We start from the raw sequence: 69,913 nt of genomic DNA on the forward strand, positions 1-69,913 counted from the left end.
TGTCGTCGCCCTCCATCATGACGAAAACACTGCCCATTTCCATCAGGTCGATGCCTGCAGCATGAGGAGGGGGGCATCAGAGGGGGGGGAGAATTCAGAACAACCTTCAGAAACAGTGACAAAAAGTTTTCAGGAGTCACTCTCTCACGCCCAAACAATTTAGGCCAGAGAACTGTGAGCTTTGCTCTTTGCAGGCTCGAGATACAAGAGGGCCCGTTTCAGCGTAACATTGGTCAGCTCCGCACAGGTCAAATAGAACTGGTGTAGGACATAAGAACATAAGAATGAGCCTGCTGGATCAGACCAGAGTCCATCTAGTCCAGCACTCTGCTACTCGCAGTGGCCCACCAGGTGCCTTTGGGAGCTCACATGCAGGATGTGAAAGCAAGGGCCTTAAGAACATAAGAACAAGCCAGCTGGATCAGACCAGAGTCCATCTAGTCCAGCACTCTGCTACTCGCAGTGGCTCACCAGGTGCCTTTGGGTGCTCACGTGCAGGATATGAAAGCAATGGCCTTCTGCTGCTGCTGCTGCTGCTCCTGAGCACCTGGTCTGCTAAGGCATTTGCAATCTCAGATCAAGGAGGATCTAGATTGGTAGCCACAGATCGACTTCTCCTCCATCAATCTGTCCAAGCCCCTTTTAAAGCTATCCAGGTTCGTGGCCATCACCCCCTCCTGTGGCAGCATATTCCAAACACCAATCACACGTTGCGTGAAGAAGTGTTTCCTTTTATTAGTCCTAATTCTTCCCCCCAGCACTTTCAATGAATGCCCCCTGGTTCTAGTATTGTGAGAAACGCTTTATAACCCGTTTTGAGGGGGACTTCATGCGGGCCCCGCTCCCAAAAGAAGCCTCCCGTTTTATTTCCCCCAACCCAGGTTTTTTGAAAATTGCTCAACCAGCGATCGTTTTTGCAAAATCCTGGGTTGGAGCTGCTGCCACGTGAACAGCCATTTCCCTCCCTTCCACCGCACTGTCCTTAGTCACGGAAAATCCGCCTGCCATTGACTGGCTGTTGCAGGGAGGCCCATTTTTAAAAAATTGTGGGTGGCATCTGCATAGCTACGCAGGTACAGCCAGTTTTATCGTGGGACAATCAGCATGGCTGTGGGGGTTCACTTCTGTGTGCCTGCCTTCGATGCCTTCCCGTCAGTTAATCTGATGGGACGATTCCAAAATATTCCAAGGCACAGGAGAACCTGTGTGTGCGGCTCAGGGGAAGTAGTCTCACACATCTTACTGCATTACAAGTTACACGAAGGTGAAAGGGAGCTGTTAATCCAACCATTGTTAACTCGTCATGTATATCCATTCATAGAAAATTCAGATACAAATTCTGTAAGAATGCTATTAGAAGATTGTGTTTCCGCCATTTCACAGAAGGTAGCTAAATTTTGTATACTGGTACACAACAAGCATAATTCCTTATTAAGACAAAGAGCTGTACTGTACTGTGCGACGAGGACTGTAATAATGCCTGAAGTTAATGTTATTTATCAATAGATTTTATAATGGATTTTACAATTTATATTATATTTTTGTATAGAAGGAGTGCTATGTGTTCACGTGTACCCTGATTTTGAACTGTTGGCTGGCCAAAAGGCCGTAATCAATCAATCAATCAATCTATCAGATCTATCTATCAGATCTATCTGCCTGCCTGCCTGCCTGCCTGCCTGCCTGCCTGCCTGCCTGCCTGCCTGCCTGCCTGCCTGCCTGCCTGCGTAGCTATGTTGAGGATTTTTTTGTTAAAAGAGAAGCGCCTCTGTGCGAAGGCACGACCCGGATTGTTTCCATGGGTTCCAATGGCTGCCTGCACAGCACGCACGTGAATGGGAAAACAGGTTCCTTTATCACAACTGCAACCCTTTTTAACACATTTGGTGTGCAGAATCGACTGTTATGAGAAACTTCGTAGCATGAGAAAGGTTTTACCGCTGTGCTATAGAGAATGTCTTTAACCTACTGCATCTGTGTATGGTTCTTCAGTTGCACAGTGGCAGATAGGAAGGCGCTCCAAAGGGTGCTCACTACTGCACAGAGGATTATCGGCTGCCCTCTCCCCTCCTTGGAAGAACCCTATAATTCCCGAATCCTAAAGAAAGCCCAAAATATTCTGAGAGACCCGTCTCATCCGGCACACTCTCTTTTTGAACTGTTACCATCCGGCAGATGATACAGGTCTATCAAAACTAGGACAAAGAGGCTTAGAGACAGCTTCTACTCTAGAGCTGTGGCGATGCTGAACTCTGCGGCTTCGTGTTGATGTGTTTCGGGCTGTGTAGGGAGGGGTGGAGGAAGGGGAAAGGGAGGATGGGGTATGAGTCTGAAATTGTGTGCATTGAGGAATGCTGCTGTAAAGTTTCGTTGTGCGTGCACAATGACAATAAAAATGCTTATGCTTATGCTTAATGGCACTTTGGAGGAGTTTTGATCCCAATGAGCCACAAGGGGGCAGAAAAGACTTCAAGAATGTAAGTTTGACTCCTGCCGTATCTGTGTCAGGACTGAGCCTGTTGGTGATGGATGGCAGGCAGAGCAGGGGGAGGGGGTCTACCATTCCTTGATACTGGGCGAAGGTCCGGTGTCCTCCTCTCGCCACCCGAGGACATCCCGGACACAGATCTTATCACAGGGAAGTGTGGGCTGTTCCCAGGCTCGCATTGCTTTGTAGTAAATGCTTTATAGTTTGTAGTGGGGATAGTAGGAGCCGTTTGGTTTGGTGGGAGGGGGCAACGGGACATAGGAGATGCGTTTGCGCGGTAATCGCCAGATTCCTCTTTGGCAATGTTAGCTTTAGAACAGGGGTAGGGAACCTTTAACACTCAAAGAGCCATTTGGACCCGTTTTCCATGGGAAAAGAAAACACTTGGAGCCGCAAATAATTTTTGACATTTAAAATAAAGATAACACTGTATATATTGGGGTTTTTTTACCGTTTACTCCGCTCATTCTGAGAAGCGCATGGATGCATCCGCCCTGCTGCCTGCAGGGCGGGCAGGGTGGGGCCAGCGGCTTGGCCTTGCTGGCCACTGGGAAAGCGCCCGCCCTGCTCCAACGGGGCAGGCGAGAGGGGAAGCCCGTGGTGCGGCCCAGCCGGCAAGGATGGGGCCAGCGGCTCGGCTCATGGAGCCGCAGTGCAAGGGCAGAAGAGCCATATGCGGATCTCGAGCCGCAGGTTCCCTACCCCTGCTTTAGAACAAATCTACAGTTTCCGTTGTTTCCAGACTTGAGGTCTGACAATCTGGCAGATGGAACTTCCTGGACTAGCTCAAATATTTCCTGCCAGAGGAGCGACTTCCTAAAAGGATAAAGTTCTTTAAGACAACAGGCTCCTCTTGACACAGAGGAGGGAGAAGCGCGGCCTTCGAGTCGTCAGTGTCTCTCTCCGCCTACCTGCAGTGAACATTTTCCCAGCGCCAGATATGACCACCGCATGACATTCCGAGTCCTGAGAGATCTTGTTGAAACACTCGACCATCTCCCTATGACAAAAAAAAAAAAGGGGGGGGGGAAGCAGACACTTTTGAAGAGGAGTTTGGATTTATATCCTGCTTTTATCTTCTGTAAGGAGACTCAAAGGGGTTTACACACTCCTTTCCCTTCCTCTTCCCATATCAGGTAGGTGGGGCTGAGAGAGTGCCAAAGAACTGGGGCTAGCCCAGCAGGAATGTAGGAGTGGGGAAACAAATCTGGCTCGCCGGATAAGAGTCGACCGCTCGTGGAGAGGAGTGGGAAATCAAACCCGGTTCTCCAGATTAGAGCCCACCTGCTCTGAACACTACACCATGCTGAGGTTTTGCAACCCCTGGCAGGCCGCTAGTTTAAGTGGCTTCAAAAGTGGCTTCAAAAGAGGACCAGACAAATTCACGGAGGACAGATTTATCACACACCCAGATACGAAGGTGCCTTCACCTTGATCAGATCACTGGTTCAGCAAGGTCAGCACTGCCTACTCTGACTGGCAGGAAGTATCACCTACCCCCTGGTCTAATGCGGCAGGCCTCTGGCTCTTCCAGAAGCTCCCTGATCTGGAGAAGATGCTGGAGAGAAGGGAGGAGCCTCGCGGTTACCATGCAATTTCCAGACGTGTCTCCGCATGTCTTGCCTGACAAGTCTCACCTGACACTGTATCTCACACAGAGGTTATCAGGTGCTCAGCTAGTGCTTTGGGGAAGGGCGGGGGGGGGGGGCAGGCGGGACAGAGAATTGCCCTGCTGTTCCAGTTGGCCCAGCCCCATCCAGTGAGGCAACGGCCGCCCTCGCCAGGCAGCGAATTCCATTTTTATCTTGTTTGAAGTCCAGCAGACAGCAAGATTTTCAGGGTGCAAGACTAAAAGCTCTCTTTATATCTGGTGAACATAAGAAAGAGCCTCCTGGATCAGACCAGAGTCCATCTAGTCCACCTCTCTGCCACTCGCAGTGGCCCACCAGGTGCCTTTGGGAGCTCACCTGCAGGAGGTGAAAGCAATGGCCTTCTGCTGCTGCTGCTGCTGCTCCTGAGCACCTGGTCTGCTGAGGCATTTGCAATCTCAGCTCAAGGAGGATCAAGATTGGTAGCCATAAATCGACTTCATAAATCTGTCCAAGCCCCCTTGAAAGCTATCCAGGTTAGTGGCCATCACCACCTCCTGTGGCAGCATATTCCAAACACCAATTACACGTTGCGTGAAGAAGTGTTTCCTTTTATTAGTCCTAATTCTTCCTCCCAGCATTTTCAATGGATGCCCCCTGGTTCTAGTATTGTGTAATCTTCTGCTATCCTCTGAAACGATCCATTCTTAATCTTCTTCTTTGTCCCCAAGTCTATCTTTAATCTGCCTTCTGAAGTTACAAAGGGGCCAGGAAAGAAAGGTGTCTCCCTTCCTCACAACGTCCTCCCCGCCCTTCCCAGAAGCTTTCTGGGAGCAGCTTGCCAGCCACGGCTAGAAACAGCATGCAGAAGAGACAGTCCTTGGATCTTATCCAACCAGGCCGATGTGACACTCTTTTCATCAATGCCGAGAAGGAAGCTCTGTACACACCGATCCCGTGGGAATTGGCATAGCGCCAGCTCACAGCACCTGCGAGCTTTAAAAGCAGCTTTCCACCTGCCCCCCCCCTTAACAAGTAATTACAATCCAATCCAAGAGCTGCCACCCCTGCTCATCACCTCCAGAAGGCACTGTTCATGGCATTCCTTTTCTCCGGCCGGTTGATTTCCACGTGCAACACCTTCTCTCGCACCCGCTCCACTTTGAGGGTCTCATAGCTCCCCAGAGCATCCTGTTTCTCTGGCTGTGCCGACATCAGCCTCGAGCTGAGACTGGGAACACGATATATGGAAAGTCCTGAGAACAGACAGACAATGTTGATAAGGATGGGAAAGCCCTCTGCCCTTCAGAACATCAGAGGAGCCCTGCTGCATCAGGCCAGTGGTCCATCTAGCCCAGCATCCTGTCTCACACAGTGGCCAACCAGTTCCTCTGAAGGTCCAACAATAGGGCATAGAGGCCAAGACCTTCATAAAAACATCAGAAGAGCCCTGCTAGATCAGGCCAGCGGTCCATCTAGTCCAGCATCCTGTCTCACACAGTGGCCAACCAGTTCCTCTGAAGGTCCAACAATAGGGCATAGACGCTGAGGCCTTCATAAGACACTAGAAGAGCCCTGCTAGATCAGGCCAGCGGTCTATCAAGTCCAGCATCCTGTCTCACACAGTGGCCAACCAGTTCCTCTGAAGGTCCAACAACAGGGCATAGAGGCTGAGGCCTTCATAAGACACTAGAAGAGCCCTGCTGGATCAGACCAGTGGTCTATCAAGTCCAGCATCCTGTCTCACAAAGCGGCCAATCAGTTCCAACAATAGGGCATAGAGGCTGAGGCCTTTGTAAGACACTAGCAGAGTCCTGCTGGATCAAGACAGGGAACCATCTAATCCAGTATCCTCTAGAACATGGGTCTGCAACCTGCGGCTCTCCAGATGTTCATGAACTACAAATCCCATCAGCTCCTGCCAGCATGGCCAATTGGCCATGCTGGCAGGGGCTGATGGGATTTGTAGTCCATGAACATCTGGAGAGCTGCCGGTTGCAGACCCCTGCTCTAGAAGCAACAGCAACATGGAGGCCAAAGCCTTCTCCTGATATTGCCTCTGGGCTTGGTATTCAGAGGAAAACTGCCTCGGAACATGGAGATTCCCTTTAGTCACCAGGGCTAGTAGCCATTGTTAGACCTCTGATAGATCCTGCAGGGCTTCTGGTGTTGCCACCTCCTGTGTCTAGAAAAGTTCGAGAGGAAGCTCCCATTCTCTGTCCTTCTTCCCCAAAGGCCAAAAGGACAACCTGAGGCCAGATCTACCCAGCACTGCTTACTGTTCAAATGTGCCTGTGGTATGGCACACAACTCAAGGCACGAAATGTCTGCTTTTCTAAACTGCCCACTGGCCCCCCTCCCAGAACCCAACCAGCTGACCCAGAGAGCTGGACAACTTGCACACAGCTTTAAGTTGTGGGATGACACAGCTTTTTGCTTGTGGACTTTGCTTCGGACAGAGCCAACTGAACTGGCACCTTGTCTTCTGAAGGTGTTTGCAAACTCTTGTGCAACCAGGGATGGGGGATGGGGTTAGGAAGAAGGCTCCCTTCAGGGAAACACACCTGGACTCTGGAATACCTGCTCTATAGGGGAGGAAAGAGAGCACCTTTATGGCTGTTCTTTGCCAGACGTCAGTACCACAGGCCAAGTCCTTGCTGACTGGCAACCTTTGCATCCTGGTGACTTGTGGGTCTAGAACAGTGATGGTGAACCTTTTCGAGGCCGAGTGCCCAAACTGCAACCCAAAACCCACTTATTTATCCAAAGTGCCAACACGGCAATTTAACCTGAATACTGAGGTTTTAGTTTAGGAAAAATGGTTGCCTCTGAGGCGTGCGTTGCTTGGGAGTAAGCTTGGTGGTAGTTGTTGGCTTTGCTTTGAAGCAACTGTGCAACTCTTCCAACGGGTGAATCACGACCCTAGGAGGGTTTGCTCAGAAGCAAGCCCCATTTCCAGCAAACGAGCTCACTCCCAGGTAAAGGATCGCACTTTAATTCTTTGCATGAAAATCAGTGGGGTTTAACAGCGCTTAATAGGGTTACCTATACTGCTTCCCCAAAACTAGGTCTTAGGTTTAATGCTAATAATCAAGCCCAGCGACCCAGGCCAGCCTGGATGTGGGGGGGGGGGGGGCGATTTCCCTCCCACATGATGAACTCTGTTTGTGCATGACCACAGAGAGGGCTCTGAGTGCCACCTCTGGCACCCATGCCATAGGTTCGCCATCACTGGTCTAGAACCCCAGGCCGGCTAGCACCCAGGGGCGGGGGCTGTGCTCCAAAGACCTCCAGCTCAAGCATGCCCGACAGACCAGGGCTACAGACCCAGGTGGGCCAAGGAAAGAGAGAGCAGTAGAGCTGCTTCTCCAGACAAGCAGGGAAGTCAGAAGGAAGGCCGCCCAGGGCAGAGCAACAAGACAGCAGGTGAGATCCAGAAATCCCACTCAGTGCCCAGCCACGCTTCACCCTGATGCAAAGACCAGACCCAAGATCTAGAGAGGGGCAGGCCAGGAAGGAGGGGGGGGGGTCCAGTTGGAATTGACACATAAGGGGAGGAGCCAAAAAGTGAGGGAGGGTCCAGCTAGAATAGATACATGAGGGGAGGGGCTAGTAGAAGAGGGGGAGGATCCAGCTGTGGATACATGAAGGGAACAGCTGGTAGAAAATAGAATAGACCAGTGATGGCGAACCTATGGCACGGGTGCCAGAGGTGGCACTCAGAGCCCTCTCTGTGGGCACGCACAAACAGAGTTCATCATGTGGGGGGGAAATCACCCCCCCCCCCGGTCTAGGCTGGCCTGGACCACTGGGCTCGATTATTAGCATTAAACCTAAGACCTAGTTTTGGGGAAGCAGTGTAGGTAACCTAATGGCTGGTATTACTGATGATTTTCATGTAAAAGAACTAAAGTAGCGATCCTTTACAGGAATGGCTGGGTTGCTAGGCAATGGGCTTGCTTCTGAGCAAAATCTCCTAGGAGTAGAAGTGATTCACCCGTTGGAAAGAGTTACTGAGGTTGCTTCAAAACAAAATATGACTATACCAAGCTTACTCAGTAGCATGCGCCTCCAAGAAGCCAACCGTTTTTCCTAAACTAAAACCTCAGTATTCGGGTTAAATTGCCGTGTTGGCACTTTGCGGTAAATAAGTGGGTTTTGGGTTGCAGTTTGATCATCATCATCATCATCATCATCATCATCATCATCATCATCATCATTATTATTATTATTATTATTATTATTATTATTATTATTATTATTATTTAGGCTTGACAGACCGCCCAACCCCCGAAGGAGCAAAACTAGTAGAAAGGGGGGAGGGGGGAGCCAGTGAAGGAGGATCTGACTAGAGCAGGTAAATAAGGGGTGGAGCTTGTAGAAAAGAGGAGGAGCCAACGAGTGAGGGCGGGCCCAGCTCTCTCTCTCTCTCTCTAGAACAGGTACTTAGGGGTGGGGCGAAAAGGCGGCTGAGGGTGACAGTGAGGAGGGGGTCCTGCCAGGGGGAAACAGTAAGCGAGGAGGGGGTCCCGGCAGAAGCTTTCGGGCGGGGGGCACTCAAGGGCTCAGGGGAGGGTTGAAACAGCCGGGTTAGGGGTGAGAAAGAGCCCCCCGCGGCACTCACGTCTGCGCAGCAGCCCCCTCAGGATGGCATTCGCGCCCCCAGCCGCCATGAAGCCTCCTCCTGCGGCTCTCGCCCAGCTCACTCCAGCGAGTGGGCGGGCGGGCGGGCGGGCAAGTCTCCCCTCCCTGACGGGTCCCCTGACGGACCGCCCTCCTGAGCGTGCTCTCGGGAAAAGGTGAGCTCTGCCCTCAAGAAAGATGGCGGCCACTCGGCGAGGCGACAGACGGGAGGACGTTGGGGCGCTTCGCCGTAGCCAATCGCTGGCCTCCTCCGAAGCAGGAAGAAGGCGGGGTAAAGAGGAAGGGCGCGTGCGCAGCCCCCGTCGGAGACGGGCTGGGAGAGGCACGTGGTGGAGGCGGGCAGGTGCTTCCGGTCCCCGCAAAGGACATTTGGGACGAAAAGCAGAGGTTTTTTTTTAAATTGTTGGGTTTCAAAACTGCTCGCTATTCCTTCCCGGATCCTCTCACCCCTACTTACCGCCCGGCATACACCTTCCCCCCCCCCCCGCGACAGGAACCGAAATGTCGTATAACTTCCTCTCCTCACAACGACCCTACGATGGGTACGTGTCTGGACCAAGCTTTACACCATGAGCCTAAGTGAGAATTTGAACCTGGGTCTTCCGTATCCCAGCGGGGCTGTCTTAACTCCGTCATCCAAACTTGCTAGGCAAATCTCTCAATATTGTAGTAGAAACGACTTATGGAAACAAAATGGCTACGGCAGAATCTACCCATCACTAGTGAGTGTCCTCCCCATTACTATTTTTTAACCATCTCCCAGCCCTTCACCCAAATGAAGAGCTTCCTAACAGCAGATTCCCCCTCCTAAAAAGCAAAGCCGATTCATGTAGAATTGGAGGAAATGTGTCCAGAGGTACCAGGGTGTTCCAGCTATCCCATTGCTATTAAAGGAACAGTAGCCTAGCTGGAAACGGGCCTTTTAAAGTGTGCAAACATCAGCAGCCCAGATCACCTCTATTTGCTCAAAGATTTCATCACACTAATTTGACAGGGGCTGTCACGTGTACACTTAGGGGAAGGTATATGGGTATAGATCTACCCAGTGCTGTTTTAAAGGGCCAGTTACATGTATGTAAGAAGAAACAGGCTCTATCACCACAGGCATGTCCTGACCAAAACTTCCCTCATCTGTGCATGTACAAAGTGTTATCAAATTACATCTGACCTAAGTTTTCTTGGCAAGAGACTAATAGAGGTGCTCTGCCAATGCTTTCCTATGCCTAACAACCCTGAACATTCCTTGGAGGTCTCCCATCCAAGTACTAACCCAGGATGACCCTGTTTAGATTCTGAGATTTCACCAGATCTAGCTAACATTTAGATCAGGACAAGTTTGGTTGCAGGCTTACAATAAAGCTAGCAAACCTGCAGAGCCTTGACACTACCTGCAAAGAATCTTGGGAGTCAGTGTGGTGGTTTAAGGTTTTGGACAAGGATCTGGGAAACCCAAGCTCCAATCCCCGCTGCCATGGAAACTTGCTGTGTGACCTCAAGACAGTCACACACTTTCAGCCCTGACCCTGGCAAGTATTTGGAGATCTCCAAGGATGTGATGTAGAAGCAGGCAATGGCAAAAAATCTCTGAACACCTCTTGCCTTACAAACCCTGCCAGGGGTCACGGTCAGTGAGATATGATGTGATGGCACCAAACGCATGCAAAATAAATCTCAGTCTGGTGAGAACAAGATATCAGCTCCCCATCTCTTGGGCTCTGTGATCTCATGTAAACTTTTGAACCTGTTTGCTCACCTCCAATGCTTTGTGTTTATTTCTCCTAGCTCCCCTCCCTCCCATGCCACCCCTCCCTTCCCCCCCTTCCCTTGCATGCCTCCCCTCCCTCTCCCTCCGCTAGGGTGGGTGGGCCATGTCCAGATGCTGGCCCCCTCCCTTGCATGCCAGCCCTCACCCCCTCCCCTCCCTCCCTCCCTCCCCTTCAGCCCCTGACATTACCAGTCAATCAGCTTGTGTACAAGAGTTGTGTACAAGAGTTGTGAGATGGTCAAATATTTAATAATACTCCATTAGAGATCAAATTTTCTAGACTCAACCCTTCTATGCCAATTTTGTAACTTCGATGTGATGATTCAGCATGGTTAGCATGATGTGCTGTTGCTTCAGCAATAAAAAGTATACAAACAGAGAGCTGGAAGAAGAAGAGTTTGGATTTGTATCCCACCGTTCTCTCCTCCAAGGTCACATCTGTCCTTTCTTTGATTAACCCCAAGGCAAGTGTAGATGGTTGTGCAAACCGCGCAGCTGTTTTATTTGTCCCAAGGGATTCCAGAGGTGGGCGTGGGGGGGGGGAGGTCCTCCAAAACACGCTTTGCAAGAGCACATCCACGCCTAGAACCAGAGTGTATTTTTCAAAGACCTTTATTAAGGTGTGCTAAAAAGCACAGGCAGCACGAAGAATGGATGGGAAAAAAAACAAGTCACATGTACAAGTTTTAAAATCAGGTGTCTTCTGAATGCCATACAGCTTTTCTTCTCGCCAGCTGATTCAGGATTTTTTTTTTAAAAAAAACAAAACAAAACACAGGGTACATTGCTAGAAGGGTGGGGGAGGGGGAAAATAACGGAGCATGACTTCCTCGGCAGGGACCGAAACAACACTTACGAGGCGTGCTGAGCAGTTGAGAAGCAGAGTTTCAGTGTGTACGGATAGGGCCCATCTGGTAGGGAGAAGGGGAAGAGACATCAGGACACTTCAGGCATCGTTGTCTTGTAAGGATAGACTGAAGGGCTGATTAAGGCAGATTACAGATGGGTCCTGCTCTGGCAGGTGGGCGGGGGCGGGAGGCATCCAGTCCACTTGCCCATGCCCAAGATACCTAGGACTCGTTACAAAGCCCAGCTTGTCGGATCTCCCCTTCTTCATGCAAACTCCCGTAGCTAAGAAGTGATGGTGCCGAGACTAACACTAGGAAGATGTGTGTTTTCTTCTAAAGAAGAGCAAGCTCCTTCTCTCCCAGCCAAGGAAAGAATTGGGATCGAATTGGGACTGGAGCACCTTCCTTATGAGGAGAGGCTGCAGCGTTTGGGACTCTTTAGTTTGGAGAGGAGACGACTGAGGGGGGATATGATTGAAGTCTATAAAATTATGCACGGGGTAGAAAATGTCGACAGAGACATTTTTCTCTTTCTCACAATACTAGAACCAGGGGGCATTCATTGAAAGTGCTGGGGGGAAGAATTAGGACTAATAAAAGGAAACACTTCTTCACGCAACGTGTGATTGGTGTTTGGAATATGCTGCCACAGGAGGTGGTGACGGCCACTAACCTGGATAGCTTTAAAAGGGGCTTGGACAGATTTATGGAGGAGAAGTCGATCTATGGCTACCAATCTTGATCCTCTTTGATCTGAGATTGCAAATGCCTTAACAGTCCAGGGGCTCGGGAGCAACAGCGGCAGAAGGCCATTCCTTTCACATCCTGCATGTGAGCTCCCAAAGGCACCTGATGGGCCACTGCGAGTAGCAGAGAGCTGGACTAGATGGACTCTGGTCTGATCCAACTGGCTTGTTCTTATAACCACTCCCACCCTCTGCCTTGCTGTTCTTTCCTACCAAAGATTTCCTTAGGGCAACAGTTGCTTTAAGCGTTCCTGGTTGCTGTGCAGGACTTCCAAAGTACCGAGCTGCCTGGGAGAGCTCCCGCTGCTGGGCAGCCCCTTATCCGCACAGCACAATACTGTGGACACGCACCCATATGGCTTTCAGAAAACTTTGCCTAGAAGATGTGGGAGTCGCAAAAAAGTAATGGCAAAATCCAGGGCGCGCATGCATGTCAGGAGCAGGGGGAACTATTCTTCCTCTGAAGCCTTCGGTCTGCCAATGCGGCATCTAACACTGTTACCCAGTACGTTTTGGGAAAGGCAGCTCAGAAACTACCAGGCCCTGTCTTCTCTGTGACAAGGAAAGGGCTCAGGGAACCAGGGTTTCCCACCTTAACACCCCTCTCCTTCATACCCTTCCCGCTCCTTTCAGAGCCACAAGATGCCACCCTTGCTCCCCTCCTGCATGCGCAATGAGGCTTACTTGGGTTTTTCATCTGGTAATGGTTGAGGAACGCCAAGGTCTCCAGGGCATCCCCTTTGGTTTCCCACTCCAGCAGGCCAGAGGAACTCCTTTCACCTGTTAAGGACAGCCGCAGTTAGGGCAACCTGAGCTATTCTGGAAAGCGCACGAGCCACAGTCCAAATTTTATTGGTTGGATTTCCAAAGACTGGTCAGGTAAACTTGAGTTCAGAGTCTTTTTCCAGACATGTTTTCATGCCAGCACTCATTTACCTACAATGAGAAGGTAACACACTCCTTTCCTGTGGCACATCCACAGCAGTGGCATAGTGGCCAAGAGCAGTGGCTAAGAGCAGGTGCGCTCTGATCTGGAGGAACCGGATTTGATTCCCAGCTCTGCCGCTTGAGCTGTGGAGGCTTCTCTGGGGAATTCAGATTAGCCTGTGCACTCCCACACACGCCAGCTGGGTGACCTTGGGCTAGGCACAGCTTCTCGGAGCTCTCTCAGCCCCACCCACCTCACAGGGTGTTTGTTGTAAGGGAGGAAGGGCAAGGAGATTGTAAGCCCCTTTGAGTCTCCTGCAGGAGAGAAAGGTGGAATATAAATCCAAACTCCTCCTCCTCCTCCTCCTGAAACCACAAACTCCTTCCTGTCTTCTGCTAATGAAAAGAGAGGGCAAGTTTTCAGTTCTGCCACATTACGTCAGGGAGGGCGCTTGGAAATCACCTTGTTCTGAGTGGCACAAGCATTTCAGAGGCAAGTTAATGTACAGTCATGATCTCCCCAGAATTGGAGCAAAACCAGATTCAAATTTGCATTCAGCCTCAAAGCAACCAGGCAACCTAAGGCCAGTGTGTTCGTGTGTTTGTCTACATAGATGGCACCACAGCTGCTGCGTCTTGGAAGAACTGCGAGGTAGAGATGGGTTCTTCTGGTAAAAAGTAGTTTTCTTCCAAAGTTTCCGTTTAAGGTTTTGTGGCTGTGAGCTCGGGCGTTGTGGCCATGATCCGGTAGTTTTTTTGCCCCTATTGTTTAGTCTGCATTTGATTCCAGCTGCAAAGCCTTCCTGAACATTTTGGTTCTAAAGAAAGGTATACACTTGGAGAAAGACTAACCACACAAGGGGTAAGGTTCCTGCATTCTTTTCTGGCGTCTTTGTTCCCACAAAGCATACAGCCAGCTACAAAACAATCTTTGCGCCTGGCCTGGGGGTGAAGATCTGGTATCATTAGTATCATACGTGATTATTTTTAAATGAATTTTTTTTTGCTACGTTTAACAATTTATTTTGGTTTTCACCTGCAAGTGCCAACTGAAATATGGATCCCCCCCCCCCTTTTAATAAAAATATATCAATGATATCCTGTCAGGCCTGACAGGTAGTGAGGAAGAGAAAGTTTGCTTTCTGATGGTGGACATGTATCCTGAGGTTACATTTAAAGTAGCGATATTCATGTTTCTAGCAGCGAAAATCAGAGAACATTTAACTGATGTTCAAAACATACAAGCTAAGTTGTAATAAAGGTGGTTAAAAAAAACACCTTTATAATTTCAATCGGATCCTGCTGTGTATGGATATATGATACCTGCTTTGGTGGTTTAACACGATTGGAACTGTGGTGCTTCTACACTCTAAAGCTTGAGAAAATCCTCACAATGTGTTTTATATTTTTGTAAACTGTGGGGAGTGGGGCTATGGTTGCAGTATCTGTTTATATGTGTATGGCCTGTGGCTAATAAATATTGATTGACAGGTTAGTTTAATAAAAGAGTTATTAGAAATGTGTTGTCTTGGGATCTTTTATACAACCTTGCCTACAACTATCTCTGGTCAAATTACCGGGCTTGCCCCTGAATAAAATTGGAGGATCTTCTACTGGTGTGCAGGAGGGCGACAAAGCAGTGTTCTGATGGCCTAGCAATTCAGGGCTTCCACAGACTTCCTGGGACAGAACAAACTTTGGACAGGGAGCCAACAGAAGCCGAGTCAGCAGTCTTGCTGCTTCCCAGAGGCAGATGTCTGGAGGCAAAAAAAAAAAAAAAAGCTGTACACTTACTTTTTCCTGAAAACACCTTGACTGACGCTGGTCTCTTCACCCCGAGCTCATCACAGATCTGACAAGAGGAAGAGTCATTTGTGAGAACAGAACTGCTCAAGTACGGTGCAAGCGCACAAACATCTTACTGGCCCATGACCCTTCCACCACTCAGTTCTGTAAATTCCAAAGGGAAATGCCATTCAACAGAAAACACTGAATTACAATGTATGCGAAAGCAGCAGCTACTGTATGGCTATAACTGCCATGCAGGTGATTGATGGAAACATTTTTTAAGGGCAGATGAATTACCTTTTCCCAGCCAGGGACTCCAAGGAGTTTGTGCAGCATGTTATATCACATCCGCTAAAATAAAACCCATTACAATAAAAACGCGGCCTCTATCCAAACTGACACCACAGGGATGCAAAGTTTTTATAGTAGCTCATTCCACAGCATTGGAGGCAACGCCTTGGTATTCCCTTCCGCGTGTTATTACAGATTGCTCTTGTAGCAAAACAATCTTACAACTGCTTTTGTATTGACAAGATGTTTCAACCAGGGCTGCTAGAACTGAGATGCACCCGCTACAACTGTCATAAGGCATCAAACACAAGTAAGCAGCTTAATGCCCCCGCCCCCAGCAAACCCAGAAGCTCATGAGAATCTCTCCTTAGCAGCCTAAGTGCTCAGTTCTCTTCCCCTACAACAGCGATGGCGAACCTATGGCACAGAGTGTCATGTGGAGGGGCGGAAAATCACCCACCCACACACATACATCTAGGCTGGCCTGGGCGTAATCGTTTTACCTGGGAGTAAGCTCAATTGCTGGCAATGGGGCTTGCTTCTGAGTAAACCCACCTAGGGTCATGATTCACCCATCTGAAGCATCGCACGGTTGCTTCACCAAGCTAACTCCCGAGTAATGCATTTCTAAACGAAAACCTCAGCATTCAGGTTAAATTGCCGGGTTGGCACTTTGCGATAAATAAGTGGGTTTTGGGTTGCAATTTGGACACTCGGTCTCAAAAAGGTTCGCCATCACTGTCCTACAAAGACGTCCGTGATCCCGGAGCGCCCCTCTGAGGACACCCGGGCAGGCCAAGGGATCGACGTTCTCACCTCGTAGAAGTTGTCCTCCGTCACCTCCAGGGGAGCATTAAAGAAATGGAGCACGTTGCTGGGGTGCTGGATCCTGTTCTTGGCGGCCTGCTCTGGGGTTGAAAACCTGTTGTTCCGAGAACCACTGAAGTCCTTGTAGCTGCACGAGCCGTCCTCGAGGCCATAGGACTGGCCGGGCATGATGGCCTGCTGTTTGGACACGCTGCAGATAACCGGGGAGGGAGGAGGAGCCAGTCAAGCACGCTCTTCAGCTGAAAAGCTGCCCGTGAGGGTGTGGGAGCGCCCGGAGGGGGGGAGGGGAGGGAGAGGCCAATGAGGACTTCTCACCAGACGTTCAGCTTCTGCTCAAACATGAAGTTGTTGTTGAGGTGGGTGATGGCTCGGTCTACAGCATAGCCATCGGCCATTTCCACCATGGCAGCTCCGGGTTTGCTTTTCATGAACTTTACCTAAGTAACAAAAAGAAGGGGAAAAAGGTACCCTTTCATATAAACGGGAAGGGCGACATCTGTTAATAGGAACAAGGTATGCTTTACTGCTTCTCGGGTTTGCTTGGGTACCATATGGAAACTGGGCTCAGAATTTTGATCCAAACACACACATCCGTTTTAACATCTATTTCAACAATTTTGGCGTGATATATTGTTGTAACGTTTGTACTGGTATATTTGGATTTTAAAATGTTTTATGACTGTTATTATAATATATCAGTGGTGGCGAACCTATGGCACGGGTGCCAGAGGTGGCACTCAGAGCCCTCTCTGTAGGCACGCAGAAACAGAGCCCCCCCCCCCCCAATCTAGGCTGGCCTAGGCTGCTGGGATCAATTATTAGCATTAAACATAAGACCTAGTTTTGGGAAGCAGTGCAGGTAACCCTGTTAAGCGCTGTTAAACCCTACTGATTTTCATGCAAAGAACTAAAGCACAATCCTTTACCTAGGAGTAAGCTTGTTTGCTGGCAATGGGGCTTGCTTCTGAGTAAACCCTCCTAGGGGTGTGATCACCCATTCAAAGTATTGCACGGTTGCTTCACCAAGTTTACTCCCGAGTAACGTTTGCCTCGGAGCCTGTTTTTTCTAAACTAAAACCTCAGTATTCAGGTTAAATTGCCATGTTGGCACTTTGCGATAAACAAGTGGGTTTGGGGTTGCAATTTGGGCACTCGGTCTCGAAAAGGTTCGCCATCACTGTAATATATGTTGTCACTCGCCCTGATCCCTGCAGGAATAGGGCAGGATAGAAATCCAATAAAAATAAACCCATCCCACTCAACCTCCCCAAATTTGCTGCTTCCGTGGGCAACTGCCCTTCTATCTTTCCTGCAGTCACTTCCTGCCCGAGAACCAACTAACCGCCAAGAAAGTGCTTTTATCTGCTTGGGTTACCCCTTGCCCCATTTAAATGGTTTTCAAAAAAAAACACGCTCTACAAGATTTTTACTGAAATGAAATATGAGGGCCGGTCGGACGCCTCTTCTTCTTATTATTATTACTATTAGTGTTTGTTACCGCTGTTTTAACAATCCAGGAATCACTTATTATGAAACGTCAGGGGTCCCGGAGGGGTGAACCAAGATTCCAAGGAGAGGGATAAGCCGTTCGCGCCCCAGAACTGGCAAGCAGAACTATCACTCATCAGCTAAAATCTGCTCCTCGTGTGCCCTTGGGAGCTGGAGGTGCTCCCGGCCACCAAGCCGAAAGGCGACAGGCAGCAGGTTCCCAGGGAAGCGGATGTCGGGTACTCACCTTCTCCACATTCCCGTACAGGCAGAAGACATTGAAGACCCGGTCACAGTTCATCTTGGATTGGTCCAAGCCATACACCATCAGAACCGGGCTGTCGGCATGGGGGCCAAATTCCGGGGGTGGCGGGGGAGGAGGGGGGTGTCCGTATTGCGGGCCATAACGGCTTGGTCCCCTGTGGCGGCCGCCCACGGGTGGGCCCATCCGCCTTCCCTCGTAGTGTGGTGGTGGGGGGCCATATCCTTCGTCGTGATAGTGCCCATGGTAGCCACCATGAGGTCCTCCTGGAGGAGAGGACAATCATTAGGAACCCGGACGGAAGAGCTGGTGACCCTCCCCCCCTCTGCAGCCAACTCCTTACCATATTCAGCAGGATGGTCCCCAAGGAGGGGGGGCTGCCTCTGCCTCTTGTTGGGATTACCACCTGGCTCGCCTAGCAGAGAAAAGAAGAGCTATTAGTTCGCTTGAAGGAGCAACACACAGCTTGTATTTCTGGGGCATGCCTGGATGCTAAGCCTTCTGTAGCTTATAAGTCCAGCCAGCCACTGTTGCCCCAAGCTCCCCATGGAGTGGAGTAGTGGCTGGAGAGGACTCCAAAGAGGACCGGGGAGAGCCAGGTTCAAATCTCCACTCCTCCATGGAAGCTTGCTGGGTGACCCGTCCAACCCTCACCCTACGCTTCCTCACAAGGTTGTTGTGAAGATCAAGGGGAGAGCGTTGTCAGCCACTCCCCAGTGGGGAGAAAGGCAGGGTATAAATGAAACAAAAAGAAAGAAAACACCCACGGCATCATCCCTACTGGCTGGCCATTTAAGAAGTCCCACTACAACTGATTGCTTTGGCCCTCTTGTCTTGCATTTGGACTCAGACAGAGCATCAAAGTGTCCATGGCTGGCCAAAGGCAGAGTTCAATTTGTACCATAGCCTGCAACTTAAAAAACAACAATAAAACATGACACCGGAGCACCATTGGAACACGCCAGCTTTATAAAAGGCCAGATACAAAGTAAAACAACTTGGCGCCCTCCCGCCCCACTGAGAAGAGGGAAGTGAGGAAGAAAAGGAAACAGGAAAGAGCACACCTGCTTGATTTCATGAGCAAACAGGTGCAGATAAGTACTCTAGGATGTGCAACTTAAGGCAGGCAGGAGAGGGGGGAGACTATACCCCTGCCCCACCCCAGCAGAGACATAGGGTAGCAAAGCAAACCAGCAGTCCATCAAGTCAAAAACAAGCAATCGGTTGTACAAGGCAGAAAGTTTTAAGCATCTTACAATTTTCTTTTAAAAAAAAAGCGTTTTGTACGATTTTATTTCAACAGTCAGTACAAAGATTGAAAAGGGCTACTTACAGCAGAAGTACACAGTACAATCTCCATTGTCAAATACACATTCTGCAATTCTCTTACCATTGGACGCTTCAACAGTGTAAGCACAGTTCTGAAAGATGGCGTCCCATCAAACATACACTGCGACCCTGCGTTACATGGTTTCAGAGTCAAATACAAGTCAAAAGGCACCAAACGGACACAAAAAAAATTTTAAAAGCAAAAAAAAGTTTTTTGTAAAGGGCTCACAGATGTTTTGTTATTTGTTTGTTTGTCTTCGGATGGTATCAAGCAACAAAAAGGACATAACAAGGTGTAATAAATGAGTGTCCCTTCCATGTGGCGTCTCCTGAGAGTTTTGTCATGTGCTGTAAACAGATTTTGGTGCTTCTGGCTCTCTGTGTAGGTCTCCCATGTGCGTGTCTCTCCTCTGTTAGTGGAATGTGCCTTGGACCTCAAGTGCCCCCGGAGCAGAAAGCACCCCCAGCTTCTAGGGAGCTGCGGGTTTGGGGGACTTGGTGTTTTGTTTTTGGTTTTATTTCTGTCTGTCTCCGCTTGGCGCTGATAAATGTTGCACCCGAGGACTGCAGGAAAGGAGGAGTGATAAACTGCCCTCCCAAACCAAACGGTGTTGATGCGGAGAGCCTTTTATATCTTGGAAGGGCCTCTGGAATCTACTCCGTTCTCCGGTAAGAGTGCTGGCGCCTTTTGTCTGAGACCCCCTCTGGTCTGTGTTTTCCTAGTTTCTGTGTTACAATTCTTGGGTTCAAGGTTTGGTTTGGTTTGTTTTTTTTGGTCTGGTTTGGATTTATAAGAATGTCGTGGCCTGGTGCGTCTCTCTTTCTTTCTCTCTCTCTCTCTCTCTCTTTGTGCTTGTAGATGTCTCTTGGATCTCTCGGTGTTGTGTTCTTGATGTGAACTCAATCTGCTGCATTTCGAGTACGTCTAGGTTTGCTGCGTGTTTTCTCCAGGCAGAGCTAGTGGAAAGGTTGAGCTTTTTTTTTGTCCTACACTGTGTGGTGTTTGGGTGTGCAGCTCAGGCAGATCACCGGCAAATTCTGGACTTCCACTGGAGCAGTATTGCGGTTCCCTCAGGGTCATGTGTGAAAGACACTGTTCAGAGCGGGGGAAAGGCCAAGTTAGGGCACCTCCTCTTTGCCCAGCCTCAAGGCAGAGGGATCGGGAGGCAGCTAACTGTGCACGGCCCTGCCAAACTAGCCTCTGCCACTCTGTACATCTTCTATGGTTATGTACCTTGGAGGAGAAAGTGAGTCATGCTCATGTCAAGTCATGTAATGCCATTGCTTGCTTCGCTAGGCTAGGAGGGTCGGAAATTGCCAGACCCCTCTCACTGTTCCGGATCAGTATCCTTCTACTGCGTCTCCCAACTGCGCGCAAAGCGACCCTTCTGAATTCTCTGAGCACCGGCTGCCCCACTCGCAACTCTCGGGGGGCACAGCTACAGTGCAAAGGCATCCCAGTTTTGAGGTTATTCAGGTGCCGGGGCTCCTCTTCCCCAAGCTACACTGTACTTTCGTCACTGTCACACACACACACACACACACACAAGCACACAAACAAAGCAAGTTATCCTCAGATGCAGGAGTAACCTGGGACAAGCAGACCCGCCATTCCCTCAGCTGTCAGAAGCCAAGGCAAGGCACTGCCAACTGTCTGAGGACTCCAAGCGTATGAAGAACCACTTGTTTGCCCCATTTTTTGTATCCCAGGCACCAATGGCTAGCCTCAAGTACCGGCCTCTGGGGTGCTACGGCCACAGGTCTTAAAGAAAGGACCCTTCTTTCCCCCTCACCCAGCATACAACAGGAGTGCTGGACAGCTGTTGCCCTGGAATTGGTTCCAGGCCAGAGGTGACGGCTGCCCGGCATTGGACTTTTTGGCTTTACTTTCCAACTGGTTGAACACAGCCATGAAGACCATTTCTGGGCTCTCGCACCCAAAGCGGTTTCAGTGCTGTTTCTCCAGACCTTGCATGACAAGAGTGCGCACACAGAGGTGGGGTCCTGAAGTTGCTCTCCTGTTAACTGCATTTCCAGTTCTCTATTCCTGCCACAAAAGGGCTAAAGGCCGGAACACCGGGGAGGTTTTTCAATCCTGCACTCAAAAGAGCAGGCTGCATATTGCAGACTTCCCACCGAGCCAATTCCCGTGTCAACCTTCTTTGTCGCTATCTAGACCTGCCTCTGGAGCAACTGTCAAGTGCCTCTGCATGGCCCACGCCGTGTAGGCCCACCGCTGCCCTTTTCCCATCACCACCACCAAACTTTCAAGATCGGGCACTGCAGTGGAGAGCAGGCAAATGGCATTACATCACACCAATCAGGTCTATGAAGTGTGCTACTCAATGAGAGAAGACAAAGAGTTTGTGTGTGTCACCACGGCAGTCTATCATGGTTACCTTGTCCACTGAGATTGGGGTTGGTGTAGTCCCACGTGTCCTGGTCATTCCTGAACACATTCAAACGGGAGGGCTAGAGAAGAACCAGACAAGAGTGAGGCAAATGATCTGGAAACTGCCTAGCTAGCAGCACATCTTCCAATCACCTTGCAGCATTGGTGGCTGCGCTGGGCCTTACATGGCCAGACCAGCTGGCTGTAGGGCTCCTTGTGGTTTCAACGTCAGCAAGCCGCAGCCACCTCTGTGGTAGCCCAGATTATCTGATACAGCTCACCAATGCACTTGAATAACGTCTGCCCACTAACAACATCACAATTCATAGTAAGGCTACAAGTCATAGCCCTCTTTATCTCATAACCTGAAAGCAAATGGCTCAGGATGAGACTGAACCCAGAATGGCAACAAACACCAAATTTGGCATTTTAAAATTCTGACTGTTGTGGGTTTTTCAGGCTGTGTGGCTGCAATCCGGTGGTTTGAACTAACATTTTGATCCCATCTATGGCTGGCATCGTCAAGGGATGTCATGGGAAGATGTGTTTCTCACGCGCCATGGAGACAAACACATTGTACTGTGACATGCCTCTGCAGATGCCAGCCGTAGATGCAGTAGAAACCTTAGCAGATAAAACTATCAGACTGAGGCCACGTAGCCCAAAAATTCGCACCCATCAGTTAATTCTAGGTATGAAAGCCTTTGACAAGACCAGAGGTGGGATCCATCAGGTTCTCACAGGTTCCCGAGAGTAGGTTACTAATTATTTGTGTGTGCCGAGAGGGGGTTACTAATTGGTGATTTTGCCACGTGATTTTTGCCTTAGTTACGCCCCTCCTCTCAGCAGTAGCGTGCAGAACTTGAAGCAGTCGAGCAGGAGGTGCACCGGCGTGCGTGGCAGCCTGCGCCTGTGTGCATTCGTTTCCCGCCTAAGGACCGGCACAGCGGCTGAGTCCTTGCCACAGCCCCGCCCAGGAATGCCCCGCCCCGTCATGCCCCGCCCAGCCCCACTGGCGCTACACCACAGTTTTAATCCCACCACCATGGGAACCTGTTACGCCACAGTTTGGATCCCACCACTGGACAAGATGATACATTTCTGACTTTATGTCCTCCCCTCTACAGTCTCTTTCCCACCCCACCTCCCAGCCAGAAGCAAGGCCAAGTTAGTTAACGCCACAGCACTGACACTTGGGTATTACCAGCTCATGGCAGAAACTGACGGGCACAGAGCCCTGACTGGGAAGCTTCAGTGTCACAGGTCTCAACTGTGAGAAATCTGCACCTTTAGTGACGAGAGACATGGAATTGCTAGTTGAAACACCCACAGACATGGGCCACGGTCTCTCTTCTGACGCAGCAAAACCCACCTTTGCATACTCGATCTTCAAAGTACAGCAACCAGAGTAAATGTCAGCCCCGTTCAGAGATGCCTTTGCTCTCTGAGCACTCTGCACTGAATCGAATGTTTGCAATGTTAAGGAAACTGCTGCTTTATGGGCATCAAACAGATCCAAGCCAGGAGGGCTAGGAACAACTTCCTTTGTTCTCACGGAGGCAGAACTTTGTTCTGTGTTTAAGATCTGCTGATCCTTCCATTCCCATCTCTCCCTTTTAACCTGAAGACAGCATTCCTTCAGAACAGAAGCTACCCCTCTGCATCTATAATCTACTTGCTGCCAGATTGAGGGCTGATAGCGCCAGAATGAAAGACCTTCTATCTAACAGGCAAACAGAATGGTTAGTTCCACTAAATATTCCCATATGAGTGAAAGAATTTTTAAAAATATTTTACGGGTATTGGGCGATTATACCAGAACTACCAGGATGTGAACCACCACCTTTAAAAACCAGACCATTGGGAAATACTGTCGTTAGGGCAGATGTTAGAAAACCTAAAGCACAGTCATCCTTAGGTGATTCAGGACATTACAGGTGCGCAATATGCGCAGCTTGCCCACTAGTACATGAGTGCAAGGAGGTCAATATTGCCAAGGAAAACTACCATAGAAATATAAAGCAATTCACAAGCGTAATACTAAAAATGCTGTGTATCTGACTTTTTGCAAATGTGGGTTAAATTACATGGGCCAGACAAGCAGGAGGATAAAAATTAAGAGTGCTGGAGCACTTGTCCCAGATTCGAAACAAGATTATGGAGGCACCCCTCGGGGAACACTTCCTACAAAAACAACACAAGCCTGAATCCCTTCGCTTCATCATATTGGTATCTGTGCAGGAAGAGATACACAAACTAATACGCAACAAGAACTGCAAAGAATCGAGGCATTTTACAGCCATAGGCTGTGAACTTTATACCACTGGGACGTAATTCCAATCTGGACTTTTCTGCTTTTTTAGGAATGGTATCATTTTAATTACCAACACCTGTGAGGAGGTGTGCTAGAAGCTGGCCTACGAATGATTGTCAGCGCTCTTTTGTCTCAAGGGCATTTTTGCAGCAACAGAAAGCTTCAGGACAAATGAAGTCTGACTTGGTAACTGTTCTATGTCTGCTTCTGTATTTGTTTTAGAATTCAGTATTAGAATTTCTCTGTTGCAATAACGACTTGCTCCCTATGTATATTCTGTTTCAGATTTTTGTATGAACAAGCTTATATGCGACTCGCTGATCAACACTGATGATAGAATGGAAGCCCTGTCTTTAGATTTAGAACCGTAACATGAATGTGAACAGTAATATATATATATTTACATGGTAGTCATGAGCCTTTGAAGACTTTTGAAGCCAGAACATATCTCAGTGATGGCGAACCTTTTCGAGACCGAGTGCCCAAATTGCAACCCCAAAACCACTTATTTATCGCAAAGTGCCAACACGGCAATTTAACCTGAATACTGAGGTTTTAGTGTACAAAAAATGGTTGGCTCGGAGGCGTGCGCTACTCGGGAGTAAGCTTGGTGGTAGTCGGTGGCTTTGCTTTGAAGCAACCATGCAACTCTTCAAACAGGTGAATCACGACCCTAGGAGGGTTTACTTAGAAGCAAGCCCCATTGCCAGCAACTGAGCTTACTCTCAGGTAAAGGATCACACTTTAGTTGTTCCCATGAAAATCTGGTGCCCACAGAGAGGGCTCTGAGTGCCACCTCTGGCACCCATGCCATAGGTTCGCCACCACTGACATATCTGGAAGCTGGCTAGCTTAATTTGGGTTTTCAATATTTAGTTAATAGCTATCCCTGACGAGACCAGGGAAGAAACTATAATAGTGTTGACTAGTTCTAATGAACGGATTTATGTCTGTAGTAAGACAAACACTTGAAGGTATGCTGCGGCATCGCTGAGACCCAGCCCCTTTAAATGTACATATTTAGTAAACTCACAAGTTATACCGTCTACAACTGCTGGCCACGTTGTGTGCAAGTATTGGTGATTTGTTATTTCTGCTGCACCTCCCTTTCCATTGTGCACATTCTGGGAGAAAGGCAGACTACAAAGGAAGTAAAATTAATTCTGCACCTGGCATTCCATTAGGAAGGCCACATCTTCAGGGCAAGAGTGGAAATGCCCGGTCTGCCGCGTTACCTCGAGCAACCGAGCAAGTGCATATTTTAAGGTTGCCACAATATTTTGCCGGTTGGTCCGAAGGACACTAAATGATCAATAAAGGCTCAGTCATAAGCACTCAAATAACCCAATGCAGGCATAAAGCCCTTTCTATTAGATAAATAAGGAATCTCTGCCTTTTGGCGTGAATCAGGCAGCCTCTTTTTACAACTCCAACCAAAACAGGTCATGGGCCGTCCTCCTGCCACCTGCTCTTCTTCTCCAGAACACAGGGACATTTTTTTTCAAAGAGGCAAAGAACTCAAATAGACACATGCTCAAAAGACCAACGTGACTCAACTGCTACTGCCTTATAAATACAGCCACTTTTTCTTTAAAGGATATTCCACCATAGCCTGGACTCCATTTTTCCGGAAGATAACAATCCGCTGAACTGGACCACACGGGTTGCAGATCGTATACAGCACATCCTATGGAGGAATAGGAGAAAAGAATTAAAGATTTAAAAAAAGCAGAGGCATGTTCAGGAAGACTTCCCCCCTCCCTCATTATACTCTTAGTAGCCCTCACTTTACAGAATTCTCTCTGCATCTCTCAGCTAGGCCAGTGGTGGCGAACCTATGGCACTCCAGATGTTTATGGACTACAATTCCCATCAACCCCTGCCAGCATGGCCAATTGGGACTGATGGAAATTGTAGTTCATGAACATCTGGAGTGCCATAGATTTGCCACCATGGAGCTAGGCTAAGACTAACCCACTCGCTGTCGATTTGCACCAGTGCACTGACCTCTCCCACCCAGCCACAGTGGCAGAGCCCAGATGAACCCACTCTGCGCTTGACCACTTGGCATTATTTTGGGAGCAGATCTGCTAACTGATCCGTGTCTGCCTGTAGCGCTTGAATCAAACACTGGTGTCTCATGCGCTGAAAGATGAACACAGGTCATGCTAGAGCCGTGGTGGTGACCCTTTGGCACTCCAGATGTTATGGACTACAATTCCCATCAGCCCCTTCCAGCATGGCCAATTGTCCATGCTATAAGGGGCTGATGGGAATTGTAGTCCATAACATCTGGAGTGCCAAAGGTTCGCCACCACTGTGCTAGACATTCAAGGGAAGCCTCAGGTTCTCAGCTGTGCACCGTTGTAATGGAGTAGATGGGGTTCAGGATGGTGAAGAGCAGGACGTTGTTGACCCCTCTGGAATCATCAGAGTCCCCAGGGCGTGAGATCTTCTGGCTGGTGGAGTAGTTGACAAAGGCCGGGTGCCCAGCGATGTAGATCTGGTTGTCAGCTGCGTAGTTCACAGCATTGCAGGCTCCCAGAATGTCTTCAAACTCCACCAGGGCCTGCCTCTTCTTGGGCATCACCACCACATAGCTTGGGAGAGAAGAAGCAATGCTGTTGATACTGCCCACAGGACACCCACCATCGCTCCCTCGCGATCTGCCCCAAGACTGACCTGATGGGACCGAATTCCTGCAGGGCCTCCACGAGATCAGCTTCCATGACGCCATCGACCAGACCCCTGATGTGGACAACCGGTGAAGCAGCAGGCTTGTGAGGGTCATCGTAGTTCTCCTGAAGAAAGAGGGGAGAAGGCTTGAGCTTTCTTTCTCACACCAAGAGAAGCTATTCCCACAACATATTGAAGGCCATGCTGGCAGGGGCTGATGGGAATTGTAGTCCATGAACATCTGGAGAGCCACAGGTTGCAGACCCCTGGCCTAAGGGGTGGGTAATATATTTCAACACCTGTCCTCATCCAGTAATCCTTGGCTACATTATACCTGTTGAACGGCTAACATGGCTCCACTGTAAATAGACTGCCTTGTTTTTATTGGGGGGGGGGGGACAGTTCTCCGAGACTACACACCATCATACTGAATTCACTTTCAAATGGGCTTTTGGCTGCCTGAATTATTATTTTGGTTGATTATTTTTATTCTGCCCTTCCTCCAAGGAGCACATAATTCCCCCTCCTCTATTATACCTTCTACAACTCTTGTGAGGTAGGCTCAGCTATCCTCCCTGACAGTTATGAAAACAGCTTAAGAACAAAATGGGACAATACATGCAAGTGCTTGTTGATTTGGCCCCCACGGCCCGTGAATTTGATCACCTTTAGAGAAACTTCACCCACAAGCCATCAACACACTTTGAAGCAGTAACTCCGATTCAATGTTCCGTTTACTGTATACATAGGGGTACTTCCTCTCCTTGCATCCCAAACTGCTCCTGCACGTGGAGGCTCTACATTTAGCCAGGTCTTAAAGTGGCCCACAGATGCTGCTCCCCACAAATGTGTCAACCTCCAGGTTCCCAAGAGGTTTTATCTAAACTCGCGAACAACACTGCCGTGAAACTCCGCAATTTTAAAACTGCCTCACTGTCGTGTGTGAAGGAATCTACTCTTTCTTTCAGAGTCCAGCCCAACAGGCTGTCTTTGGTGTAGAAACGTTCCCTTTGCCAATCTGGGTGATGTCTGCTGAGAAACCCCCATCCTCTGGTACAGTGTCCCCGCCACACTTCCTTTCAAAACAATAGATTCATGTGAACTCGTGGCTGCCTTTGTGCTTCCAAGCCCCATAACCTGAACACTACCAGCATTTGCTGTGAAGTCTCACATCTCAAGACTGTCCCCCACTGCCTGGTTCTGTACAGGCAGCTACCGAGAGGTGCGGAAACCATTGCGAGCCAGGCTGTTATGTTGTGACTTGTGCACCACGTTCACCTGGCCTGCCCAATGAATGAGGAGCGGCAGGTGTCCCGTCCTCCCTTTTTGCAGGCTCTTCAGTGGCCTTCCCATTCAGAATGTCCCCCTTCTTCTTTCTCCCCACATCATGAAATGCTCCCACTCCCCCCATTTTCTTACACTTTTGCTCACATTGGGCCAAAATTGATAGACCACTCCTTCGCAAGAAGACACCACTGCACCATCACAAAAGCTACTCTGCGGGTGCGCGAGTCTTGGTTTTGTGCCCAGTTCCTATCCCCCCTTTCTCCTGCAACATGAGAGCCTGCTGCTCCAGCCTCTCCCTAGTCTGATGCAGCTAATATGGGCAATAGTTAGTATGTCAGACTGGGGGAGGTGGGGGAAAGAGCAAAGATGACCCACCCAGGTGAAAATTACTACTCTGCCAAGTGTTCACAAGGCAACCTCTGGCCAGTCGGCCACTGTCAGACTCACTTCTCTGGCAGTTGTGGAAACAATAGGTTGAGGGGGTGTTAGAGTACAGAAACTAATACACCACTTTGGCCTCCTTAAAGGATTAGTAAGATGCTGCATAAATTCTGCTTTCTTTGAACACTTTATTGTACTGCGTTCTGATTCACTTGCAGGCTGAACCCTAAAGATTTTTTTTAAAAGTCACTCCTTCAACAGCTTTCCTTCCAGGGAATTTCGAAGACAAGCACTAATATACACGTGTGTGTGTGTGTATATACCGTTTCCCCGAATATAAGACATCCCCGGAAAATAAGACGTAGTGGAGGTTTTGCTGAAGTGCGAAATATAAGGCATCCCCCAAAAGTAAGACGTAGCAAAGTTTTTGTTTGGAAGCATGCCCGACGAACAGAACACAGAAAAAGAAGACATCCCCTGAAAATAAGACATAGCGCATCTTTGGGAGCAGAAATTAACATAAGACACTGTCTTATTTTCGGGGAAACACGGTATATGTGTGTATGCACACACACACACACTACTATTGGTGCTTATTTTATATCTCAACAAATGACTGGGTATAAGGAGCATCATCTGTTTGCTGCAGGCACCGCGCTCCAGATCATGCGCTGCTTCCCTGGGCTGTTCCTGCGCTTTGGATCCCCTCTGCCACCCCGCGCTTGCTCAGATTTCCACAACGGCTCCGTTGCGGGTTAGAAGTCGCTTCGCACCGGTGGCATTAACTTGCGAGTCTCACCCAGAAAAGCAGACTGTGATAAACACAGCCCAACCCCCGCCCCCAACCTTAATAGGACCCCTTCCTTCCCAGATCTCCTCCGCGCTTCTTTCTAATGTGCGCATGCGCATGTTGTCCGTGATAGACTGCCCTTGTCCGCAGAGGCTCCATTAAGGCTCCTATCACAGGGAAGGAGACGAAGGCGAAGTTCACTTTTGCTTTCTTCTAAGTGCTTCGTTGGGGACACATGTAGCCCCCCCCCCCACAACACACACCATTTTTCTTCCCCCCCCCCCACTCCGGGTCCCTTGGCCCCGCCCTCTCGCAGGCCGCTCTCTTCGGTTCCCTGAGGCGCTCTCACCCCGCCGGCCGCTCCTCCCGGCCCGTGATCGGCGTTCTCCGTCTTCTGGCGCTTCGGGGCGCGGCCGCCCTCAGGCCCTCCGCCGTAGTAGCGGCCCGAGCCGCCGCCGCCGCCTCCTCCTCCGCCGCCACCCCCGCCCGCCATCTTCACCATATCTCGGCCCGACCCGCCACCGCCGCCCTCGCCGCTCTGCGAGCCTCGCCACCTCCGCCGCGACATGGCGCCTACACTACACCAAGCCCACCCTCGCGCCCTCCTCAGCCACGCCTCTATTGGACACGCCCGCCGCCACTCAGCTGCGCCGCGGCACTCATTGGACTCAAGAAGAGCCCTGCCTACCTGCGTCCCGCCCTCCGTCGCCATTGGATCGCGACACTCCCGCCTGCCGAGTTGATTCGCTGCTAGATCTGCTTATCTAGTCGCTTTGCGGTGTCTGTGTGGCCAAGAGCGCTGTCCATCTATCTTCCCTTCAAGTCTATTGGGTTAAAGCGATGCCTCTCCAGCCCGGCATCCCGCCCCACCGCATTGCCTCGGAAGGAGCTCCTCCTTCTTCTCCAGAAAACCGTTGGCTCCCCGAAAACGTCGCGAGCCCCTTCTGCTACCTTATTGGCTACTTGGAATGCCGATCATTATATTGCTACAACCGATTGGATAAAACTTAGAACAAAACGCCTTCGTCTTTATGTGCCTCTGGAAGAAATGTCATTGTTTCCCAAAATAATTGTCATTGGCTTTCTCTTCTGTCAGTTATGCCACTTGGAGAGTCTCATTGGACAAAAAACCCCTGGCGTTTGTTTTAATCGTAAACGCAACTACAGGCTTCTCCCACCGTTTCTTCGTAAGTTCAGCCAATGGGGGGGCGGGGGGAAGGGTCAAAACCAGCAGATGACGCCAAGGAAGGCGGGATTTTTCAACGGTTCGCTCAGAAAACACCACCCACAGTGCCCCAAGGGCAAGGGATCATGGGAGCCGCCCGGAATTCAGATTGGGGGAAGGAACGGGAGGGATTGTGAAGGCACCCTTTGCAAAGGATCATGGGAGCAGCCTTGCAATTTGTTCAAAAGCACCAATGAGCTTCTGTGGAGGGGAGCACCGTTTGCAAAGGATCATGGGAGCAGCCCTGCAATTTGTCAAAAGCACCCATGAGCTTCTGTGGAGAGGAGCACGGTTTGCAAAGGCTCATGGGACTTTGGCCAGGAACGGTGCTGGTTTGCAGGTATTTCTAGTGCATTGAATGGCCATTGCCAACACTTGCCTTTTACAAACCACCTCAGGCCTTTCCTTGGCAAAATGGCTGATGGAGTGGGAGATGTGTCAACTTTTCGAGAGACCTCCCCTCACTGTTATTTTAAATCCACTCGCAGAGGGCAGACTATCCGAAGCCAGACCCAGCAACATGTCCTGAACGTGTATTCGCGCATTCGGGAAGACAACCCGGGCCTAAGTGTCGATGAAGCCGTCGCGGAGACCTCGAGGTTGACCGGCGTGTCTTCTATGGCCGTCTACCGGGCAAAGAAGCAATGGCACACCTCAGGCGGAGTTCTCGAGTCGCCGGGCAAGAAAAGACCTCGCAAATCGGGGGCGAAGAAGCGCAACGCGAAGTGCAACAGCGTCACTTGCTGTGCGATCCGGGCCATTGTCCACAAGTATTTCTTCAAAAACGAACCGCCAACCCTGAAAGAAATACTTAGAGACGTCAATGGTGACCCGGAGCTGCCGTGCATTTCGAAAACGACGCTGCACCGCGTTTTGAAAGAGATCGGCTTTGCCTACGATCGGCAGCATAAATATTCCACCCTGACCGACAAGCCTGAAATCATAGCTTGGAGGCACCGATACCTGAGACAGATTCGTCAGTTTCGTTCTGAGGGAAGGAAGATATTTTTCCTGGATGAGACGTGGATGAAAGCGGGGCACACGGTCTCGACCTGTGGGCAAGATCAAACTGTCAAGTCGGCTAAGGAGGCATTCTTGAAGGGCTCGCCTTCAGGATTGATTTGTGCTCACTGTGGGAGCGAGCAAGGGTTTGTAGAGGATGCCTTGCTTCTTCTTGAGGCTAAAATGGCTGACAGTTACCCTCAGGAAATGAACGGGGACAACTTCGAACAGTGGTTCACCGAGTTGCTGCCAAAGCTGCCTCCCGCGAGCGTGATCGTCATGGACAACGCCTCCTACCATTCCGTGAGGTCTGAGAAGATCCCTACAGCTGCATCGGAAAAGGACACAATCAGGACGTGGCTAACGGAGAAGGGCATCTCTTGGGAGCCAGAGCAAGTCAAGCCTGAGCTTATTCTTCTGGTTCAAAGAGAAAAGCACAAATTCATTCGGTATCGAACAGATGAGATGGCTGCCGCTGCTGGCCATCAAGTGCTTCGCTTACCTCCCTACCATGCAGAACTGAACCCCATTGAGTTGGCCTGGAGTCAGATAAAAGAACACGTGGCCAGAAATAACACCATCCTCAAACTGAACAACGTTAGGGAACTATTCAAGGAAGGCGTGCGTGCAGTGACTCCCGCTATGTGGACCAGTTTCGTCCAGCAGGTGATCGAGAAGGAGAGGCAGTTTTGGGACCTTGACCTTTTCCAGGAAAACAACGAATCCTCCCTCTTAAAGATCCATTTGTGGTCAGCATCTGACAGCGATTCCTCTGAGAGCGAAGAGAGCTCTGATTGAATACATAAACAAAAATGGTAAGGCGAGAGCTCCGCATCGTTTTGTTCGCAACTTTGTATGCCTCTCCCGGGCTCTTCTGTAGTCACCGGTGGGAGGGAGGAGAGGCCGGGTGCAAAGTCGTGAGGGCCGTTTTCCGGTGCTGCTGGGTCATGGGTCTGTCTGGCAGTGGTTCATGGCCAGCCAAACAGATCTGGATAAAGGAGGCCTGCAGCCAGAGGTGGGATCCAGCAGGTTCCCACAGGTTCCCGAGAGTAGGTTACTAATTCTTTGTGTGTGCCGAGAGGGGGTTACTAATTGGTGGTTTTGCCACCTGATTTTTGCCTTAGTAACGCCCCTCCTCTCAGCAGTAGCGCAGAACTTGAAGCAGTCTAGCAGGAGGTGCACCGGCGTGCGTGGCAGCCTGCGCCTGCGTGCATTCATTTCCTGCCCAATGATCGGCGCAGCTGCCGCCAGCCTCTGCCATACAGTCCCCGCCTTCCAGGAATGCCTCCCGCCTCTGGAATACCCGCCACTCGTCGCAGTTCCCCGCCCAGCCCCATTGGCGCTACGCCACAGTTTGAATCCCACCACCATGGGAACCTGTTACTAAAATTTTTGGATCCCACCACTGCCAGCAGCCCCCTGCTGCTGGCCAGCCAGCACTGGCAGGAAGGCTGGACTCGCTGTGGCGAGCAGGCCCCATTGTTGTGGCACGTAAGGAAGGTGGGCAACTGAGTTGGGTGCCAATGTTGTATAATATTGTACAGCTAAATTGAATGCCAACATGTATTTTTTCTTTAAAGGGATGAGCGGGGAGCAGGGCTAGGTGGGCACTAGGACCCAGGCGGAGCATTCTACAAACAAGATGGTCCTGCATGTTGAGTTCTGTGGCGGCAGAATATACACCCCAACTAACATCTTTTTTTCTGAGACAGGCTATAGCAGTGATGGCGAACCTTTTCGAGACCGAGTGCCCAAACTGCAACCCAAAACCCACTTATTTATCGCAAAGTGCCAACCCGGCAATTTAACCTGAATACCGAGGTTTTAGTTTAGGAAAAACGGTTGACTTAGAGGCGTGCGTTACTCAGGAGTAAGCTTGGTGGTAGTCGGTGGTTTTGCTTTGAAGCAACCATGCAACTCTTCCAACAGGTGAATCACGACCCTAGGAGGGTTTGCTCAGATGCAAGCCCCATTGCCAGCAACTGAGCTTACTCCCAGGTAAAGGATCGTGCTTTGGTTTGCTGGCCTAATGGCCGTAATAAAACTGACTGATCGTGCTTTGGTTCTTTGCATGAAAATCAGTGGAGCTTAGCAGCGCTTAACAGGGTTACCTACACTGCTTCCCCAAAACTAGGTCTTAGGTTTAATGCTAATAATCGAGCCCAGTGGCTCAGGCCAGCCTAGATGTGTGTGTGGGGCGGGGGGGGATGACTCTGTTTGCGCGTGCCCACAGAGAGGGCTCTAAGTGCCACCTCTGGCACCTGTGCCATAGGTTCGCCACCACTGGGCTATAGCAAAGCTGTTTGAGGGACGTCTTCAGGGCCCCAAAGTTCTGTTAAGGCTCAGAGGAACAGAATTGTGGCATAACTAAATGTTACCTCCGTTGCATTTTGGAAGCCAGGGATAGCAACCCGGTCTTAAACGGGCGTCCCTGAAGACTGGAAGAAGGAGGAAAACCAGCAGCTTTGATTTAAAGATCCAGAAGCATTCAAACAGCCTGCTGCCTGTTATCCCACACCCTGGAGATGGGAAGTTTGGCACTGGAGATTCACAGTGGACCCATTTGCATTCCCCATTCCATCCTACTCATTCAGGGTAGGGCTGCCAGGTCCCCCTGGCCACTGTTGGCGGGGCAGAGTTGCCAGATCCAGGTTGGGAAATTTCAGGAGGTTTAAGGATGTGATCTAGGGAAGTCAGAGACAACCTCGGGGTACAATACGATAGAGTCCGCCGTCCAGAGTGTCCGTTTTCTCCAGAAGACCTGATCTCCGTAGTCTGGAGATCAGTTGTAATACCAGGGGATCCCCAGATCCTGTCTGGAGGCTGGCATCCCAATTGCAGGGAGCTCTTCCTAAAACAAGCAGCCACTGCAGCTGGACAAGAAGAAGAGTTTGGATTTAGATCCCCCTTTTCTCTCTCCTGTAAGGAGACTCAAAGGGGCTGACAATCTCCTTGCCCTTCCCCCCTCACAACAAACACCCTGTGAGGTGGGTGGGGCTGAGAGAGCTCCGAGAAGCTGTGACTAGCCCAAGGTCACCCAGCTGGTGTGTATAGGAGAGCACAGGCTAATCTGAATTCCCCAGATAAGCCTCCACAGCTCAGGCGGCAGAGCTGGGAATCAAACTCGGTTCCTCCAGATTAGATACACGAGCTCTTAACCTCCTACGCCACTATGACAAGGACCCATTCTGAAGTATCCAGGGGAGGGGGCACTCGCTGTGCCTGTGCAATGCAGAGGGGCACTTTACAGCATTGGTCCAGAGTGGTGGATGTAACCTGGTCTGCTATTGGCTGCAGGTCTCTCCAGGCCGGGACAGCCGGGATTGCCGAGCAGTTTACTGAACGGGCCGAAGGGATTGCTCAGCAGAAAGCGGGCAGCACAGCCGGTTCTGTGGCTATTTCTGGCCTCATCCCTCCTATCTCCATTCTCAGGAAGGAAGGGATCAGCAGTGGAACAGATTGGGGTTCTGGCAGCACTGAAAATTACCTTCTCTGCTGCTTCAATCTTCCGGTTCTCCAGGAGGAGCCACTGTGGGCTGCTGTGTGATAGAACCACATCTTTCTAAGATCTGGATACTGCTGTGGGTGCGGGGGAAGGCAGACAGGTTGCTCATCAAAACATTTCTAATGGAATGCGGAACCCCTATCAGCTTAGCCAATGTTATTCCATAACGGGAGGGAAACCAAAGGTCGGGATCACAGCCCGCAGTGGGGTGGATTCCAGCATCACAGCGGCTGCCCGGGGGGGGGGGGGACTCAGATTTTGCACCAGACTCCATTTTCCCTCTATGCCTCTGTCCAGAGGGGAGGGCAGGGGAGTCTGCCATCCCCGACCTCGGAGAGCTGCTTTTATAAGCGCTAGGCCAGGGGCGGGGCTTGGGGAGGCGTGGCCATGCCCTAGGGGCGGGTGGGGGTGTGGCCCCACCCCCGAACCCCCCCATAAGAAATCTATACCTACGTCCCTGCCATAGTTACTCAGAAGTAAGCATCACCAAGCCCCAGGGCGGCTGGAGAAGGGTTCATGGCTTGGTGGTAGAGCATTGGCTTGGCAATATTGATTCAGCTCCAGTTGAAAGATCTCAAGAGAGCTGCTTGTTTGGGAAGATTTCTCTTTCCTTAAGATCCTGAAGAGTCTCCTGCAAAGAGACAATAAGAACACAAGAACGAGCCTGCTGGATCAGACCAGAGTCCATCTAGTCCAGCCCTCTGCTACTCGTAGTGGCCCACCAGGTGCCTTTGGGAGCTCACAGGCAGGATGTGAAAGCAATGGCCTGCTGCTGCTGCTGCTGCTGCTGCTCCCGAGCACCTGGTCTGCTAAGTAGGATCAAGATTGGTAGCCATAGATCGACTTCACCTCCATAAATCTGTCCAAGCCCCTTTTAAAGCTATCCAGGTTAGTGGCCATCACCACCTCCTGCCTGAGAGACAAACTAACCACAAACGTTTATAACTCTTCCCTACCTAGTCTCCTACAGGTGACTGAACAGCCCTTGGCTACTGTACAGCTGTCTAGACAGTGACAGAGTTAAGGATCACCAATTCAAATTCCACCCTCTGCAAAATAAATTTGGTGCTAGCACAAAAGAACCATGTTTTTAGTTGTGGGCGGGCAAATGAAAGAGAAAAAGCCCTTTGCGAGCATAATTTCCTCTGTTCCAACACTTGCCAAGAGGTTGGCATTTGCAGAAATCTCTGTGCCACCATAGGTGAGGATTTTGGTAGGCCACAGAGTTTTTAGGAGGGGAGCACTGGGCCCTGCTGCCCTCTACCAAATGTCCTGCTTGTAACATGGGCAAATTCCTGGCACATTCTTCTTCCTGACCCTCCAAAGTTCAAAGATTAGCTGGAAAAGGGCCACAGCTGTTGCTTTGATGGCCAGTGGAATATTAACTGGGCTTAACCTTGCTGGGTTGCTTGTTCCAGGCCTCAACGTACAGAATGCTTCCGTTCGTTCACCTGCACGGCTGCACGGGTTCCTCAGGCAAGCCTGTCTGGACACATCACAGGGCTTCGAGCTCCGCCTCTTGCAATCCCTCTCAAAGTTCCCGAGTTCAAGCCAGAGATTTGCCCAATTTTACTTGGACCTGCTCATCCCAGGCAAGTTTTAAGTTGGGATTGCCAGTGACGGAGGAGAAGGTACAATAATTCATTTCAAGTGTTCGTAATCTGCCACACGTGTGTGCTTTCTCCATTACTTTCATAAGTGCCCCGCAAGGGCAAAATATTGAAGGGGGAGCACACCCGAGGCTTAGAGAATTGTTGCTTTGTCAAAGCTATCTACAGTTAGGGCGAGATCTCAGGTGCTACTTGCATTCCTAGGGGCTACTCTAGGGCACCATTTCACTTATTTTAATATTTAATCGATAACTAAAATGTTGACTAGCTTCCTTTCTTCCTTATGGAGCAGCAGTGGCGTAGGAGGTTAAGAGCTCTAATCTGGAGGAACCGGGTTTGATTCCCAGCTCGGCCGCCTGAGCTGTGGAGGCTTATCTGGGGAATTCAGATTAGCCTGTGCACTCCCACACGCGCCAGCTGGATGACCTTGGGCTAGTCACAGCTTTCTGGAGCTCTCTCAGCCCCACCTACCTCACAGGGTATTTGTTGTGAGGGGGGAAGGGCAAAGAGATGTAAGCCCCTTTGAGTCTCCTGCAGGAGAGAAAGGGGGGATATAAATCCAAACTCTTCTTCTTCTTCTTGTGCCCTGATGAAGAAAGATCTACCACCAATCTGACTTGACAGCTGCTGCTGCTGCTGCTTCTTCTTCTTCTTCTTCTTGGCAACTTGCATAAAATACATAAAACCAACTGTTAAAATTGCAATTTAGGGTCCCTGCAATTAAATACAGTCCTCAATAAAGCCGTCTTCACCTACCTCCTAAATATGGAAAGGGACAAGGCCAGGTGTTGCTCCATAATCCACTGAAAAGTTACTGTCAAACCAACAGCCTTGCAAGGTAGGTTCCATCCCCACCCCTCTACGGAAGACAGAGAGATAACTGCTTTCACTGTCTTTAATTATTTCATGGTTCATGAGAGGTGTGAACCAAAGTCCTCGTGATTCACACACACAACAAACCATGGGCAAATCAGCCCCTTCAAAGTTCCCCGTGGGTCTGAGGCTTGGCATCTGTCTGCTTTCCTCCCCCCAACCCCCCCCCCCATACCACTGAACGTTTGGGTTGGCTTCCTCCCCAAAAGGCGTCTCAACTTTGCCATTTGCCAGTAAGGATTTGCAGCCAAAAAAGGCCCATTCTTCAGCCTCTCCAGGGCAGGACGCACAAACATCTGGACTACGGGGGCATTTCCTCATCAGCTCCTCTGTGCCGTCACAGCCGCCCAAACCTTGCACACCTGGCCACCCCCGCCTTGGATTGCAGCTGCCCAGGCTGGAAGCACCAGCGAAGGAAACGTCGGCCCAGCAGCCTGGTCATTAAAACAGTGTCACCCGGTTCTCCCATGGACATGATCCAGGCCCCTCTCAGACCTTGGGCCGCTGCTGGCAAGAGACGCCCACCGGCCTCGTAAGACACTTCCCCCGCAGTTGAGGAATTCCGAGACAAAGGTCGGCCTGAGCAGGAGGGGAAGCCGCTCCACTGCCGGGCATTTTTGAAGCTTGAAAACACACTTTGGGTAAGCCAGGCGCAGAGCTTTGCTCCTTCAGAGATGGGGGGCAGTTCTCAGCCTGTTTGCTGGTGCCATCCCAAGGCCGCCCCCCCCCCCCCGCCCTTCTTAAACAACATCCCTGCTGTATTGTCGAAGGCTTTCACAACCGGAATCACTGGGGTGCTGTGATGCCAGCCAGAGATGCCAGCCACAGATGCAGGCGAAACGTCAGGAGAGAATGCTGCTAGAACACGGCCATACAGCCCGGAAACTACACAGCACCCCAGACATCCCTCCTGCTGATCAGCCTCCAGAGTCTGCAGAAGAAATTTTGGCCAAAGGGTGTGGGACAAGAGTCCGTCTCAGATTCCTCTCGCACAGTGGCTCCCAACCTTTTTCCAGTTGTGTATCCCCTGGCAACCAGTTTCCCTAAAATTGTACCCCCGTATTAGCAAACCCAGTATGTAATCTTTTTCTGTGTACCCACAAACACTCTGGCACGTACCCCTGGGGTAGACGTACCCAGGGGTGGGATCCAAAAATTTTAGTAACAGGTTCCCATGGTGGTGGGATTCAAACTGTGGCGTAACGCCAGTGGGGCCGGGTGGGGCACGACGGGGGCGTGGCCGGGCATTCCAGGGGCGGGGCATTGCTGGGCGGGGCTGTGGCAAGGACGCAGCCGCTGCGCCGGTCCTTGGGCGGGAAACGAATGCACGCAGGCACAGGCTGCCCCGCACGCCGGTGCACCTTCTGCTAGACTGCTTCACGTTCTGCGCACTACTGTTGAGAGGAGGGGCGTAACTAAGGCAAAAATCACGTGGCAAAATCACCCATTAGTAACCCCCTCTTGGCACACACAAATAATGAGTAACCTACTCTCGGGAACCTGTGAGAACCTGCTGGATCCCACCTCTGGACGTACCCCAGGTTGGGAAACACTGCCCTAGCCGCATCCTGTTTATTTGATTGTTTGATTTCTGTGCCCCCCCCCCCCAAAAAAAAACGATTGGCTCAGGACGGCTTACAAAAAAGCCAGTTTAAAATCCAGCGCTATTAAAACATCCTGAAAAATCTAACTAAGGGGAACAGGGTGCGAGAAAGGAAACGGGAAGAGGGAAAGGCCGGAGGGATCCTCGAGGCTCGACTTCTTCAGCCCCTCCTTGGAAGCAGCTCAGGAGCCAGAGGAGCAGGGGGAGTTGGCAAGCAGCATGTGGCGGACGTCACTGCGGATCTCCTTAAAGAATGCAGCCGGGCCCTGAAAGGCCGGGCAGTTTAGACTTGCAGTGGTGGCGAACCTTTGGCACGGGTGCCAGAGGTGGCACTCAGAGCCCTCTCGGTGGGCACGCACGCACAGAGTTTGTCATGTGGGGGGGGAATCACCCTCCCCCCCCACACACACATCTAGGCTGGCCTGGGCCACTGGACTTGATGGGCAGGCACCTCAGCGAGCAGGGAGGACTCGGCTGGCGGGCCTGGTGCTGTGATCTAGGTGGCTGCTGCCTGGGTGGGGGGCAGAGGTGGCAAAGATGCTAGAGAGGCACAGAGCGGCACATGTGGGACTTCTGGAGGCTACAGCAGGCTGGCCCCTGCTCGAGGGGGTTATTCAGGTTAAATTGCCGGGTTGGCACTTTGCGATAAATAAGTGGGTTTTGGGTTGCAATTTGGGCACTCGGTCTCAAAAAGGTTCGCCATCACTGGATTAGAGGCTCGGTTTCACTTCCACAGCGCAGACGAAAATGCAGCGAAGAGGAAGCACCGTCCTCCTGAGGGGAAGTAGGGCATGAGAAATGCGGTCTCCCCTTTGTTGCTGCCCTGAACGGAGGATGTGGTGGCAGAGACCAGCACGGGCAGGCTGGCCTCAGGGAAGCAGCAGCAGCATAAGAACCTAAGAACTAGCCTGCTGGATCAGACCAGAGTCCATCTAGTCCAGCACTCTGTTACTCGTAGTGGCCCACCAGGTGCCTTTGGGAGCTCATATGCAGGATGTGAAAGCAATGACCTTCTGCTGCTGCTGCTCCTCCTCCTCCTCCTCCCAAGCACCTGGTCTGCTAAGGCAATCTCAGATCAAGAAGAAGAAGAAGAAGAAGAGTTTGGATTTATATCCCCCCTTTCTCTCCTGCAGGAGACTCAAAGGGGCTGACAATCTCCTTGCCCTTCCCCCCCACAACAAACACCCTGTGAGGTAGGTGGGGCTGAGAGAGCTCCAAGAAGCTGTGACTAGCCCAAGGTCACCCAGCTGGCGTGTGTGGGAGTGCCCAGGCTAATCTGAATTCCCCAGAGAAGCCTCCACAGCTCAGGCGGCCGAGCTGGGAATCAAACCCGGTTCCTCCAGATTAGATACACCAGCTCTTAACCTCTTACGCCGCTGCTGCTCCCAAGGAGGATCAAGATTGGTAGCCGGAGATCGACTTCTCCTCCGTAAATCTGTCCCAAGCCCTTTTTAAAGCCATCCAGGTGAGTGGCCATCACCACCTCCTGCGGCAGCACATTCCAAACACCAATCACACGTGGCGTGAAGAAGTGTTCCTGCAAGGAGTGAAGCGCTTCCTGCAAGGGGCGAGGGCTTCCACCCGGCCACTTCTCAACAGGCAGTGCTGAGGCCTGAACGTGGGATCTTCTGCGTGCAAAGCAGAGGGGGCTCCAGTTTTTTGGGGAGTTGGGAGAAGGGTTGGCACCTGCAATCCAGGAAGCGCTAAACCCTTTGAAGGCCACCTGGAGAGGAATGGATTTAAATTCAGGCAAAGGGCTGCAGAAGGGGAGCATGAGGCCCAGGGGTCTGGCAGGACTGCTGGATGTATGTCGGTGATGGCGGTTATGCAGTGGCGTATCTGCCTAGGGACGGGGGTACCCTCCGTCCCCGGGCGCCACTAGTCTGGTCCCGTGGGGGCGCAAAATCACGCCCCCCCCATGTGACCAGGAAGTCCTGCTGCCTCGTCGTCTTCGGGTGCCCTCAGCCCCACACATGTTGTCATCGACATGGGCAGGGCCGGGGAAGCCCGAGGACACCGCCCCCCCAAGCCTTGCCCCCCCCCCACTCCCAGCCGGCAGTCCCTTCTCCCCTCCTCACTTGACTTTTATTTCCAGATAAAGTTGGAGGGCTGGAGGGAGGGGCCAGTTTCACTCAAGTGTTGAAGCCCTTCTACTATGCATGGGCAAATTAACTTCTCTAAGCTTTAGCTAGAGTGGTTTTGATTCTTCTGACGAGATGGAGTGTTATATTTCCTGATTATTGGAAGCGGTCCCTTCCTGTGATTGATATTTGTGGAAGCATCTGCTCCTGATGAAGACAATATCTGTGAAGTTGTGAGCAACCACACAATTAAGCTGTTCTAGACAATACTGATCACATGTACCACTGGTGCCTCCCACGTTTGTTTTTTCTGGAGCATTTCTATGCCATTCTGATGCCTGAAGTGACCCAAAACAGTTTACTGAAATCTTCAAATTTCACATTATAAAATAAATAAGACAAACCAAGAAAACACAAATATCTGAGCTGGTATTTCCCTGATGGTCTACTCACTATGGGCCACAAGATGTGAGGCACAGGCTGAGTGTTACCTTGGCCGTTTCTGCATCATAGTGGGGGGGGGGGCGCGTCCAGATGCTGTCTCCAGGTGCTACTCCCCCCCCACGCCTCTGCAGATATGCAACAGGTGCATTCCTCCCCAGCAAGGAGATGCTGTCATTAACGGCTTGACCTGCCAAACCTCAGCACCCCCCCCCCCCCCAGCTGCCCAAGCCCTGCTTGGAATGGTAGGTACCCATAAGACTTTCACGTCAACTCCCTGGCTGGGAAGACCCACCCCTGCGAACTATCTGATGCTACAGCTCCACCCACTCTGAGCCCGCAGCACAAGAGTGTCGCTGTTCCGGTTAAAGAGGTTTTGTTCAAAACTAGGTGCAGCCTGGCACCAGTGGCCGCAAATCCCCAGCCACGTTGTGCAACCCCGTCTAGGCACACCTTGGAGCTAGGTGTGGCTGCTGGCAGTCTCCCAAACTAGTAATGGATGCATATATGGGTGCAAACACCCTGCCCCTCCCCTCCCCCCCCCATTCTTTGGCCACTTTACAACACAGAATTTATTTGTGAGCAGCAGACAAATGGCGAGCAAACTTTTCTCGTGTAGAAAAATCTGCTTTTGGATTTGCAGTCCCCCCAAGGGGGAAAATCTGCAATTTCCCCCAGAAGGTTTGGTCTGCTGAGCGACATGTTGTCATCGATTTCTCCCAAATAGTTTGAAAGAATCTTTTATTTTTAAAGAAGCTTAATTTAGCCGAAAGGCGCAGTCCTGCAGCCTGCCTAAAAGGCTTCCCAGAGAGGTGGAGGAAGAAGCACACGTTTAAATAGATCTGGATGGATCTTCCTCATTGAGAGGAAATATTGAGAATAAAACTGCAAGGATTGTCATGCCCTTATATAAAGCCGTGGTGCGACCGCACTTGGAGTGCTGTGTTCAGTTCTGGTCGCCGCATTTCAAAAAGGATATTGAGGAGATAGAAAAAGTGCAGAGAAGGGCAATGAGGATGATTTGAGGGACTGGAGCACCTTCCCTATGAGGAGAGGCTGCAGGGTTTGGGACTCTTTAGCTTGGAGAGGAGATGGCTGAGGGGGGATATGATTGAAGTCTATAAAATTATGCATGGGGTAGAAAATGTCGACAGAGAGAAATCTTTCTCTCTTTCTCACAGTACTAGAACCAGGGGGCATCCACTGAAAATGCTGGGGGGAAGAATTAGGACTAATAAAAGGAAACACTTCTTCACGCAACGTGTGATTGGTGTTTGGAATATGCTGCCACAGGAGGTGGTGATGGCCTCTAACCTGGATAGCTTTAAAAGGGGCTTGGACAGATTTATGGAGGAGAAGTCGATTTATGGCTACCAATCTTGATCCTCTTTGATCTGAGATTGCAAATGCCTTAGCAGACCAGGTGCTCGGGAGCAACAGCCGCAGAAGGCCATTGCTTTCACCTCCTGCCTGTGAGCTCCCAAAGGCACCTGGTGGGCCACTACGAGTAACAGAGTGCTGGACTAGATGGACTCTGGTCTGATCCAGCAGGCTAGTTCTTAGGTTCTTATGCTGCTGCTGCTTCCCTGAGGCCAGCCTGCCCGTGCTGGTCTCTGCCACCACATCCTCCGTTCAGGGCAGCAACAAAGGGGAGACCGCATTTCTCATGCCCTACTTCCCCTCAGGAGGACGGTGCTTCCTCTTCGCTGCATTTTCGTCTGCAGAGTGCTGGACTGGATGGACTCTGGTCTGATCCAGCTGGCTTGTTCTTATGTTCTTAAAGGGGGAGATTTGGAGGTTAGTTTGGCTGTCGTAAAAAAATGTTTAAAGACATTACAGCGAGTAGAAAATTATGTCAAGGTTTCTTCGCTTCGTTTTTGCGGTCGCTAATGGGGCGTTACACAAAACCTGTGGGTAAAATGAGTAGTGCCATTTAAGAAGGATCTTTCTCATTGATGCTCAGCAGAGCCGAGGATCCTGCCTTCGACCGTGGTCAGCGCAACGTTTCCAGGAAGCAGAATCACCAAGCAACAGCCCTCATGCTGTGGTTTGCAGTGAGCATGTCGAAATTTAGGCACGGAGGTTCCCTTTCAGTATCACAAACAACAGCTACCAACAGACCCACCTTCTACAAAACGGTCGAAACCAGTGGTGGCGAACCTATGGCACGGGTGCCAGAGGTGGCACTCAGAGCCCTCTCTGTGGGCACGTGTGCACAGAGTTCGTCATGTGATAATAGGGTAATTATTTCAGGGAGATTATCAGCATTTAAACCTAAGACCTAGTTTTGGGGAAGCAGTGTAGGTAACCCTGTTAAGCGCTGTTAAACCCTACTGATTTTCATGGGAAGAACTAAAGCGTGATCCTTTACCTGGGAGTAAGCTCGGTTGCTGGCAATTGGGCTTTTTTCTGAGTAAACCCTCCTAGGGTTGTGATTCACCCGTTCGAAGCATTGCACAGTTGCTTCAAAGCAAAGCCACCGACTACCACCAAGCTTACTCCTGAGTAACGCGCGCCTTGAAGCCAACCGTTTTTTCTAAACTAAAACCTCAGTATTCAGGTTAAATTGCCGTGTTGGCGCTTTGCGATAAATAAGTGGGTTTTGGGTTGTAGTTTGGGCACTCGGGCTCGGTTGCTGGCAATGGGGCTTGCTTCTGAGTAAACTCTCCTAGGGTTGTGATTCACCCGTTCGAAGCGTTGCACAGTTGCTTCAAAGCAAAGCCACCGACTACCACCAAGCTCACTCCCGAGTAACGCACGCCTCGGAGCCAACTGTTTTTTCTAAACTAAAAGTATTCAGGTTAAATTGCCGTGTTGGCACTTTGCAATAAATAAGTGGGTTTTGGGTTGCAGTTTGGGCACTCGGCCTCGAAAAGGTTCGCCATCACTGGTCTAAACCCTTTTCTGAAACCACCTACATCTGTTGCCACTGTTCATCTCTCCTGTCGCCGGCAGCTCCACAAGTACAGTGTACGTAGGAGGTTAAGAGCTCGTGTATCTAATCTGGAGGAACCGGGTTTGATTCCCCGCTCTGCCGCCTGAGCTGTGGAGGCTTATCTGGGGAATTCAGATCAGCCTGTGCGCTCCCACACATGCCAGCTGGGTGACCTTGGGCTAGTCACAGCTCTACGGAGCTCTCTCAGCCCCACCCACCTCACAGGGTGTTTGTTGTGAGGGGGGAAGGGCAAGGAGATTGTCAGCCCCTTTGAGTCTCCTGCAGGAGAGAAAAGGGGGATATAAATCCAAACTCCTCTTCTTCTACATCAGGGGTAGGGAACCTGCGGCTCTTCTGCCCCTTGCACTGTGGCTCCACGAGCCGAGCCACTGGCCCCATCCTTGCCCGCCCTGCAGGCAGCAGGGCGGGCGCACCAACTGCCCACGGTCGGCCGCACCAATGGCTGACCCCCTCTCGCCTTCAGCCTCCCATTTGAGCTTGTAAGGCGAAAGCTCCGGCGGCCAGCGCAGGTCGCAGCCGCTGGTCTCTATCCTTGCCCGCCCTGCAGGCAGCAGGGCAGACGCATCCATGCACTTCTCAGAATGAGCGGAGTAAAAGGTTAAAAAAACCCACTATATACAGTGTTATCTTTATTTTAAATGTCAAAAATTATTTGCAGCTCCAAGTGTTTCTTTTCCCGTGGAAAACGGGTCCAAATGGCTCTTTGAGTGTTAAAGGTTCCCTACCCCTGTTCTACATGGTATGAAAGACTAAAGCGGTGCCAATGCAAAATATAGAAAAACCGACTCGTTGGGGAGATCCAGCAGAGATGGCCTTTTTAACTATTTACATTCCCATTTCCCTCTCTCCAGTTAGCAAAGTTGTGTTTGTCTTTCTTCCTCCCAAATTATCAACAACTTTTTTTTTCAAATTATACAAGGGTATCAGCTGCACCGGAAGCAAGGAATACACACAGAGGCAGCCTCACGTTCAAAGCTCTGACCGGGATCGTCTTTCACCTCACCGGTTGCCAGGCCGTTTGAGCTAAGAATGGAACCCAGGTCTTTCTCTGTGCCAGGCAGATGTTCTGCCACGGAGCTGCCGCACCCCCACTCTTGGCTGGCTGAGCCACGAACATCACTTGGTGACCTCGGCCCTGATATTCTCACAGCTTAGCCTACCTCACAAGGTTGTGGAATACAAAATGTTTGAAGGGCAGAATAACAATGGACAGAATTTAGGGCTGTATGAGATTTTTGTGCACTGATTTATATTTTTATAGCGATGTGGGGCTACTTGGACCTTTTCTTTAGAAACAAGCAAACCTCACGACCTTGCTCTTTATGTTGATGAATTCCAGTCTTCTGACGTTCTCCAGCTGTGCTTCGAACTTCGTTACGGCATTTTAGCATTTTTAAAAAACAACGGTAAGCCACTGGAGGTTCAATATAGTGCTGATAAAGGCAATATGTGTGATTGGAGCCTTTAAGCTAGGGATGGCCAACCTATGGTGCTCCAGATGCTCATGGACTACAGTTCCCATCAGCCCCTGCCAATTGGCCATGCCATGTTGTAGTCCAGTGATTCCCAACCAGGGTTCCATGGTACCCTGGGCACGTCCCAGGGGTACCATGACAATGCTACTGCCTGCCCCCCCCCCACTGGAAAATGGATTTTGAAAGGGGGGGGGGTTGGAAGCCTCATGGGCTCCCTTTAAACAACACTGAAAAACAGCATTGTTTTATTTGCCTAAATTCGGCATGGATGCGGGGGGGGGGGGTAGATTTAAAGGGAGCTCTCCCTTTAAATCCCCCCAATCCATGCTGAATATAGGCAAACAAACAACACGGCTATCAACGTGGCTTCCTCTCCCCTCCCCCTGCTTGCCACTCCCCAACCTATAGGCCAAAAATGGGAAAAACCCTAAAAAATGCACAAAAAACCCCAAACCAAACGAACGTCAAGGGTACCCTGAGATATGAAGAGCAAGGTCAAGGGTACCACAACGTTGAAAAGGTTGGGAAACACTGCTGTAGTCCATGAACATCTGGAGTACGATAGGTTGCTTTAAGCGCTTGTGGAAGAGCAAATGGGCCGTTGGCCAGCTCTGGCAGTCGAGGAGTGTTCAGCCCTTTGAGATGACTCATTTGCATCATTTTAGACATTAAATGGACCTGTGCAAAGAGATGGGCTTTTGGCTTCCTGCGATGGGGAAATGCGGGGCAGGAGGCAAGAGACGCTGCGACAGTTATGGCAACAGCAGGGAGCCCAGGCGTTGCTGTGACCCGGAAGGGGAACAGGCAACTCTTCCTTTTCCAACTGGGAGGAACAACACGCTAGTCCTTCGACATGGTGACACTTCTTAATTGGACGGTCCAGGTTTGGGAAGTTTGAGCCCCAGTGCTGTGTATTTGGTTGTTTTTAGTTGATTTTCAGGGGTCTTCAAACTATGGCCCTCCAGATGTTCATAGACTACAATTCCCTTGAGCCCTACCACTTGGCCATGATGGCAGGGGGCTGATGGGAATTGTAGTCCTTGAACATCTGGAGGGCCATAGTTTGAAGACCCCTAATTTATACTATTAACTCTGTATATTGGACATTGCATATTGTGTTTTACTAGGTGCACCTAGAGTTTGTGCCTTATAAAAATAAAGTTTGTTTAACTTAGATTCTGAACGAGTCCTTACCCTCCTGCTGGCTCCTTTGCGTTGCTACTGAATGACACCTCTGTAAAGTTGGTCTCGGACACTTCACAAGGGTTAGATTTTATCCGAGGTGGCGGCAGTGACAGTAAAAAGGGGCAAAATGGCACTTGGCTTGCCCCGCAACAGGACAAGAGTTCATGACGATGCAGTTTTTCTCATGCTAGAATCTAACACAGTGGTGGCGAACCTATGGCACGGGTGCCAGAGGTGGCACTCAGAGCCCTCTTTGTGGGCACTTGCAAACAGAGTGCCCCCTTCCCCCCACACATCTAGGGTGGCCTGGGCCGCTAGGCTCGATTATTAACATTAAACCTAAGACCTAGTTTTGAGCAAGCAGTGTAGGTAACCCTGTTAAGTGCTGTTAAGCCCCACTGATTTTCATGCAAAGAACTAAAGCACGATCCTTAGGAGTAAGCTCGATTGCTGGCAATGGGGCTTGCTTCTGAGTAAACCCTCCTAGGGTCGTGATTCACCCGTTGGAAGAGTTGCACGGTTGCTTCAAAGCAAAGCCACCAAGTACCGCCAAGCTTACTCGCGAGTAGCGCACGCCTCGGAGCCAACAGTTTTTTCTAAATTGTCGTGTTGGCACTGCAATAAATAAGTGGGTTTTGGGTTGCAATTTGGGCACTCAATCTCGAAAAGGTTTGCCATCACTGATCTAACACCTTCCCCCCCCCCCCCCCCAAGATCTGGCAATCAGGGCTTTTCTTTTTTTACTTTTGCGTGGGTGGGACTGTGCATGCCACATGATAAAAATTGCTCTCAAAGATGTGTGTTAGTGCAACAGTGAGAGAACCTGCCAGCATGTTCTGCGTCACAGCAGAGGAACCAAAAGCAACGATCACAGAGGCAGCGACAGGCCGTGGAAGTGAAATCCTGCCCCGTGAGGTTGGATTAGAATTTGGCAGAAGGGGAAACGGCATCAGAATTCCAAGAAAATCAGGACCTTTTGGGGGGGGGGGGGAGGATGGGGACACACACACGTTCCTCAGTCACGTTACTGAAGCTTAGAAATGTGTACTGAGAACTGAATTCCGTTTGATGAAATTAAACTAGATGGTTTCTGCTTCTCGAGGTTGGAAGCTCTTGGTAGGAAATGAGAGAAAACAGAGAAAGGAAAGCGAGTGACCAGGAAGGCAAGCTGGTGGCCAGGTGAATCCTGGGGCTCCAACTTCACAAAGTAGAAGCAGAGCCAGAAGAACAGCTGCTCAGGTTGCCCCAGCATCTTCCACACAAGCAGTGTGTGTGTGTTTGTGTTAGTGTTACAACTAGCATCTCCTGTGGTGTCTCCTGTGGTTTCTGGAGACACCAGTGGCAGCTTCTCTTGGCAGAGGCGCCAGCGGCAAGAAATGCAGTCAGCAAATCATTTCTATGGCACAGCGATCCCTGTTAGCAGACTCCTGGTGAATTATTACCTGTCCTAAGAAGCACAGGAACTTGGGAAGGGCTGGAAATCAAATACATAGAGCAGTGGTGGCAAACCTTTGGCACTCCAGATGTTATGGACTTCAATTCCCATCAGCCCCTGCCAGCACTGCCAATTATTACCTGTCCTAAGAAGCACAGGAACTTGGGAAGGGCTGGAAACATAGAGCAGTGGTGGCGAACCTTTGGCACTCCAGATGTTATGGACTACAATTCCCATCAGGGGCTGATGGGAATTGTAGTCCATAACATCTGGAGTGCCAAAGGTTCGCCACCACGGACATAGAGGAAGGTAGGAATTCTAAGAGGATGGCAACATTGGGTGGGTGGAGGGAGAGAATCCAGGCACAATTCAAGGTGCACCTATAAAACGACATTTTGGCGCTCAGTAAGCATTTGGCTGGCCATGCCAGCAGGGGCTGATGGGAATTGTAGTCCATGAACATTTGAAGCGCCAGAGTTAGACACCTCTGATTTAGATGGTCAACGAATGCACCAGCCAGTGCGACTTACCTGATTACCTAGAAAGAGCGTCAGTGGCCTTCAGGGGCAAACAGGTTGGAAGAATGTTACCACTGGCAGTTCTTTTCCTTTGGGCCACAAATGAGTGGCAAAGGTGAGTTAGTAACTTGTGGGAAAGGGGGAGGCTAAATTTGCGAAGCTGGTGCACATACCCTGTTTCCCCGAATATAAGACATCCCCGGAAAATAAGACGTAGTAGAGGTTTTGCTGAAGTGCGAAATATAAGGCATCCCCCAAAAGTAAGATGTAGCAAAGTTTTTGTTTGGAAGCATGCCCGACGAACAGAACACAGAAATATAAGACATCCCCTGAAAATAAGACATATGCATCTTTGGGAGCAAAAATTAATATAAGACACTCTTATATTCGGGGAAACACGGTATCCAGGAAAACATACTGAGAACAAACCAAACACTGCTTTTCACTTTCATGACAACTCGAAGGGAAAAGAATCATTTATTTTATTATTCTTTAAAAAAAACCAACAGTTTGATGATGTGAGCCCTTGTTGGTGGAGATTTGGAAGAGTTACTCCCCCCCAAATCACAGGCACCCATAACCCCAAATGTTCAAGCCCCCTCCCCAACAGAAAGGATTCCAAAGAAATTCCAGCGTTAGAATGTACAGTACATTTGCATATGCAGATCGTCATCTGATACAACCCCCCTTCCCCTTTTTCTATTCAGGGGGCAAGAAAAAGAAATGTAATTTAAAATAATAATAATAATAATAAAACAAGCCCAGTGTATTCCAGTTGCACAGCTGCAGTTTTCCTTACAAAAAAGTACCTTGTTTGCCCCTTAATTAACTGAGAGCCATTATTGAAGGCACGAAAAGAAGGCCGGCTGTTTTTCACGCGCTCCCCACCCTCCCGGCCAGAAGAAAGCGTTCCTCTTTCACACTTGTGCACGGATGGAACAGGCGTGAAAATCAGCAACCGGCGGGGTGCGTGTGTGTGTTTAATGCCTTCCTACATTATCACCAGCACATAAACTTCCACATGAGGGTAACTGAAATACACAAGTCCGGGTGAAAGGACAGACCTTCGCTTGCCATTTTACGTGCGGCCCACCCAAATTGGTCACCCTGTTTTGCCAAAACCGGCAGCTACTGTGGCCCGGAACTCCCTGGAATAAAGAGGCACCCTGAAAGAACGTCCCCTCCCCTGAGATTCTAGAAGTCATTCAGATATAAGACATTTTTTTTGTCTTGTGAGTCATGCACACAGATAATTTGAGGGGGGGGCACATACAATGACCTCTTTTACCCATAGATAAGCAGATAAGCAGCCCCAGATATGTGTGTGGGGGAGGGGGGGAGAGAATCTAGACCAAAACAACAATCCTGCAATACATTGGCTGTGCCATGAGAAAAATCAGCAGACCGAGCCCTGGCCCACGAGTGCAGGAGAGAGAGAGATTCTTTCCCATCCCACAAGACGTCGGCTGGCGCTCCGGGCATTTTGTGGGCTGTAAACGGGATTATCCGCGCCGCCTAAGCAGATGGCTGCCGTCTGACTTTGATTCCCTCTGATTCGACGCGATCGGCGGGAATCCGATCACCGGATTCCCAAAGTGCAAAAGCAGATCCGTGGGAATGCCGCCAAGCGTGGCAGGAAAAAGCAAGAGAACCGCAAGAGGAATGCCACTAATTCCGCCCGGGCACACAAACACCCACCCGCCCCCGTTTTTAAGACATACATTTTCTGGCACTCAAGCCTTTCTAAACGTGGTTAACTGCAATTTGTGAAGGGGAGGAAAGAGACATCCGAGCAGGGAGGGGAAGAGGAGAAAGACCGCCGTGGCATATTGCTCAGCAAAGGTAAGAGAGGGTCCTGCGTTCAAAAGGTGGAATTGAGGCAAGACCAACCAAGTGGCCGTGTGTGTGTGTGTGTGTGTGTGTGTGTGTCAGCGCAGCAAAGACAGGCTGCAAAGACAAACGCCAGTTCTGAAAAGTGCAGAGGACGGAGCCCTCCCAGAGTTGGCTGCAAGAGTTGGCTCTGGAGCTTAAGGCAAAGGTGCCGCTCCGGGCTCCCACGTGATGGGAGCCAACGGCAACCCTCGACTCGCGAGAGGGAAGCAGTTGCTGGAAATGCGCCTTCAGCCTTTCACAAGCCCAGCAGAGTCACTTCCCCCCCCTCCCACCGGCGGGGGGTGGTGGGGAGACGCCTTGTGGGAATTATGAGTCAGGCTTTCTCGAGAGGAGCTCACGCCCAGGCAGCGGGGCCACGGCGGCTGGAAAGAGGGCGTGCGATTTGGTTTTCTGCAGGGACAGTACATGACTCAAGTCTTGCTAGGCCCCGAGTGGGGGTGGCGAGCTCCCTCGCTGCCTTCCCGCTTAAGGACCACCCCACCCTCGAAGGTAGCCGGGCCGATTCTCTGCCCTTCTTGCAAAGGGAATCGACACACAGGTGCAAAGGAATATGTGTGGAACAAGAGGTGGGCTGATGCCCAGCATATTTGGGGGGGGGGCAAGGAAAAATACTGCCCCACTGCAAAAATCACAAGTTCAGAGTCCGCCCCGCCCCAAATGAACGGTCCATCTGAGAACTAGGTAAGCGGAACGGGGCAGCTGACATCCATCGTTATCGTTTTCAGATTGCTCTCCTGGCTGCTTAGTCTCCGCCTGCCGTGTTTCAGAACAGTTTCAACCCCCCCGCCCCTCCCCAATCCTCTTTGGGGATTTCCAAAAGAAGCCCAATTTTTTGAAAAAATCAGACGTGGCCACGCCTGAGCGGATCGGGTGTGTTCGCATCTTGATAAGGTAGAGCAACCGACCAAGCGACCGGAGACAAAAGCGTTTCGTGCCCCTGTTAAAGTGACAGCTGTATTTCTGTTTGGGGGGAGGGGGGAGATTCCCTACCCAGCCCCAAGAACCTGCCAGGTTCTGACGTGGAGAAGTCCTCGCTGGCAAAAGACAACAGATGGAGTCTTGTATGAAGAAGAGTCCTCAGATTCCCTTCAGCCAAACAGTTGTGGTAAGGCAGGGGTCTTCAAACTATGGCCCTCCCGATGTTCATGGACTACAATTCCCATCAGCCCCTGCCTGCATGGCCAAGTGGCAGGGCTCATGGGAATTGTAGTCTATGCACATCTGGAGGGCCATAGTTTGAAGATCCCTGTTGTAAGGGAAGAGGGAAGAACAGGACATTAGAAGACGAACAGGGAGGGGTTTTTTTTGGGGGGGGGAATGAAAACGAAAACCACGAATCCCTGAGCAGACCACTCCGTGCCGATATGCCCAACTCAATATTAAAATCAGAAATTGGGGCGGGGGGGGGGGGGGGTACTTTGATGGAATTTTACAGCATGGTAGGGAAATGTCACAACTTCTCTCTGGGCCTCGCTTTAAAGTGTGTGTGTGTGGGGAGAAGGGGGGGGGGGGCAGAAGCAGGCATTTGAAAAAGGGGAAAAGGAGAAACCCCAACCAGGAAACGCTCCGACACTTCTCTGCACGTCTGCAAAAACCCACTTCCGTCTATGCCCACGATTCCGGTCATGCCACCAGGCACATTACATACCCTGTAGATTAAATGGTATCTAGTAAAACAATAAGATTAGAAATGTATAGTCCACGCCCATGAACAGAGAACCGGTTTCTCCTTCAACCCACGCTAGGAAGGTACGTTTCCCAGGGCGGGCGATTGGCCGTCAGCCCTTTCGTCTGAGCTCTGGAATGGAGAAAAGGTGGCCCAGAACTAGGGCTAAAATACTGGCTGGTAGTCCTTTCCTGGGATAGCTGGAATGATCGGGTGTGTGTGTGTGTGTGTGCCCTGGGTGGGCGCATCTGGAGCAAAGCACGTCATCCAAAGCGGAGAGGCGAAAAGAGGAATGGGACCAGGGGAGAGTTTCTGTGCCTGGCAGGAAAGATTTTACAAAGGAAAGGGGAGAATGGAAACGGACTCAAGACTGGTTTAGCCCTGCTTCAAAAGTCCAGGGAACCCGCAAAGGAACACAGAACTAAGAAACCCATCTGAAATGCCAAGGGAGGGGGGCAGAATTGCTGTGGGGGTGGGGGCGAACCAGAGCCAACCCGGCCTCCCACCCACCCTCCCTTTCCAAGGTGGCAACCTGTCGCCTCTGAAAGGGAGTCGCTTGGGAAGAATTTGGGAAGGGAGTAAAGCACAGCTCTGATTAATGGCTTTTTGTCAGCCCCGCTCATCTTTATACTGGGCGAACTGGTTCCGTAGGGCGTGCACATCCCCGCCTACTGCAAGCAGGCAACTTTGGCAGATTGAACAAGTCAAGAGAGAAGAGCAAAAGGGAAAAAACAGAAGAAGGTAGTTCCAGCAAGAAGCGTTTCTGGGCCAGGTCCCACACAAGCGAAGCATCCCAGCCAGCGGACATCCCTTTCTACACTCCCTTGTCGATCTCCCTCTCCTTACCAATCTCCTAGCAGAGAACAGTCTCCAAGAAGCCTACTAAAAGCAAAGGAGGTGGGATCCTGTCGATCCCTTCAGTAGGCAGAAGCTCTTTCCTCCAGCAGAAAGGAGTCTTCCCCCACAATACAAGGGGATCCCCGTGGGATCCAACGAGCAGAGCCCATATCCAAGGATGGACTCTGGTAGGGAGAAAAATCCTCACCCGTAAATGGTCCCCAATAGTCCTCCCCAGCCCCTAAACAAAGGCCCTGGAATTAAGGAGGAGTCGATTCGTATTGCTTATAGCTCAACCAGATTTCTCTACAAATATCGCTCATCTGTCAAGCCAAGACCACTACTTGGTCACCACAGGCTGGAGAACCACAGGGGAGGGGAGGGTGGGCAGCCGGAAGCCCAGCTGGTATTCATAGGTAGCTTCCAGCTACGGGGGGGGGGGAGCAATCTCCCCCACCTCCACCTTCTCTCTTGTTCGAGGAAAACACAAAAGCTCCTTCCGATCGGCAGCTGGAAGCAAAGATCCCTCCCAACTTCGGCAGAAGCAACTAGCCACAAGTCATCGTGACGACCTGCTCCCCCCCCAAAATGTTTGGAGAGGTGGGGTGGGGGGGAAGAGACAGAAGAGAGTATATATGTGTATATATATATATATGTATCATATATATGTTCTAGGATTCATTGGTTAAAGAGATTTCGAGTGCGCACGTACGGTACATAAACATAGTACTAGAATTACGATTTGTAGTTGGAAGTAAGCCACATTAAACCTTCGTAAAGTCCTTCTCCCGACGTGGCGCACGACGGCTGGACGTACCAATTTCTGTCCCTAATGCGAGTGAGGCCCAGCTTTTCCTGGATCTCGTGAGGCTTCATGGCGTCCGGGAGGTCCTGCTTGTTTGCAAAAACGAGGATGATCGCATCCCGCATTTCCCGGTCGTTGATGATAGTGGAGCTCCTGCCGGCCCTCGTCGATCCGGTCGCGGTCGGCGCAGTCCACCACAAAGATCAGCCCCTGGGTGCCGGTATAGTAGTGTCTCCAGAGGGGCCGGATCTTGTCCTGGCCCCCTACGTCCCAGACGTTGAACTTGACGTTCTTGTAGGTCACCGTCTCCACATTGAAGCCCACCGTGGGGATGGTGGTGACTGGCTGGCCCAATTTCAGCTTGTAGAGGATGGTCGTCTTGCCGGCCGCGTCCAGGCCCAGCATCAAGATCCTCATCTCTTTGTTGCCAAAGATCTTGGACAGCATCTTCCCCATGGCTGCAGGCGAGCACCACAGTCCATACAAGGCTGGCTTGCGGGAGGGGGGAAGGGGAAGTGGAAACAGGAAAGGAGAAATTACAATCTACGTGGTTGTCTTTTTTTACTCGAGAACCCTCCGCTATCTGCCGTGGGGTCAGAGGATACTTTGAGCGGCCCAAGGAAGTGAGAAGGCATTTGTAAAAACACTGGGGTGGGCTTGATCACCGCAGAGGGGGCAATTTAGCACGTGACACGTGCTCCAGCTTCCTCCTTCCTTCCCCTTGGCCCCCCGCGCCCCCTCCCGATTCCTGCCAGCCACCACCATCTCACGCCAAGCCTCTTGTCTCACCTGGCCTGTCCCCATCTCTTTGCCTTTGGCCCAAATTTTGCTTCCTGTACCCTGCGGAATCTGGTCACAAGGGTCGAGGTCCATTTCACCCAGGTCCCTCGAACAAGCAAGATACCGCAGCAAACCCTGCCCACTTACCAGCGACCAAACAAACAACTCGCATAAACCAAGATAAATTTGCTTTTATTTTCCCTTCAAAACCTTTAGTGGGGTTCAAGCAACCAACACGGGCTGCACGAGGCTTCCGACGGCTCGCGGGCCTTTACTGGCAGGGCTGCCCTTGATCCACGCAGGGCCACACCAGTTAACTTCGACAGACAATGCAGAACGGCCAGCCTTACAAAAAGCCGCTTGCAAATGGAAACAGGAAGGGTGAACTACACATTAGTCAGAGAGAGAATGTTCAGATGTACTCTGTGATGGCCCTTCTCGTCTATACAAGCTAGTGCAGGGGTCTGCTACCTGTGGCTCTCCAGATGTTCATGGACTACAATTCCCATCAGCCCCTGCCAGCATGGCCAATTGGCCATTCTGGAAGGGGCTGATGGGAATTGTAGTCCATAACATCTGGAGTGCCAAAGGTTCGCCACCACGGGTCTAGGATCTCGGCTTGAATTCTGCGTCAACCTTCGTCCACGTACCAGCTGTGTGCTTTTTGCGGCAGGGGCTGATGGGAATTGTAGTCCATGAACATCTGGTGAGCCACAGGTTGCAGACACCTGGGCTAGTGAGATTTCACCACAGAGCCTCCAAGAGACAGCAACATACCCACGGGGTGCACACTGAAGAATTGTGGCCAACAGTGACTTTCTGTTTTAAAGTCAGTTTACTTTGTGTTTTCTATCTATGGTGGTTAACAGCGTTCCCACCACACACATCGCACAGTCTCACCTTTCTATCCCCCCAGCTCTATGGCCAGGCCTTTCTTTAGTGACCAAACAAACCTCCTAACTACACTCCTGCTACTGGCAATAATAGGACCCAGCGATTAAAGTGCTGCTTTAATAAAGCGTCTGGAACGAGAAAGCGAACACATGCACAGTATACAATGAACACCCACAAACAACTGAGACTGAACACCACAAATACAAAGTAATGTACATACTATCATACAAATACAAACGTGCCTAGAAGCACTCTGTAGGACAGATGTAGGCGTCCAGAAAAATGACACGTTGTACGCTGCTTTGTATTTGGGGTGTTCAGACTCAATTGTTGGTGGATGTTCATTGTGTATTGTGCACATGTTCACTGTATGATTCTAGACACTTTATCAAAGCAGCACTTTAACTGTTTGTTGGATCGTATTACCGTGTTTCCCCGAAAATAAGACAGTGGCTTATATTAATTTTTGCTCCCAAAGATGTGCTATGTCTTATTTTCAGGGGATGTCTTATTTTTCTGTGTTCTGTTCGTCGGGCATGCTTCCAAACAAAAACTTTGCTACGTCTCACTTTCGGGGGATGCCTTATATTTCGCACTTCAGCAAAACCTCTACTACGTCTTATTTTCAGGGGCCGTCTTATATTCGGGGAAACAGGGTATTGCCAGCAGCAGTAGCGTAGTGGGTTTGTTTGATCACGGATACTTTCCCGCTACACTTTAGCGTTTTCCTGTTGTTATATTGTTAATCACACCTTTCTTTAGAACGGCCCCCACTTCTCAGTCTTCTTCAAACCACTTCCTTAATTTACAGCTGCCAGGACCCCACCTGTCCAGCACCACCTGCTGTGAGTCCACATCTCTGCCATACCACCGATCTCGCCACTTCTCTCTTTTGCTTTCTCAAGGAGCTCAGGGGTCCTTTCCCCTATTGTATCCTCAACAACAACCTTGTGAGGAGGGCTAAGTTGAGCATCCACGTACCCAGCAACTTGGCAGCATACGAATCTGAACCCAGGTCTCTCAAATGCTCGTCTAAAGCTCTAACCCAGGGGTCTGCAACCTGTGGCTCTAAAGATGTTCATGGACTACAATTCCCATCAGCCCCTGCCAGCATGGCCAATTGGTCATGCTGGCAGGGGCTGATGGGAATTGTAGTCCACGAACATCTGGAGAGCCACAGGTTGCAGACCCCTGCTCTAACCTTATGCCACATGGTCTCAGGGCTTTCCCTGTCCTATTTTGTCACTCTAGAGCAGGGATTCACAACCTTTTTTCACTGGTGTGAAACCCATTGAAGAAGAAGAAGAGTTTGGATTTATATCCCCCCTTTCTCTCCTGCAGGAGACTCAAAGGGGCTTGCCCTTCCCCCCTCACAACAAACACCCTGTGAGGGGGGCGGGGCTGAGAGAGCTCCGAGAAGCTGTGACTAGCCCAAGGTCACCCAGCTGGCGTGTGTGGGAGTGCGCAGGCTAATCTGAATTCCCCAGAGAAGCCTCCACAGCTCAGGGGGCAGAGCTGGGAATCAAACCCGGTTCCTCCAGATTAGATACACGAGCTCTTAACCTCCTACGCCACTGCTGCTCCATTGGCAACCCATTTCCCTAATATTGCGCCCCCATATTAAATAATGTTTCGTGCACCCCCAAACGCTGTGGCCCAAACCCCCGGGGAACTACTGCTCTAAAAGAGACAATGGCATCCCCCCCTGCTCAGTACACCACATGACCTCTTAGGACCGGGAGCTACGATAAATCTTAAGATGTGTAAGAAGGAGCTATCTCTGCACCCTTGGTTTGCATATAATTGCTTACTCCCCCTTCCCCCTCAGAATTTGCCCCTAGGGCAGGGCCTTGAGAACATAAGAACAAGCCAGCTGGATCAGACCAGAGTCCATCTAGTCCAGCTCTCTGCTACTCGCAGTGGCCCACCAGGTGCCTTTGGGAGCTCACCTGCAGGATGTGAGAGCAATGGCCTTCTGCGGCTGTTGCTCCCGATCACCTGGTCTGCTCAGGCCTTTGCAATCTCAGATCAAAGAGGATCAAGATTGGGAGCCAGAGATCGACTTCTCCTCCATAAATCTGTCCAAGCCCCTTTTAAAGCTATCCAGGTGAGTGGCCATCACCACCTCCTGTGGCAGCATATTCCAAACACCAACCACACGTTGCGTGAAGAAGTGTTTCCTTTTATTAGTCCTAATTCTTCCCCCCAACCTGGGCATTTTGACAGAGCAACCTGGGCATTTTGACAGAGCGCGGTGGGTGCAGCCACAAAATGGCCGTGCAAAATGGCAGCCAGAGGAGGAGGAGCCAGCCGTACAATGGGCGCTGCAGCTTATACCTTGGACCACGCATCCTCAAACTGTGGCGGCAGTTCATGGCGGAACAACATTTCTTTAAAAACCTGCACAGTCAATCAGGTCTCCAATGGCCAATCAGAGCCAAAAAATCCCACCTGACCACACCCACTTTGAAACCCTCGGTGGGTACCTGGAAAGGTGTTGGCAGGCGCAACCGTACCCAACGGTGGCATGTTGGGGACCCCGAGGCACCTCTTTCAAATGTTCAACCAGGCATTTCTCATTCAAGTATTAAACTTCTGTCTGGTCCCATGGAGCCTGGAAACTTTCCTTAGAGAAGAGAAGCAATGGACACCCCCCCCCCACCGCCCCGGGTGGTCAGTTTGGCCCGGGGCAGTTGTGCCTCCAAGAGCAGAGGTGGGCAAATTGAGGTCCACACCCAGCCAGTGGGCAGAATTTCCTGTTCGGCTCTCAAGCAAACGGAGGCTGAAGCTAACTGGCGAAGGATCCTCAAAAGAGATGTTCAGTGTATCGTCGAAGGCTCTCACGGCCGGAATCACTGGGGTGCCGTGTGGTTTCCGGGCTGCGTGGCCGTGTTCTAGCAGCCTCCTCTCCTGACGTTCCGCCTGCATCTGTGGCTGGCATCTTCCGAGGATCTGTGGCTGGCATCTTCAGAGGATCCTCTGAAGATGCCAGCCACAGATGCAGGCGAAACGTCAGGAGAGGAGGCTGCTAGAACACGGCCATACAGCCCGGAAACCACACGGCACCCGAGATCCTCAAAAGGGCCTGAAATGGCTTGGGGTCAGAGCAGAAAAGAGCTCAGAACAGGTCTTTCCCCACTTTCAAAGACCTCAAGTTGGACAGGCGAATCGTACAATGGGTCTAACTGGAAAAAAAATTAAGGGCAGAGAGGACGCGGCAGAAAAGGGATCCCCCCCCAAGTCGTGGGGCTTCCGTGGCCCTTTTGGAACGGCGCGGCCCTTGTCTCTGGCCTGCCCAGACGCCTCCGCCACCAGACGGAGAGGAAAGGGAGTCGAAACTCAACGGCCCTGACGCCCTTCCAAGAAAAGGCCAACCTCAACTGGTTTGGGCGCCCCGCCCCATCTGCAAGAGGAAGCCCCAAATCTGCCTCTTCCTCCTTCCCCTCCCCCTGCCCCCAACGGCTACGGCTGAGCTCCATTCATTGCCCGTGTTCCTTTAAGGCCTGCTTTGCTGCAGCCTCGGTTTGCCACGGCTCAGGGGGGAACCCGAAGGAGATTCGGGGGCAGGGGTTGTCTTTGGGGCAAGAAAGGGATCTCTGCAAAGACGTGACGCCACAGAATCCCTCAGACGGAGTTGCCCGTTGCTCCAGGGAAAGGGATCTCCGTCCTCTGGAAATCTGAAAAGCAATTTCCTGTCATCTTGTAATTCTGGGGGGACTCCAGACCCCACAAGGAAATTGGCAACCACACGGCCTTCAGAGGCGGCTCCTGCTTCTCCCACCTGGCCATCCTGCAATTTGCTGCAATGCCCATTTTGCAAAAGGGGGAGGTGGCAGGTGCCGTGCCGAGAAAACCGGAGCCGCCCGGGACATTTCCGACAAGAATCGCCCCGCTGAAACCAACTCGAACCCAGAACTTTCCTCATAACCGGCCCTAACCCTTCCGCCCGCCTCCAAAAGTGGCATGGCACGCAACAAGGAAGGCTGGATCGTGCCCAGAGCGCCACTTCCCCTAGGACAGTGGTGGCGAACCTTTGGCACTCCAGATGTTATGGACTACAATTCCCATCAGCCCCTACAATTGGCCATGCTGGCAGGGGCTGATGGGAACTGTAGTCCATAACATCTGGAGTGCCAAAGGTTCGCCACCACGGCCCGAGGAAAGCATGCCAGTGACCCCCCTGACCACTGGACGGGCGGGAAGGCAACTGACCTGAGCTCTGATCTCCCAGCGGGGACCTGAACTCGGGTCTCCCCAGCATCTGGGGCACCTTGTGACCTCCTCTGCAGCAACAGCCTACCTATGACCCCTGTTTGGCAAGCCAGGTGACCTCGGGTGCCAATCCTCCTGGCACACGCGGGGCGGTGGGGCGCTCCTGGGCAGCAGGATCACCGGATCTCCGCTCAGGAATCCGGTCAGGTTTGAAGGTCAAATTCAAGAGCCGCCACGCGCTCCCCGGAGAGCGCCATTCATTGCAAGCCAGGCAGGGCCATTCAAGCCCACGCCCTGCAGAGGAGAGGCGGGGAAAATTATTAATGGGGGGGGGGGGTCCCTACTCGCTCATCCCCACCCCCGGTCTCCGTGGAGTGCCCCCCACTTCTTTTCTGGGGGGGCTGATCCTGCCGCACGCTCTTTCTCCTGACTTTTCAAGGGCGGGAGAACCGGAAGAAGGGAGTAAAAACTTTTTAAACTTCCAAAACAAAACTTTTTCAAAACTTTTCTAAAAGGGGGGGGGGGGAGGAGAAGAGAAGTTCGCTCGAGCCGGCTGCGGAACAGGTGACAACTGGTGGCCCAGATCTCAACTGGTGGCCCAGATCCCCCCCCCCCCAAAAAAAATCCTGAAAGCTCCTAAAAAGAAATTGAACTGGGAAGTTTGGCGCCCCCGTTTCAGCCAGTCAACCTGTTCCAGATCTCGGGGGGGGGGGGGTTTAAGGAGCGCAGAAGTTTTCTGCTGTTCCAAAATGGCACCCTCCAAGAAAGTTGCGGATCCCCCCCCCACCGCGAGAAGAATCCAGAATCCACCCCCCCGGGCAGGAAAGGGTCCAGATCGGAAGTCACCAACACTGCCCCCCCCCCCATGAAACTGGGTCAAAGAGATCTCGTTTCAAAAGAGCCGGAGGGGGGGGGCAGGAAGGGGAAAAAAGGCGCCCCAGAAAAGCGGGGTCTGCACCACCGAAACAAGCGCCAAACTTCGGATCGGACGGGGGGGGGGGCTCTTTTCCTTCCTGCCCCCCCTACCGCTCAACTTTGCAGCCAAAGCGACGGCTTACTCGCCTCCCACCCCCACCCCCGCCTCCCCGTACCGGCGGCCCCGGGCTCTGCGGGAGCGGAGCTCGAAGGGGCGGCGACCCCCGCCCGCCCATTCAAACGGCTCCGCAGCCCGGGCCGGCGCGTCACGTGCGAACGGAACCCGCGAGAAACACGTGTCGGGAGGGGGATCCGGCCTGGCGCAGCACTCACCTGGCACGAGGCTCCCGGGCCGAGCTCCGAGGCAGCTGCCAGTCCGGCGGGGCCTCCTCCGCCTCCTCCCCTGCCCCAGGCGCGGCCGCCGCTCCTCCTCCTCCGCCGCCGCCGCCGCGTCCAGTGGCTGCTCCGCCCGCCGGCTCCAAGGTCACCCGATCCCGCCGCCGCCGCCGCCTCCGGGCGGACCGAGACCGGCCGAGCGCGCGTCCCGCCGCCGGAGAGGAAGGCAGGCAGGCAGGCAGGCGGGGAAGGGAAGGGAAGGGCGCGGACGGGCTGCGCGCCCCCGACGCCGCCGCTCGGCTCCCTCCTTCCCTCCCGCCCCCGCGCGCGCTCCCGGCCTCTTAAAGGCTCCGCGCCCCCGGGCAGGGCGGCTGGGCCGGAGCTGCGTCTGCCGCGCCGCCAGGAGCCTGCCTCCCCGCCCCGCCCCCTTGCACAACGCCCTGGCGGGGTAGGCCCGGCGGAGACACTGGCGCAGGGAGGGAGGGGTCGGCGCCGGGGCTTTGCTGGCGTTCTCACCACTTGGCCGGAGAGGAGGGGAGCCGGGGGGGGCGGGGGCTGACTCTGGGTTGGGAAAGTGCTGGAGATTTGGGATGGAGCGGGGGGGGGGTTGGGAGGGAGGGAGGGAGGAGGAGGGACCTCTTCTCTATCTTTCATTCATATTTCATATGGAGCAATATTTTAATTGGTGGCACGTCTTGTAAGTTTGATCTGTAACATTTATTGTGGGGCGGGGGGGGGGGCGGGGCTGGTTGCCATAAAAGCCACCCTCCAAAGGAGCCCTTTTATCCAGAGCACAGGTGTCAAACTCGTGGCCCTCCAGATGTTATGGACTGCAGTACCCATCATCCCCTGCCAGCATCATGCTGGCAGGGGATGATGGGAACTGTAGTCCATAACATCTGGAGGGCCGCGAGTTTGACACCTATGATCCAGAGGGAGTGATCTCTTCCGTCTGGAGAGCCATTGCAATTCCGGAAAATTTTCCAGGCCCTACCTGGAAGATGGCAACTGTGGTGTCAAGGGTGACTGCCAACAGTCAAGAGTACACTCTGCACCTGCTCAGACGCACCCATGCGGTATTGCACTACACACAAAAACAAACGCATGTGATTGCAATGGTATTTATTTCGATCATGTATTAATTGTACAAAAATTAAAGGACACTATTTGCAAGATTTTAAGTTATAGCCAGTATATCCCCTTTGGGGATAGGGCGGTATACTAAATTTAAATAATAATAATAATAATAATAATAATAATAATAATAATAATAATAATAATAATAATAATAATAATAAGGATTCTGTATGATTGCACAATTTTTATATGATAGGAATAAATGCTGTTTCAGTTGATTGGCACATACAGTGCTCGTTTTTATTATTATTTTATTATTATTATTTATTTGACTTAATATACCACCCAATCCCCGAAGGGCTCTGTTTTTAGGTTTCATTTCTGTACCATCACCCCTGGTCCTAATAATTTTATGACGCAGCATCTTCTAGAACTGAGACCTTCTGTTGGAAAGAGGATCAGACCTCCAAACTTGTCTGCAAAATTCCCGAAGCCAGCTGCAGAGTCCCACAGAACACTTCTTCGGCCTTGGATGCTCAGAGCGTGATGGGGGGGGGGGGAGGCTCCATCACCTATAGTTTTTTTAAAAATTATGTTGAAAACAGTGTGATTTTGGCCCTAAGAACCCTGGGAATTGTAGTTTGGTTCAAAATGCCTCTCGGAGCCTCCTATAGTCCTTTCCCAACAAAAAAAGTAAGTGGAATTGTGAATTCTTCTGCTGGCTCTTCCTCCCCACCACAACTTCCCTCCACCCACCCCAAATGCCAACCTCGCCCCACTCCAAACACCCAGAGAACACTTTTAATGGGGGAAGTATCCTGGTCCCTTCTGCTGAATTACTTCTGACTGTCCTTAGATCTTTTTGTGGGAAAGGGTTATTGCCTTTTCATTAAGAGTTGCCAACTGACCGGAACAAACCAAGCCCTGGCCCACCCTTATGCCTTTCAACAGGAGCCCAAGGTAACACTCTAGACTCGAGCCTATTTTAAATGCCTAGTAAAGGTTGATGTGTTGTGAACAGGAACCCTAGGCAGAAATTGTGCAGGCAAAAGTTTGTTCCCTCGCATCCAAACCAATTTAATATAAAATAGTTTTTAAATAAAATATGTATACCTAAAACTCCCAACTGCCAATTCAATTCAATTTATTACAGTCAAAGACCAACAAATTACAGTCAGAGGCCGACAAATTCTGTACACACTCTCAACCTTGTAATTCCCAGTGTAATTGTAATATATAAAATACCCTAAAATCAACATTGAGGCCTAATTTGTTTCACTTATCCCATACATACGGTAACTTAGCATTAAAATACATCCAGTCCATAACTTAGCGTTAAAAAAATCCAATCCATAATTTAGTGTTAAAATAAATCTGATCTATAACTTAGCGTTAAAATGAATCCAATCCATAACTTAGCATTAAAATGAGTCAGTCAAGTTAAAATTATTCGTATATGCGTGGGCTTGCCTACTTATTGCCTTTTGACCTGTCTGCACTCCCATTTGTTCAATCCTAGATTAAAATAATAATAGTAGTAATATTAATAATTAATGATTGATTATATCTGTATCTCTAATACAATATCAGCTGCCTGCTCACTGGTTTGCGTTTCTTTATAACAAATGTACAAAATTTGGCAACCAGTCTAGACCAGTTTGGATTTTTGTCTTCCAGGAGCTTCCTTTAGTAGCATACATTTTCCTGGAGTGAGTCCCCTGAAATTATTGAATATTGGGTCTTAGTATTTTTTGGCTCTTATCTCTCTGAAGTGAGTGGGCAGCGGAGGAGGATGCATGGCCTTGTAGTGTGTCCATTTTCCTTTCCTCTAGATTGCAGGAACAGGTCCCTCCTTTCTCTTTAGGTATCTTCTTATATCTCCCTTCTAGGATCTGCAGACGGAAGCAATGCACATCTCACCAGGGTAAACTGCCTCAGTCTAAGTGTATGTATTTCAAATGTTGGGGATAGCTACATATGGGGCTGGTGGGACTGGGTAATGTATCTACACAAGATGCTTCTAGCCGTGAAAATCCGGATACAAATTCTAAAACTCCCAACCAGTTGCTGAATTCTCAAGTGCCTGTTGGTTGTGAAAAGAACATAAGAACATAAGAACAAGCCAGCTGGATCAGACCAGAGTCCATCTAGTCCAGCTCTCTGCTACTCGCAGTGGCCCACCCAGGTGCCATTGGGAGCTCACGTGCAGGATGGGAAAGCAATGGACTTCTGGCTGCTAAGCTGTTCAAGTTGCCTCCCGAAAGCACCTGGACTGTGCCATAAGGCATTTGGCAATCTCAGATCAAAGAGGATCAAGATTGGTAGCCATAAATCGACTTCTCCTCCATAAATCTGTCCAAGCCCTTTTTAAAGCTATCCAGGTTAGTGGCCATCACCACCTCCTGTGGCAGCACATTCCAAACACCGATCACACGTTGCGTGAAGAAGTGTTTCCTTTTATGAGTCCTAATTCTTCCCCCCAGCATTTTCAATGAATGCCCCCTGGTTCTAGTAGTGTATGGTGAGAAAGAGAGAAAAATGTCTCTCTGTCAACATTTTCTATCCCATGCATAATTTTATAGACTTTCTGAAATCATATCCCCCCTCAGCCATCTTCTCTCCAAACTAAAGAGTCCCAAACGCTGCAGCCTCTCCTCATAAGGAAGGTGCTCCAGTCCCTCAATCATCCTCGTTGCCCTTCTCGGCACTTTTTCTATCTTTTCGATATCCTTTTTGAGATGTGGCGACCAGAACTGAACACAGGACTCCAAGTGCGGTCGCACCACGGCTTTATATAAGGGCACAGTCAGATCAATGGCAGAGGTGGGGGGCACTCCCAGTCAAAAAAGGTCTCACGTGGAACGATACCACTAATCCAGTCACAAGTGAGAGCCACAGACTGTCCAGCAACTTAATTTTTAAAATACTGTTCCAGGTAAGCCCAAAACCGAACAGAGAGAGGCGAGCTAGGCTGTTGCCCACCCCCCAGAAAAAAATTACTTCTCTTTTCCACATTACTACAGTCAGGGGTGCAACATCGCCCCCACCCCCCGCCCCCCCGGCCCCGATCTGGAAATCCATGTAAAAAAGTTAACCCTTCCTTTGTACCAGAGAATAAGTCTGAATTTTTTCTTTTATTTCTTTCATTTATTTATTTCTTTTATTTTATTTATAGGCTGCCTCATCCCCGAAGGGCTTGAGGCGGCTCACAACACAGCTGTTTCCAACAGCAAATTAAAACAGCATAAAAGTTAGGCCATTAAAACTCAGCAGCAATTAATAAATAAATAAATAAATTTTTAAAAAGAAATTGTGTATATTTATGATATTAAAAGATAAAATAGGTTGATATTATACAATGCTGTACGTATATTTTATGCATTTCTGCATTTCTGAACTTTTCCCGTGTCATCTGCTGGACTTCATGGGCTGTCTGCGACTTCTGCAAAAATTCCAAAAATTTTCCCATGTAATTTCTTACATCATATATACATGTAATTTCTTACATCAAATATCGAAACCGTAACAGGGGAAGTCGCAATGGGGAAGGGGTAACTGTCCCCACTGCTGAACTCGGGATGAAGTGAAGCAGGAGTTAGCTAGGAAGTTGCATTTCCGTCCAAAAGTGACCACTCTGCATTAATAATAATAATAATAATTGAAAAGTCGACTACAGATCCCAAGTGCAGACTCTGCAAGGAAGCAGACGAAACAATAGATCACATACTTAGCTGCTGCAAGAAGATCACGCAGACGGACTACAAGCAGAGGCATAATACTGTTGCTCAGATGATTCACTGGAACTTGTGCCACAACTACCATCTGCCTGTGACAAAGAACTGGTGGAATCACAAACCTGAAAAGGTCACTGAAAATGAACACGTGAAACTACTCTGGGACTTCCGAATTCAGAATGACAACGTTTTGGAACACAATACTCCTGACCTCACGATTGTGGGGAAAAAGAAAGTGTGGATAGTCGATGTTGCAATTCCTGGTGACAGCAGAATTGATGAGAAGCAACCGGAAAAACTTACACGATACGAAGATTTAAGGATTGAATTACAAAGACTCTGGCACAAACCAGCAAAGGTGGTCCCAGTGGTGATCGGCACACTGGGTGCAGTGCCTAAAGACCTTGGACGGCACTTAAAAACAATCGGCACTGACAAAATCACCATATGTCAGCTGCAAAAGGCCACCCTACTCGGCTCTGCACGCATTATTCGTCGATACATCACACAGTCCTAGATGCTTGGGAAGTGTCCGACGTGTGATGTAATACAAAATCCAGCATATTGATCTTGTTTGTTGTGTATTACTGTTTTTGTATCAATATAATAATAATAAGCATTTATTGTCACTGTGCACATAATGACATTGTCATTATGTACATGACAACGGCAGCAAGGATTCTAGATGCATACAAATGGTGGCAAAAGAGAAGCAAGTTAGCTGTAAGGGAGGCAAAAAAGGATTATGAGGAACGCATGGCTGCAAACATCAAGACCAGCAACAAACAGTTCTTCAAGTACATCAAAAGCAGGAAGCCAGCAAGGGAAGCGGTAGGCCCGTTAGATGACAAAGGAACAAAGGGTGTGCTAAAAGATGGCAGGGAGATTGCAGAGAAGCTGAATGAATTCTTTGCATCTGTCTTCACCCAAGAGGAGGTGAGGAACATTTCTGCACCTGAACCAAGCTTCTTAGGAGGCGAATCCGAAGAACTAGCGAAGATAGTGGTAGACAAGGAAGACGTTCTGGCGTTACCAAATCCCCTGGCCCAGATTGCATTCACCCAAGAGTTCTTAAAGAGCTCAAGCATGAAATTGCTGATCTTCTCACTTTAATATGCAACTTATCCCTGAAATCAGGCTCCATCCCTGAAGACTGGAAGATGGCCAATGTCACACCAATCTTTAAGAAAGGATCTAGGGGGGACCCGGGAAATTACAGGCCAGTCAGTTTGACATCTGTTCCTGGTAAATTAGTAGAATCTATCATTAAAGATAAAATTATAAAACATGTAGAAAAGCAAGACCTGCTGAGAAAGAGTCAGCATGGCTTTTGCAGAGGCAAATCCTGTCTTACAAACTTACTAGAGTTCTTTGAGGGTGTAAACAGGCATGTGGACAGGGGTGAACCGGTGGACATTGTCTACTTGGATTTCCAAAAGGCTTTTGACAAGGTTCCTCACCAGAGACTGTTGAGAAAAAACTCATAAATGAAGGAATAAGAGGGGAAGTCCTCCTATGGATTAAAAACTGGTTGAGAAACAGGAAACAAAGAGTGGGTGTAAATGGGAAGTTCTCTACCAATGGAGAGATAAATCGGGAGTGGTGTCCCCTCAAGGATCCGCTTTGGGACCAAGTGCTCTTTAACCTATTCATAAAATGACCTGGAAGTAGGGGTGGGTAGCGTGGCAGGCTAAGTTTGCAGATGATACCAAATTATGTAGGGTGGCGTGAGAACCACAAAGGATTGGGCGAAGAGCTCCAAGCTGGACCTTTGATAAATTAGGGGATGAGTGGGCTCCAGAAATGGCAAATGCAGTTCAATGTAGCTAAAATGTAAAGTGATGCATACATAGGGGCAAAAAAATCCAAACTTCACATACATCGCTTACAGGGGTCAGTGCTATCAGTCACAGGACCAGGAAAGGGATTTAGGCTGCCTTAGTTGGGATAGTTCCATGGGAATGTCAACTCAATGCATGGCAGCTGTGAAAAAAGGCAAACTCTATGCTGGGGATCATTTTGGAAAGGAATTGATAATAAAACTGCAAAGATTGGTCATGCCCTTATATAAAGCTGTGGGTGCTTAACCGCGACTTGGGAGTCCTGTGTCCAGTTCTGGTCGCCGCATCTCAAAAAAAAGGATATTGAGGAGATAGAAAAGTGCAGAGAAGGGCAACAAGGATGATTGAGGGACTGGGAGCACCTTCCCTCATGAGGAGAGGCTGCAGCCCAGCTTTGGGACTCCTTTAGCTTTGGAGAGGAGGCGGCTGAGGGGGGATATGATTGAAGTCTACAAAATTATGCATGGGGTAGAAAATGTTGACAGACATTTTTCTCTCTTTCTCACAATACTAGAACCAGGGGACATTCATTGAAAATGCTGGGGGGAAGAATTAGGACTAATAAAAGGAAACACTTCTTCACGCAACGTGTGATTGGTGTTTGGAATATGCTGCCACAGGAGGTGGTGATGGCCACTAACCTGGATAGCTTTAAAAGGGGCTTGGACAGATTTATGGAGAAGTTGATTTATGGCTATCAATCTTGATCCTCTTTGATCTGAGATTGCAAATGCCTTAACAGACCAGGTGATCGGGAGCAACAGCCGCAGAAGGCCATTGCGTTCACATCCTACATGTGAGCTCCCAAAGGCACCTGGTGGGCCACTGCGAGTAGCAGAGAGCTGGACTAGATGGACTTTGGTCTGATCCAGCTGGCTTGTTCTTATGTTCTTATGTTCTTATGTTCTTAAATGGAGGGACAACCACATTCCAACCAAACAAGACTGGATCCTGAAAGTCACAGAGTATGGCCAGGCTGACGGCGGTTATTAGAGACAAGAATACGGACAATTTTCTGAAAGACTGGAAATCCTTTGCGGACTAATTGAAAACATATAGAAACAACGGCAGAATTTGTTAAATGAAAACAGCGTAATGGATTAAGACAAGTTTACAAGGACTAAAAGTGAAAAAATGTAGATATTATTTCCCAACAATTATAAGCATGGAGTTAGAATTATGCTTGGGTCCTTAGTGAGGTAGCTGTAAGTCACCATATATATGTGTATGTGTTTTTCTTTTCAAGTGAAAAAATGAAAGTGAAAAAATGTAGATATTATGTAGAAAGTGAAAAAATGTAGATATTAATTATAAGCATGGAGTTAGAATTATGCTTGGATCCTTAGTGAGGTAGCTGTAAGTCACCATATATTTGTGTATGTGTTTTTCTTTTCAATTAATATTACTATTATTGGGGGGAAGGGGGGGACCAGATTGGGATTTTCCTTCTTTTTCTATGTATGTGTTGATTAGATGTGTAAAATAAATAAAAATTCTCAAGAAGAGTTAACTCTGTAGGCGCCCAACAGCAGGGGGCGCTCTTCTCCAAGAAACTAGGAGCCAAGCAAAAAAATCCTACACCAAAAGTACTAGACAACATAATGGCACAGGTGAGTGTTTCCAGAGGCAGTCGCGTCCGTAAGTGCCCAAGCAGAGAGCACCCCTCCAGCAGAAATCGATAAATAAAAGTCACCCCCTCTCCCCTGTCTTAGTGGCCTTCTACACACAGAAATGTTGCAGGCCCAGTTCTCCCTGGGCACGGAGGGAAAAAAGCTAGAAACACACAACAGCTTCATTCCTGCATGCAGGGCTGCCATGAAAGCGAGGCCAAATGCGAGGCCAAAATAAGCGGCTGCTAGATTTGTCCCCCCCCCCTTTTTTTTGCAGGGTTGCTGTCATGAGTTGCTGTCGCAGGCAGACGTTCAACAGATGCAGCTCACGTTAACACAGCAATACGATGCTAACGAATCACGCCCAGTGGCGTTTTTGTGTTATTCTCGTCATGAAAAGCAAAGCGGGGGGATATGATGCCCAGCTCTTTGGAAGACTTAGACCAGTGGTGGCGAACCTATGGCACGGGTGCCAGAGGTGGCACTCAGAGCCCTCTCTGTGGGCACACGCAAACAGAGTGCCCTCCCCACACATATATCTAGACTGGCCTGGGCCACTGGGCTCAATTAT

The 69,913-nt window shown here is 50.3% G+C and overlaps 3 protein-coding genes and 1 pseudogene across 5 annotated transcripts in view; 1 reads left to right on the forward strand and 3 right to left on the reverse strand.

Moving 5' to 3' along the window:
• The window catches only part of ECH1 (enoyl-CoA hydratase 1), a 17,632-nt gene extending 8,721 nt beyond the window's left edge, over window positions 1-8,911 (reverse strand). Inside the window, exons 1-4 of the mRNA XM_048499238.1 lie at window positions 8,702-8,911; window positions 5,156-5,333; window positions 3,400-3,488; window positions 1-54 (exon numbers count right to left, since the gene is read on the reverse strand). The exon at window positions 1-54 is cut by the window's left edge and continues 71 nt beyond it. Of these exons, the coding sequence (XP_048355195.1) occupies window positions 1-54; window positions 3,400-3,488; window positions 5,156-5,333; window positions 8,702-8,750 (370 nt within the window). The 5' untranslated portion in view covers window positions 8,751-8,911. The remainder of the gene's footprint in view (window positions 55-3,399; window positions 3,489-5,155; window positions 5,334-8,701) is intronic.
• A 2,171-nt stretch (window positions 8,912-11,082) lies between these two features.
• Window positions 11,083-29,441, reverse strand: HNRNPL (heterogeneous nuclear ribonucleoprotein L). 2 transcript variants are annotated; one of them, XM_048499559.1, is made up of 13 exons: window positions 29,183-29,441; window positions 26,382-26,500; window positions 26,062-26,299; window positions 25,301-25,386; window positions 22,758-22,854; window positions 21,393-21,465; window positions 18,008-18,079; window positions 17,650-17,930; window positions 16,230-16,351; window positions 15,903-16,104; window positions 14,802-14,859; window positions 12,765-12,860; window positions 11,083-11,394 (listed from the first exon to the last, which is right to left on the reverse strand). In XM_048499559.1, the coding sequence occupies exons 1-13, from the start codon at window positions 29,399-29,401 to the stop codon at window positions 11,339-11,341; spliced, it is 1,719 nt and encodes a 572-aa protein (XP_048355516.1). In that variant the 5' UTR covers window positions 29,402-29,441; the 3' UTR covers window positions 11,083-11,338. The 2 variants fall into 2 exon arrangements, with proteins under 2 accessions (XP_048355516.1, XP_048355515.1); XM_048499558.1 differs by having other exon boundaries at window positions 11,083-11,397.
• A 433-nt stretch (window positions 29,442-29,874) lies between these two features.
• On the forward strand, window positions 29,875-45,723 carry LOC125434339. Of its 2 annotated transcripts, none has more exons than XM_048499562.1 (3): window positions 29,875-30,020; window positions 30,547-31,875; window positions 45,049-45,723. In XM_048499562.1, the coding sequence occupies exon 2, from the start codon at window positions 30,677-30,679 to the stop codon at window positions 31,856-31,858; it is 1,182 nt and encodes a 393-aa protein (XP_048355519.1). In that variant the 5' UTR covers window positions 29,875-30,020; window positions 30,547-30,676; the 3' UTR covers window positions 31,859-31,875; window positions 45,049-45,723. The 2 variants fall into 2 exon arrangements, with proteins under 2 accessions (XP_048355519.1, XP_048355517.1); XM_048499560.1 differs by lacking the exon at window positions 29,875-30,020 and adding an exon at window positions 30,074-30,398.
• Window positions 45,724-49,188: 3,465 nt separating this feature from the next.
• Window positions 49,189-61,382, reverse strand: LOC125434813 (annotated as a pseudogene).
• Between the last annotated feature and the right edge of the window lie 8,531 nt (window positions 61,383-69,913).

This window comes from Sphaerodactylus townsendi, linkage group LG06 (genome assembly GCF_021028975.2).
Source record: "Sphaerodactylus townsendi isolate TG3544 linkage group LG06, MPM_Stown_v2.3, whole genome shotgun sequence".
In the NCBI taxonomy this organism is placed as follows: domain Eukaryota; kingdom Metazoa; phylum Chordata; class Lepidosauria; order Squamata; family Sphaerodactylidae; genus Sphaerodactylus; species Sphaerodactylus townsendi.

Excerpts from the sequence above, each read along its gene's own strand:
- HNRNPL (XM_048499558.1), bottom strand. The coding sequence starts at position 29,401 with ATGTCGCGGCGGAGGTGGCGAGGCTCGCAGAGCGGCGAGGGCGGCGGT. Across the intron at positions 22,855-25,300 it reads GGAGTCCAGGCTATGGTGGA|ATTCGATTCAGTGCAGAGTG; the intron begins ATATCCTTTAAA and ends AACATTGCAAAC. Across the intron at positions 11,398-12,764 it reads TTACCAGATGAAAAACCCAA|ATGGGCCCTATCCGTACACA; the intron begins GTAAGCCTCATT and ends TCTCCCTACCAG.
- LOC125434339 (XM_048499560.1), top strand. The coding sequence starts at position 30,325 with ATGAGCTTCTGTGGAGAGGAGCACGGTTTGCAAAGGCTCATGGGACTT. Across the intron at positions 30,399-30,546 it reads GGAACGGTGCTGGTTTGCAG|AGGGCAGACTATCCGAAGCC; the intron begins GTATTTCTAGTG and ends ATCCACTCGCAG.